At 43.1% G+C, this 70809-nt stretch overlaps 2 protein-coding genes and 1 non-coding gene across 5 annotated transcripts; 1 reads left to right on the top strand and 2 right to left on the bottom strand.

Annotated features, from left to right (window-relative positions):
- Positions 1-2006: 2006 nt before the first annotated feature.
- Positions 2007-13366, bottom strand: RBMX (RNA binding motif protein X-linked). 3 transcript variants are annotated; one of them, XM_074147061.1, is made up of 9 exons: positions 13290-13366; positions 11922-12048; positions 11608-11714; positions 5998-6169; positions 4786-4902; positions 4313-4427; positions 4061-4186; positions 3881-3984; positions 2007-3376 (listed from the first exon to the last, which is right to left on the bottom strand). In XM_074147061.1, exons 2-9 carry the CDS (start codon positions 12028-12030, stop codon positions 3069-3071), a joined length of 1158 nt encoding a protein of 385 aa, XP_074003162.1. In that variant the 5' UTR covers positions 12031-12048; positions 13290-13366; the 3' UTR covers positions 2007-3068. The 3 variants fall into 3 exon arrangements, with proteins under 3 accessions (XP_074003162.1, XP_074003163.1, XP_074003161.1); XM_074147062.1 differs by having other exon boundaries at positions 3881-3969; positions 13290-13323; XM_074147060.1 differs by lacking the exon at positions 13290-13366 and adding an exon at positions 12881-12892.
- LOC141465136 (small nucleolar RNA SNORD61) lies at positions 11790-11863 on the bottom strand. The gene has a single exon (XR_012463268.1). It is a non-coding gene; the product is annotated as a small nucleolar RNA SNORD61 (small nucleolar RNA).
- Positions 13367-18622: 5256 nt separating the features above from the next.
- Positions 18623-54399, top strand: LOC141464409 (transmembrane 9 superfamily member 2-like). Its single transcript, XM_074147305.1, has 17 exons — positions 18623-19116; positions 19634-19701; positions 21065-21158; positions 22713-22840; positions 23069-23198; positions 25423-25550; positions 27971-28082; positions 30594-30673; positions 31588-31696; positions 36477-36609; positions 38205-38324; positions 38559-38616; positions 42184-42343; positions 42989-43140; positions 45426-45537; positions 45954-46125; positions 53793-54399. The coding sequence occupies exons 1-17, from the start codon at positions 19000-19002 to the stop codon at positions 53858-53860; spliced, it is 1941 nt and encodes a 646-aa protein (XP_074003406.1). The 5' UTR covers positions 18623-18999; the 3' UTR covers positions 53861-54399.
- Positions 54400-70809: the final 16410 nt, after the last annotated feature.

Genomic DNA, 70809 nt, shown 5'->3' with positions numbered 1-70809 from the left:
GGGTAACAGTAGCCATTTATCGAGAGTATTTACAAAATATTACTGCATATTCTGACAAAAGCATTGCACTGATATTTAGTTGCTGTTGCTGAGACTCTAGAAAGAATAACTGTAAGACAACTGAGATTCCAAACATCAGTCAGGATGCAACAAAAGCTCTCCTTCACACAAAATGGAACTTCCCTGAAATCACTGACTGTGTGTCAGATGAAAAACACTATTACCAACTACAGGCTTTTTCTTTCCACCATTTCAAAGTTGGTTCTTAAAATCCTTTTGAAGCTAACAGCAAAATATGTTGTTACATTCACAGAGTACTTTGAAAACTAATAAAAAAATTACATAAAAAGTACAGACTCCCTATATAAATACTTCCCTCGGAATAGGGATTTACCCTTCACTACAGACTAGATGTTAACAGGTTTTGCACACTCATTTTTTACTCATTTACTCTTTTTTTTTAATGAGTAACTATTATTTAGTATAAGTTTTCAAAAAAAACTGTATTAGCATGACAGCCAATACTGCATTTTTCTTCCTCGTGAGTTATCAGAGAAAGAGAACAGTCCGTCAGCAAGCCTGAAGACAGTTGCTCCTACATCTACTTGAACAATTATTTTAATAGGGTAGGCTTCAAAGTCATAGACCCGGGTGACCTACAAAGCTTTAAACCCTTCGAGAAATGCCTGGAAGTCTGCAATTTAATCTAAGGACCTCCACAGAGATTAATGACTAATCAAAGATTATACTCAGTATAATCACTAAATTGCTTGTTCCGGACATTTAACAAGACTGATTAAATGTCTACACTGACATTCATTATCCCAGTTCAAATTTTTACGGTCTGATCTTATGAAGATACCTAGACTAAGTGCTCTCTACAGCATGATTTATAAAGTGCATTTGTAATCGTATTTTAGGTTCAATCATACCTAAACAGGACCAATTTCCGCAGACGAGAAGTCTCTGTCATTCTTAAACCTTCTCCTCCAAAATTCAAAGAGAAAGTTGAAAATACTATTTGGTCACCAAGAACGTCCATCCAGATCTATACACAGAAACAGCAGGAATCCTCCTTTTGGCTATTACACCATAGTATAATATTTACCTTACATATTGGTAGAGGCACCACTCATCTCTGCCCATCAGCACAGACGAACTAGCGTTACTTCAGCGATATCTTCTAGAAGTTATCACCCTGCAACCAAGAGAAGATACAACCAGTTGAGAAAAGTACATTTTACGGCACGAGTCAGCCTACAGTGCTTCCTTCCCCACCCCCCTGATTTCAAAAAAAGTCACAAGCTTGGGTTTTGCAGATTATTCTGTTGCAAGTTTTACTATTTCTCTTTTAAGTGGAGGAGGATTCACTGGCTTGGGATGGACTGGGATGGCTCAGTAACAGGTTGCATGGCTTATGGATTCTTTCCTTTCCAATGGTGCACTGCCATGTCAAATCCATAAGTTGAACGACAAAATTTACTGAGGACTAAACAGTAGCACAAAGCTTTGGGTTTGTGATTATTTTTATTTTTTTTTTAGTTGGAGGTCTTCACGTCTACTATATTCAAGAGCATCTTTTGAACTTCATGGCTTTACCTGAGTCATAGCAACTTGCCACAGGTTCTGCCACACGTATTAGACATCCCTGTAACGCAGTGTCAAACCAAACAGAGTCAGGCATCCAACTAAACGTCAAGTTTGCAATGGCTTGCTTCAAACTCCCAATTGCTGAGCGGGTATTTGTCAATCTAAACCAATTCCTGATTTCACAAGGCTTTAATTTTGTTAAAATATAGAATATGCAGCCTCTTTAAGCATCTTCACTGAAAGATACTGGGCACAAAATACCCCCTCCCAACCCTACTTTTCAATATTCTGTCTACAGTGAGCTGCACTATGCCTTTAGTTTCAAAACTGGTGCCATAAATTGCTTTTATCCAAGAAGAAATGTTGAATTTGGAGAACTTCTAATGTATTGAAGCATTTCCTTTTTTTTTTTTTTTAAACCTAGACAGCACTTCCATTGCCATGACGTGCAGCTTGTCTTACTCTACTAGCAGAAGGTAACTTGGTTCAATTTTGACTTAGACTGAAAAACTAGTTTGCTTTGCTTACCATCTTTGCTGTTTCACAGGCATTTGATGCTTTAAATCAGCTGTGGAATGCTGAAAGATTCACTTGTTTTTATGAAGCCATAAGCCTTTGAGAAGTTGGAGAGAAAGACTTCTTTGCTTATCTTATTTTCTCCTTTGGAATCAAAGATGTTCCTTTAAAAGTGAAACACTACAGAGTTGCAAAAATTTGAAACAGTATGAGTAAGCATCGTTTTGCAGCTTCTTTGATGGAATTGGTCAATTTTTTTTTTTTATTTTTACAGTATTCTGTAGCTGACTTACATGTACATAATTTGGAAGGGAGATCTTTTCAAACTCCCCATTAATCAGTAGGAAGGCAGAAAATAGTATTATCCACTTGCTTTTTCAGGTTAAGTGAATGATCTCCTCTACTTTTCTTTAACACAAGGATCAGAAGACATTTCATTTTGTACTGGGAACACTGTGACTTCAAATTCTAGGCAAAACTGAACTTTGTGTGGAATATCCCCACCACCCTCCAAATCACAAGCAATATTTTGTTTAAGAATGAGATGCTGAACATGTAGAACAATCCATCTCCATGTTAGATGGTTGGATGTTGTGTGGAAGATCTTAAGAACTGCTTGTTCCATTCATGAGGAAAATCAGATGGGAAGTGTGGCATTTCAGGGAAACTTTACTTTGAAAATTACAACACTAGTACACAGCTCAAGTTTTATACATTTAACATCTGCTTTTTGAAAGAAATGTTAACAATTTTGAAATGAAATTAAACATTGGTTTAACTTTTCCTCACAAAAGCATCAAAGTCATGGATGGGAAAACTTAACAGGCAACAATAAAAAAAGGTAAAAACAACTTTTCCTTTTAGTAGTCCTCTGGTAGTAAAGATAGAACAGCTTCCACTTCGCTTTTTTTTTTTTTTTTTTGAGAAGTAATCTGTCTTGGTCCAAAAGTTTAAGAGTGTTTTTAGTATCTGCTTCTGCCTCCACCTCTATCGGATCTGCTTCCGCCACGGCCACCGCCTCTGGGTGCTCCGCGGCTCGAACTACTGTAAGAATCACGAGGAGGTGGATAGCCCCTTTCCATGGATGGGGGAAGACCCCTGTCTTGTCTTCCAACACGATCACGGCCACTTGAGTAGACATCACTTCTGCTGCTTGAGTAACTTTCTCGGCTTCCATATCCATCTCGTGTGCTGCCGTAATCGTCATAGCGACTGCTTCCACCATAAGATGGCGGGGGCCCTCGTGCAGGTGGAGCACTACGTGAGTTACCTGCAGGGTCAATGGTCAGGTAATATGGCAACACCATAAGTTATATATCACAATTTCAATCTGAATTTACAGAACTGCTGTATTTAAATGTTTACTGCTACTCTTTTGTATGTATCGAGATGTTCTTAATATAATCTGCCACATTAATGGTATTTAAAGTGGGGATTGCATTATCAGGCAGTGAGTGGATTTAAAGACTCTGAAGGAATGAAGACGGTGTTTATTCAGGCAGGCTCTTTACTGGGCATTCCAGAACAGCTTGTTATTTTAGAGAAGAAACTCAGCCATATTTTCCAGAGAGAGTTGCAATTCTGAACTGTAGACTTTGCTTCTTTAGCTTATAGCTTATTTAACAAGATGATCAAATGATAACCAACAACTGCACTTTCACTGGAGGGGGGGGAAAAAGCGTGCCACTTCCCCCTAAACCACGAGCAACCTAGTAAAAGTCCATTTTATGACATCTGTACAGATTACTACGTGATCCTCAAAATGGATTCTTACCATAACTCTCATATGAATCTCTGTAGGAGCCACCGCTTGGATGATCCGAGTAGTCTCTGTCACGTCCTCCACCGTATCCATCACGATCACTATAGGAGGAAAGACTACTAAGACTTAGTACAAATCAGTAAGATCGCAGCAAGAATAAAGAGACAGGGAGAAAAATCCAACAGTAGGTACCTATAACCCCTAGAGGGGTATTCATCACGTGAGCTGGAATGACCGTAATCACGATATGCGTAGTCTCGTGGGGGTGGTGCATAGTCCCGCGTATCCCTAGAACTGGGATAATCTCTGCTCGAATAACTACAAAAACAAGAATCCGGATGTTAGCTCTAAGTCAGGACTCAAAAATCAGGCCTTTAAGTCAGGGATCAAAATCCCTTCTCTGAACAACCATCCCCCCCAAACTGAATTAGTAAAAGAACTTACCCATCTTTAGTGCTATAGCCATCATCTCTTGGAGACATATAGACATCTCTTCGTGATGGCATTGGTTCTCTGCGTGGAGGACCACCATAACTGTCTCTTCCACGTGACACAGGAGCTAAAGAGAAACAGTCCAAACTTTTTCACACCCAATTCACAGGAGACTCAGGGCAAATAAGCATCAGCAGACTGTTTAGAGCGATTTAAAAGTACCTCTGGGCCTACACTTACAATACTTTACATTTCTGCTTGTACAGTTTTAAAGCAGCACTACAATGAACATACTCATCAAGTCACACCAAGTTGTTCTCAACAGTTACAAAATGGTATCGATATGAAAAGAACCAACAGATGAGAAAACCAACACACTACCCCACTGCAGATTTAAGTTAGAATCAATGATTTCCAACAGTTTCTGAAGAAAGACGAAGGTGCTACAGCTGACTAAGCAACAAAATAATTCAGCAAGTCCTTACCTCTTCCTCCCATGCTACTGCTACGCACTGGTCCTGAAGGTGCAGATCTTTTAGGTGGAGGGCCCCCACTTCGTGGAGGCGGACCTCTCTTCATGGGAAGTGGTCCTCGAGAAGACCCTAGAAGGATAAGCCATGAAGCCACTTGTTATTTCTGCGATACTTGCCTGCATGGCCCTACAGCCTCAACTGTAACAACTTAGGCACTGTTACTACCGCTATGTGATGAACAGTAAACCTCTAAGATTAGACCTCAAAGCCCTCTCTTGTGTTTTGGTCACTACTAGGTGCTACTGGCAGAAATAAGAGCCCACCAAGTTAACTTTTCCACAGCCTAAATTCCTGCCAAGAGCTATCTTTTAGAACTTACTCAAAAGCCACAGGGTGTGACACCAGGGAGAAAGACGGCTGATATCTGTAATCGGTCACAGCTTAAGTGCAAGAAGTTACTGTTCTCAGAAGACAAGAGCCACCTGGGAAGATGTACTAGAGAAGATCCTACACAGAGAGGGAACAGAGGCACTACAGAGTCTGTAGAACCTACTACACAGACTCGTCAAGACAGGAGTTTTCACTATTTCCAGGGATTTTTTTCTGCATTACAGCTTTTACTTTTTTACCTCAGGTGCTGCTTGCTTTTTCTTTTAAGCAACAGTTTTGATACTGAAAAGTCTCTGAATAAATAGCCGTATCTTTAAAGAATATCCAGTATCAAGTAATGTACTATCTTTCCACTTCAGAAAGCTTGAACTCAACATGCTATTTTATTAAGACAAACAAGGCTTAGCTGCCCTAACTCCCACTATGATCTGGAAGGATCAGTCCTACAATTTAGTAAGTTTAAACCTCTTGCTAGTAAGAATGAAAGGCAGTTCCCTTTCCCTGGTGGAAGAGAATCGCTTTTTCAACTTGAATACCAGAAAGCTTCCTTCCTCACGTGCAGGGCAGGAGTTTTGCTTTTCTTTCATAGCCAAAAGTCAAGTGGAGTGTTAGTTGTAGAAGGGAATCTTCGTATTTGAAAGCCTTTTCTTAAGGTGTACTTGCCTAATCAAAAATTTGACTAAACTGCCGAGACCGTTATTTCACCATTTTAATAAAGAACAGGGAGTGCACTATTCGGCTGTTTGACTTTTTTTCCAGTAGGATTATTGTCATCTTCCAATGGGATTGTCTTGTATGTTGTCCAAGTATATAATGAGAGAGGTAAATACATACCCAAGTGACTCCCTCTTGAAGGTGGTCCTCTCGCGCCACTTCCGCCTCTTCCACCTCTAAGGCCCCTGGGAGGACCTCTGCTTCGTGGAGGGGGTGGCGGCCCACGCCTACCACCACTTTCAAAGGATGGCTTGGTTGCTTGTTCCACTTTAATTGCTTTCCCATCTAATGACTAAAGAAGAAGCTGCTTTACTTACTGCTCAGTCATGTTTGTATTTCTTAAATTAAGCCCCTCTTGCTTCGCTATTACAGGGCTTCCATTTTATAAAGTTAGAGCAACTCTAGAACTGATTTCAGTCTTCAGTATTAGTCCCCATGTACTCAGCAGCATGTTGGGCCTAATTTCTACAGTACTTCATTCTTGTGGTATTGATGAGAAAAACAAAAACAGAGCAGCATCAGAAAGGACTTTCAGTGAAAACACAAGTGTCCAATGATTACGGCAGCCCCATGTCATTTATTCTGTAAATGAAACAGGATTTATGATCTCCAATTTACTTTCAATTGCCACGGACTTTTGTACCAAACTAGGACTGCACCAGTAGTTACAGGATTAAGCTGAAGGTATCTTAGCTTCAGTTGGGATTTCTGGCAATGGGGAGGCCGTTTAGTACATTTTCTTGATGTCCTGATAAAACGGTGATCACTGAAGTATTTAGAAGTAATTTCAGCATCTACAAAGCAGACAGAGTATGATAATTCACCCCTCTTTTCTACTGTTTCAAGCTGGGGTTTCAAGGAAGGTGACTGTCACAATTTACTCTATTACTTGCTTTTCCAGAGTGGAGGTGCTTTGGGGTTGGTTTTTTCTGTTTGTTTGGGAGTTTTGTGGGGAAAAAAAAGTGGACGCTTTTTCAAAATATCAACCTGCAATAACAGGAGCTCTTCAGCCAACTATTATACCTTAAATATGAGCAGGTGGTAAGACATATTGAGTAAGTCAACCTAATTAATCAAATTTCTGTGTCATCTTTCAGACACCAAACATTTGGTAACTATAGCAGAGCCAAGATCACAAGCTCTACTGACATTAGGTTACTGCACATCTATCCTGGCAAACATTGTTCATTTGCCTTTTTTAGCAGTAAATATCTAACTCTGCTATGACAACTCATTAATTATACAGGCAGTGCTGTTTACTGCACTTCTTTGCTGCAATAAATGACTGCTAGTAATGTCTTACTCTGAATTGGTCATAGTTGTTTACTGAGGTACTGAATTTTTTTTGTTCTCTGCTGAAACCTAGCCCTCTCTGAAATCATCCACTTCAGTGGCTCATGTATTCTGCCACCATATGTAGTTATAGTTACTGTTTGAAAAACCTACGTGTATATCCACAGGTCCAACTCGATCCATTGTGAGGGGCAAGAGTTAAAAAATACTAGCAAAAAACATAGTGGTCTTGGCTTTGACTTAAAAATATTTTAACTTATGGAAGGTTTCTCAAAAAGCCTTTTGGCATGACGGGCTGAAACACTCCAGGTGGGAGCATTAGTACATCTAATCTCTGGAACTTCTCAGTTTGTACCACATCGTTTTGCCATCATCCTTCATCTGTCTCACTCATCCTTCTCAAAGCAGGAACAGTGGGCTTGAAGCCTTAGGCTGTGCCAGCACGACCACTGCTGTCCTCCATTTCGTGGCAGATTCCTGACAGCTTATTTCAAGTTTGGAAATCAAATACCATCCCCTTCTGCTAGCATGGGTTCTGAAAACCCATATGCTAGGTCCAAGTTCTTTCCTTTTTTATGCAGGAGGTCATTTTCCTTAGGATTGCTCCTCCTGTTTCCTTCTGTCTTGCACTTATGCATCTTACCTAGGTAAAATATAAGGTCGGGTTTTTTTTCACGGCTTTATGCAAGTAGTCTTAAAAAGCTATGCCCAAGGCCCAGAAAGACCTTTCATTCGGTCCAAGAAGATTCTTTTTTGTTGTTAACCAGAAGGTATTTGTCAAAGTTTGTCCTATTTTAAAGCAGAGGGGACACCTTCATTTTATAGGTTCTTAAGTCAAAGAAGAAAGGTTTCATCTCACTGAACAGACAGAATTCACACAAGCCATCTCATAGTAAGAAATTTTTTTCCAATGAGCCCAAAGCACCAGCTGTCAACACCAACATTCATTAATTGGTGTTTATAACCTTGATTCAGAGTGTTACAGTAGCATTTTTAGTATGATATGGGCACCATAAAGTGTAGTCACCTCGGTGCTGAAAAGCAGGAAAGTCATTTAAGACATGAGTCATTTATGGATAACAGATTGGCAATCGTAAAAACTCCTACATGTGGAATGAACAATCTATACGGCTTTGTGAAGTGAGGCAAGGAACCTAACCAAACAGAATTAGAGAACTGTCCTGCAAACCATTCCACGTTCCAACAGAAAAGATGAATGAAATTTGCAAAGTTTTGGGAGTGGGGCAGAAATCAAGTATTCCGAAGAAACAGACACTTGCATGAAACTGCAAACTAACGCTGCACAGGGCTTTCCTCTCCAATGGAGCACTTTATTGTTGATGCTGCAGTGACTCCACCATTACTGCATTTTCCTTGATGGCACATCAAAGGGGCTTCCTTTCACCAAATTATTCGAGAACTGAAGATCATTTCTTATCAGGCTTATCTTCTACATACCGCATCATTTCTTCACCAGAAGAACTGGAAACACTTTATGCTGATTAGAGGAAGACAACTTTCTGTAGCACTGAGTACAGTTCAGAATATTGTTTGCATTGTAGTATTTGCTTCCAACCTTTTAGCACAATCCAGCTGGTTTGGCAGGTCTACACTGGAATGAAGTCTTTGGCTTGTTCCAGATGTTTTCTCTAAGGTCATATTCTCTCTTTAATTATCTATTTTGTCTTCAGGACTTAAAACCAAAAGCTCACTGCAACAGCCTATTGCACAGAATGTCCATTACAGACCTGGGGTATTCACACTCGTGTCCAGATAAGCACATGCATTTCATGGCATCAGAACGTAGACTTGATTTCCACACAATTAAGTTTCTTCTTAAGGCGGCTAATAATTTATTATGATAAAGTACTTCTAACATTTCTTCAGTGCTGCTCAGATAATGCTAACATGGATCCAATTCTGCAGAGAAAGTAATTTAAGTGAAAAATCTCCACCCCCGCTCCAAAACCATTATCTCCTGACCTTGTTCTGCAGGACGGAAATTAATCTTCAACAAGCAGGCTTAGACTAGTCTCCACTTGTCCCATTTTAGCATGAAATATAATTAACCCTCTTCCTTCCCCCCACCCAGAAAGGAGCAAAAACATTAGATATTTGCTTTTCATGAACATCTGCAAAGCAAAAAATCAAATCCAAATTTACTCTTGCAGAACCTAAGTCGGCCTCTTCTCCTGGCTGCAGCTTTGAATTCCTTTGGAACGAGCAACATGCCAGCAATGCAGATCTTCCCCATGGCTAGACAGGTCAACCGACTCCTTACAGACAGCTTGAACTATTGTCTGCACAGGGCTGCTACTGCTTCCCAAGTGCCTGAAGTTCTCATGAGCGCTCCAATCCCTCATTTCCAAATGGACATGGAAACTCCAAGTTCTGATTTTTTGCAATGATCTCTTCCCACAGCACAGCTCAAACATTGCACCTCCTCAGATCTAGAGCACAGTCTTTTTGAGGTACAAGAAGTACTTAGTGTCCAGATGGCTTTCTGAAGATGAGGAGAGCATGAACATCTTCCACATCTTTCATATCCATGGCCCAAGCCAGACCAGTACAGAGCTATATACAGCAGCACCTAAAGGTTTTTGTTAAAAAGGTCGTTCTAGGCCAAATCCTGTGTGAGGATGTTCTTTTCACACGTTATTTGCTGTTCAAATGTCAAAGCAGATGAAGGCATTTTTAGATTTGTGCTGTTGAAGACAAACTGTGAGAATGACGATCCATGAAGCAAGTATTTTCTAGCATTTCTTGACAGTGATGCAGACGGTGAATTCCAGAACATGTAGACATTACCTCAGCCACAAACACCCAACCTCATTTAGCTACTTGACTAAGCATTACCTTCCTGAACGTTTACAATGTGACCAAACACATGCCACAACATTCAAGATTCAGAACAGTTAGTGATTATTTTCAGAGGTATTTTCATTGGAAAGCTGCACTCCACAAACTCGGGATTAGTGACTGAACTCCTTTCAGTCTGACAATTAGCTGTTGGTGCTTGAAGTTACCTTAAGCAAGGGTTCAGTGTAATGACTACTTCAGAGGAAATCAGTATTTTAAGAACTGCAGCAAACTACACAATAGAGAAATAAATTCAATAAAAGGAGCACCTTTAAGGATGTTTAGGCTGGTACAGAAAGGACATTATCTGACTTGTCACTCTCTGCCTTGACACAAACTACTAACTTGTTTAAAAAGGAAGCAAGTTTCCTAAAGAAAGTAACACTAACTGTCATGAGGTCATCCTGAAGTACCCAGAAAATAAATACACACAGCAGAAAACCTGCTATAACACAAAACAGAAGTTTACTACTTGTGTTCACTGTGAACACTAGAGCAAGCTCATTTTCTTATTCAAGCGCAGATATTCGTTATGCTTTACTGACTGCAACGACTAACATTCTTCTTCCACTTCAATGTCTTACACTAACAAGAGAAACAGCTACCAAAATCCCAAGTGTTAATCAGAATCAGTAGAGGCTTCTTCACCTTCCATGAACATCTCAGAGACACTGCTTAGAAAAAGGCCAACACAGTGTGACCTTAACACAACTGTTCAGATTATGCACGAAAAGACCAGAGTGGAATTCAAATTAATTAAGAAGATGGCTTTCACGGCCTAAAGAGACAGTACCTCTATGAAGATAAGCAGCTGTTGACGATTAAATTGCTAACTTGCACTTACTTTTCAAACACACACTGAAACAGAGATCACAACAGCCTACAATCCTTCCACAGACTATCTTGTTATTTATCTCAGAACTTTGGTTCCAAATTCTCAGGTTTTTCTTTTTAAAGACAATACATACACATTACATTTTTATTTCCCCTTAAAGTCATATCATCACACTGTAGGGTGTAAACAAGCAAATTCAATTGCTGGCTAACTGCAAAGCTGTTCCACATTAACTGGCAAGATGCTTATAGATCAAGAGCAGATTGATGATGCAACTCACAGATGTATGAGGATATCTACAGATTAGCAGATAGTGCATCAACACTCCAGCACAGCAGGGAAGTCACATGAAACCCATGTTACAGGAAACATTTAATAGTTTTCAGGTAAGTCACTTCCCTGGAGTGTAACTTACACAGTACTGCATTCAAATATGATCAAACATTATAGGAAATGTACAAGAATGAAGAGCTGACTACTAGAAAGCTCTCCATAACCAATTAAAAAAAGAAAGTGAGAGACTATGACTGACAGCCAGACTTCACCTTCTACTGTCAAATCCAGAATCATGAGAAAGTGATTCCAGCTTCATGGACACAGAGACATTTTGCCAAATTTAAACTCATGACTTGTCTTCAGGATCTTCTCACTGTCTTTCCAATTTTTATTCCTAGTTTATTTACCCAAACATCGATATTGCTGGTCAGTAACAACGGTGACATATAATTGGTCTTAATTCCTACCTTTCCATTCATATCTCTGGCTGCATCTTTTGCATCTGCTGGACTCTCAAACGTGACAAACGCAAATCCTCTGGACTTGTTGGTTTCACGATCTTTCATTAAAAGGACTGCAGAAATAAAGTCACATTAAGTTACCCTTTTCTATAATTAGGCAGCAACACTTCACCTTTATTTAACCTTTTAAGCTCAGAACTTCTTAGAGGACATGAAAGCAGCATCATATCAGATGATCAATGCCAAAAAAATTCATCACAGCTATGTTGTTACTTTTGATGTTTTAGTATCTTAAAATAACAAGGTTTTTTTCTTTTTACCTTCCACAATGCGTCCATATTTGCCGAATACAGCCTCGAGGGCTTTCTCATTAGTTTCTGTGTTCAGGCCCCCAATGAATAGTTTCCCGGGACGATCTGCTTCAACCATTTTGATTCCGTAAATGACCTATTAAAAGCACAAGGCTGTTATTAACACCAGACTGCAACAGAGACTTCCACACCACCTCATGTAATATAAATTACTTCTTTCCTCAACAGCACAAGCACATTTTCTTGAGCAAGATGTCAATTAAGAGATACAAAGTATAAAGAACATTAAAAAAATATTTTTAGACTGAAGCAACTAAAAGTAGTACTGCCTTCAGTTAATTCTTCACGTTATACAGTCTATTTTCAAGGAATTTACTTAATACGTCAAAATAATACCAAATTATTAACTTTAAAGTCAGCTTGGCCCAGTATTCTAAATCAAGTTCATTCTTTAAATTATTTAAAGAACAATGACAGGACGCTTAAGTCCTGGCCTAAACAACATGTCAGCCTGAACAGATACCAGGACCATCACTGTAGTCCAACACAGCAAGGCCACGGCTAAGGCAAGGAGGACCGAAGAAAAAGAGCCAGACACAAAGACAAAGCAAAACCTCGAAATGCCTGGCAAAACGCCTGGCGCCTGTGGACAAACGTTACCCGCATGCCTCCCTCCAGCCCAATGGCGGGAAAGCCCGCAGCGGCGCGCAAGGCGGGCCTGCGCAGCTCTCCCGGCACACCATAAGCGCCGAGACAAAGCCGCCCCCCCCGGGCAGCGGGAGGCCGGCGGGGGCCGAGCCGCAGAGGAAGCCGCGGCGGGGACCCGGCCGGGGAACGGAGCGGGGAGTAGGGGGCGTCAGACCCTCCGCCGTCTCTAGGCACCTCCACAAAATGGCGGCCACCTTTGGCAGGGACACTTCTCCCTCCCGCTGCCGAACGACCACCTCGGCGCTAACCCGGCCGCGCACCTCAACCCCCATTTTGAACTATCCGCCCGGCCCTCCGGGCGCGGCCGCCGCCGTCCTTTCCCTCCGTCCTCCCCGGGGATGCGGAGGCCCACGCGGCAGGACCCCGAGCAGAATCCCCCGCACCTAAAATGGCGGCCAGCGCGCCTCACGCGGCTGGGACCCCCCCCCCCCCGCCCCAACACAGCCGCGCTGCTCCCCCCACCCTCCGCGGGGCCAGACGGCCTGGGCGTCAGGCCCGGCTCCGCCGCGCCTCGCCTCGGGCCCGCACCGGCGGCCGTGCGGAGAGCAGCTCCCTCACCCGCGGGCCGGGCCCTCCGCCGCCTTCCGCAGCCCACCTGCGCCCCGCAGGGCCCCGCTTCCCCCCTCCCCAGAGCCCCGGGGCCTGCTCAGCTCGACTGGCAGCGCTCACCTGCGCTCACACCGGCCTGCAACTGCGCAATGAGGGCGAACAAAGGCGCTGCAAGCCTTTATACCGCTGACGTCACCGGCGGGCCGGGGCCCCGGATGCAGGGGGCGGCGGGGCCGGTAGGGGGAGGCAGCGGCCGCCGCGGCGCAGGGCTGGGAGTCAGCGAGGGGGGGGCGGCTCGACGGGGACCGGGAGAGCTCCGTCCTGCCCAGGGACCGGAACCCGGAGCGCCCCGTCACGCCCAGGGACAGGGCCTGAACCAGCCGGGCGTGGGACGGGGGGCATGAGCCGCCATGAGCGGGAGCGGCCGGGTCCGCCCGGCGGGCAGCGGTTCCCGCTTTGTCCGCTCCCCGTCCCGCTCCTCGGCGGCATCCCCAAGGAACGGCCCTGTCAGCGGTTCGGAAGCGAAATCGCCCGCCGTGGGGTCAGATTAATCCGGGGAGGTGTTCGTGCGGGAGCTTAACCCTATCCAGCTACAACAGTCTCAAGGTGGTTTTAGTTAATTAGCACGTGTGTGTGTGTCAGTGCCCCTTCCTCGGAGACTTAAAATGAAGTGAGTGCAGTTTAAAATGAAATACGCTGTTCATAACACAAAGTTTTGTGCTGGTTGAGTTGGAGTTGTTCAGCCTGGAGAGGAGAAGGCTCCGGGGAGACCTTAGAGCCCCTTCCAGTCCCTAAAGGGGCTCCAGGAGAGATGGGGAGGGACTCTTGATCAGGGAGGGGAGCCACAGGACGAGGGGGAATGGTTTTAAACTGAAAGAGGGGAGGTTAGATCCTTAGATTAGATTCCTTAGATTAGATGTCAGGAAGAAATTCTTTGCTGTGAGGGTGGTGAGACCCTGGCCCAGGTTGCCCAGAGAAGCTGTGGCTGCCCCATCCCTGGAGGACAGGGCTTTGAGCAACCTGGTCTGGTGGGAGGTGTCCCTACCTGTGGCCCATTCCTGCTCCTTGAAGAAGGACCCTCAGAGTTGATTTCTACAGGATACAAAAGCTAAGGAAGCGCAGGTTCCTTGAACGTTTTCGTGTTTCATATCACTCCTGAATCATCCTTGTGCGGTGAGGGAACAGTGTCAAGATGTATCACAGGTAAATTGTCTAATACATCAGGTTCCCATGCTGAAATCCCTCTAGGATTAACCAGAGGACTTAGAACCTCAAGTGAAGCCCCCGATGCCAGGTCTGAGCAGCCCCTGGGGCTCTGCGGTGCTGAGGGATGTCTGTCCGGCCTGAGGAGCTGGTCTCCAAAGCCACTTTGTTCCTGTTCCTGTCCTCAGCTGTGGCAGGTCACAAGGTGGTTTTTCCTAGAGCTTTTCAGACGTATCCATGCCGTATGGTAGGCCGTGGTGCCTTGGTGACCTCTTTGGGCTCTCGCTTGTACATAGCAAAGTCACTTTCCTTACAGATACCACAGCATGTCTTCATGGAGATGTCCCTAAGCTGGCAGGGATCCACAATGAACCTGCTGGGAGCTAAGGTGGGAGTGTCGACCTGCTTGAGGGTAGAAGGACTTTGCAGAGGGATCTGGACAGGCTGGATGGATGGGCTGAGGCCAATGGGATGAGGTTCAACAAGGCCAAGTGCCGCGTCCTGCACTTGGGTCACACCAACCCCATACAGCACTACAGGCTGGGGGAAGAGTGGCTGGAGCTGCCCAGAAGAAAAGGACCTGGGGGTGTTGGTCGACTGTTGGCTGAACATGAGCCAGCAGTGTGCCCAGGTGGCCAAGGAGGCCAACAGCATCCTGGCCTGTAACAGGAACAGTGTGGTGAGTAGGACTCAGGAGCTGATCGTCCCCCTGTACTGGGTACTGGTGAGGCCCCACCTCCAGTGCTGTGTCCAGTTTATGGCCTTTCACTACAAGAAAGACATTGAGGTGCTGGAGCAGGTCCAGAGAAGGGCAACGGAGCTGGTGAGGGGTCTGGAGCACAAGTCTTGTGAGGAGCGGCTGAGGGAGCTGGGGGTGTTCAGCCTGGAGAAAAGGAGGCTGAGGGGAGACCTTCTCGCTCTCTACAACTCCCTGAAAGGAGGATGTAGCCGCAGGGGGTTGGTCTCTTCTCCCAAGGAACAGGCAATGGGACAAGAGGAAACAGCCTCAAGTTGTGCCAGGGGAGGTTCAGGTTGGATATTAGGAACAATTTTTACATGGAAAGGGTTATTAAGCATTGGAATGGGCTGCCCAGGGAAGTGGTTGAGGCACCATCCCTGGAGGTATTCAAAAGATGGGTTGACCTAGTGCTTAGAGACATGGTTTAGTGATGTTTTTTATCAGTTAGGTTGAAGGTTGGACTAGATGATCTTAAAGGTCCCCTCCAACCTAGACAATTCTATGATTCTTTTCTATGATAAAAGGAAATAAAACACTGCCTTTCCCATCTCTCCCTACAGCCCTCCCAACTCCCTCCCATGCCATCAGTTGTGCCGGCTGCATGGAGGAGGAGGGGATGCATGGGGCTGAAGCAATTGGAAATGGCGGTGTAGTTTCCCAGACTCAGAGTCGCAGGAGACAATATGGACCACCAGCATATTGCCTTATCCCCTTTCCTCACACATGGGATGGACGTTGCTCAGCTCCTCTGCGACTTCTATTCTCCCTTGGGTGTTCTATAGAGCTTTGCTTTTGAGAGGTGGCACAGAGTCTGTAGACTCTCCTGGCACTGCCCAGCGCCGTTAGGGTCACAGAGCAGCATAATTGTTGCCATCCTGATAAAAGAACATCAAACTTTTATCTTCAGTTTTTCAGCCTCCTCTGTTCAGATACTGATACTCAGCTGTTCTTTGTGTTGGGGGAAGCAGAAGGCAACAGCACTCCAGACTGCCTCACAGATCTGTGGGGAACACAAAAGAAGGCAGCTCTCAAGAGGCTTCTCTAGGCTGTAAGTACGGATTTAAAGATGCTCGCCTTTCCAGCATAGGTGCTAAGAGTTTCTGGATGCTGTTACTGTGCATGGGAAAAGGGAACGATGACCTTCGGTAACGAAGTGGGAGGGCACTGTATGCGATAACAATGCGGTTGCCGGAGGATGGCATAGCTACATACTCATCCCATTATCATATGAAAAAAAAAAAAAAAAAAGAAGATTCCATTTCTAGTTTCAATACAGAAGAATTTCAACCTCAGAGTCTCCCTGGAAGGGAGAGTGAAAACTAAAGCGAATTGTTAGTCCTGTAAGAAACATGCTAAAACCAGTTTCCATCTGTGTGTGAAGTCTCTGTGTGCTTCTGTGACCTACAGCAGTCTATTTGCCGACCGCCACCCAGGTAATTGGAAAGATAAGCAAATACAAACGAAAGTCCCTTTTTCCTCCTCTGATTAGAAGAGTAAAATACTTCATTGGTAACTCCAGACTTCATTTTATTAACATTCTATTCTCAGAGGTCCTTTCCAACCATGAGGATTCTGTGATTCTGTGTATCTAGATGGGATTAGCATGAACATAGTTACATTTGAAACATCGTTTGAACATAACTGCTGTAATTGTATTGGGGCCAAATTCTTCTGTCCTTTGTCCTAAAAGGTATCTTCATCAGGCTTTTCATCAAAACCTTTGTTCCATGTACACTGCAAACCAGAACAGTATTTTACTATATTCTACTACATAGTTTATGTATGGTCTTGCTCCAAGTTCAGCGAGTCAGATCTTTTTCCTAGAGGATTAGAGGATATATAATTCTTCTCATTCTTCCCCCTCCTCTCCTCTCCTTTTTCTTTTTTTTTCTTTTTTTCTTTTTTGTAAGTTTGAATTTCTGTAGAAAAATTACAGAAACCTTCAGGGAACAAACTGCAGTCTGAATGGAAACTAATCCCTCTTATGCTTCATTCAGTATGAAGTTTAAGCCTGAGTAGCCATGACAGTATCTTTTGCAAATGATCTCTCAACTTTGAATTTTCTGGTAGGAAATTAAGATAGTAATAATAAGTCCTAATATTGGCACCTACAGGACAGGAAACAGACTTAGATGGGATAACTGGGGAAACAGAGAGGAGGAAAACTCCCCCAACCTTTACACAGAAAACCGTTGCTATTTAACTAGCATCGATATACTTGCCCTTGCATTATCATGGCTTAGAAAAATTTCCTTACATTTTCTAAAATGTCACTCTTTTGGGTGGATCTTACGATGTTTAACAATGTAGTTGAATTTACACTACAAACCTATACATACAATCTTCCTTGTACCACGCTGCATATTTTCATCAAACATATTGGCCTTTTACCAAGTTCATCATACTTTGGGTTTAAACTGGATAAAGGGTTTGGGAGAGCTGGGGGATGAGGACTACTGGATACATAAATAATCTGATCACATAAGACTTATTCAGAATGAATAAAAAAGGAATGTAATTCCCTTTAGATACATAGTGAAAAACTAATAACTGAAAAAATCAGTTTAATACTTTCATGACAAAGAGCAATTTTCTAGGCAGCTGTCAGTTGATAGGTATTTATAGAAATTCAGCATTTTTCCTCTGTAAAGCTCAGACTAGAGTGGATGAGAGCACCACAAAACAATTGTTTCTGGCACTGAACCTTTGTAAAGTGGAACTCCACAACGTGCTTCTCCCAAATCACCTATCTAGGATCTAATTGTGGCCCCATTCAGTTTACAAGGTGGATCACAGGTCCCTAAGACGTAGCTGGAGCTGCCTGAAATGATAACTCAAATTTTCCAGGCTCAGCTGAAAAGACACAAGATAACCAACTATTATGAACCTGTTGTTCTTTCTCCTTTTCCTTGGTGCTCTCCTACGGTAAGGGCAAATCATTACTGATTGACGAGCTGGGTAAAATTGTTGGACGTGGAGGTTTTGCAGGGGTAATGCAAATGTAATGTCACAGGTTGGAAACCAGAGTGGCAACAGCTCGCCTAAATGGGAAATACAGAGAGGAAGATGGAGGTGTTGTCTACCCAGTATTGACAGCAATGCCTTTAGTGCAATGCCTTAAACAGCAGTGAGTATCTGTCTTGCCATGGTAGTGCAGAGCTCGGCTTGCAGCCATCACTTGTACTTACCCTGCTTCTCAGACAGGTTTCGCAGTTGTCCCCGAGTGCTGTTCCCGCTGTTGCCACCCGAACGAGCAAGCCCGGAGCTTGGCATCATGTTTGTGGCACCACTATAGCTGCCTTGTGGTGGCATGGAGCCACGGGATACCACGAGCCGGTGCGCATCCCACTGTTGTTGGCTGCAAACATCGCAAGCAGCTAAACCAGCCATCAAAAAAATCATCAAAGATAATTCTTGAAAGTCATGGGGTTGCAATACAAAATCGTGGATTTCCACCCCAAATTTCTGAGCTGGTAAAATCTCATTTAAGTCTTTCTCTGCTGGGGGATAGGGCCTGAAAAAAAGGTTCTGCTATGAGTCACCACAGAGGACTTCGGGAAAAAGGACTGAGGTGAGCGTGGAAGGCAAGGAAGCAGAGAAAGCACCTCCAGGCCGAGAGGGAGGCGACAGCCCGCCCAAACGTCCCGCGGCCTCCGTGAGGAGAAGAGCCGCCCTGCCTGAGGGTGCCCTGCCTCAAGATGGCGCCCAGCGCCTAACCCCCTCATCGCGCAGGCGCCGCGACTCCGAGGCGGGTGTGACGACGCCGCCGCTGCTGCTGCCGACGCCGCCGCCGCTGCTGCTGGGCCGAGGCCGCCTCCGCAAGGCGCTGGCCGGGGGAGTGGGGCTGCCGCCGGGGCTCATGGTGCCTTCGCCCCTTCAGGCTGGAAGATGAGGTTGCTGACGGCCGGTCTCTTGCTGGTGGCACCTCTCTGCGCCGCCTTCTACCTGCCCGGCTTGGCGCCCGTCAGCTTCTGCGAGGAGGGCGAGGAAACCGAAGGCTGCAAGGTGAGAGCCCTCACGGGAGGGCCCGACGCGGACGGTCTGTCTCCTCCTCACCGCGGAAACCCCTAGCGGGGCCAGCCCCGCGGCGAGGGGGTGGAACCGCCGAGTGTCCCCCGACCCGCTCCGGGTGGGCCCCGGGCGGTCTCCCTCAGGCGGCAACGTTTGCTCCGGGAAGCCAGCTGCCCCCGGCTCCCTTCCCTCGGTGCGCCCGATGTTTTATTATGGCGAAACCCTCCCTTTTCCAGTCAGCGCCGGGAGGGTCCTTTGCCGGTGCTTCGTTCCTCGCTGCAGCCTCCTGTGGCGGCGGCGCTGGCGAGGGAGGGCGGCTCCGGTGTGGCCCAGCGCCGCGGCGGCGGTCGGGGCCTGTCAGAAGTCTGTGGTAACTCACCCCTGGGGCAGCGGGCTCCCAGACCTGTGACAGCCCTCGCCAGATAGCAATGCGGTTCGCGTCGGCCGCACATTTGTTGTTGCAAGTCTGTATTTTCATCCTTTTTCTCCCCCTGCCCTTCCCCTGTTTCAGTCGCTCATCGAGCTCTTCGTGAACAGGCTGGACTCGGTGGAGTCGGTTCTGCCCTACGAGTACGATGCGTAAGTACATCGCAACAGGCTTATGGAAGCATTTAGGAAGCCTGTTTTCTGTTTTGGGTGCGGTGATACGAACTCCTGGTGCAGTACACGTGTTTCTCGTAGGCAGAGCTTTGGAAGAGCGAATCCAGTGATCGGCGACAGGAATGAGATATGAGAGGGTGGAAAAGCTGAAGGCTGCATCTGTGCCTCCTGACCACTCTCTGTTATTGCCAAAGACAAGGCTGCTGGGTTTCTCAGCTGAGAGCTTTTTTTTCGAGCCGAGTACTAGATTTAGGGTTGACTGATACATTTGAAAGTTCTTCCTGCTAGGCAAACCTAGGAAGACAGGAGCTTTGTGTTCCTTGTTTCTGGCAACTAAACGAAATTGGAAGAAGCGTCGTTTGTTGTTTTTCCTTTTTCAACCAAACGTATCTAATTCTTGGGGGTTTATTTTGATTCTTCTCTGTGAAAACTATAACCTGCTTTTGCAGGTATTTATAGGTCTAGTAAGCAATGATACACAGTGGGCTTTGCAGTCTTGCTGTTGAGCACACAGAAAAGAGGAACTTCCCGGTGTTGTAGCTCTCGCCCTGTGCGGTGCAACAGTAGTAGTGAGGCCAGAGAGTAGCTTGAAATGCCCGCAATGTCTCTGTTTGCATTAAACTTTATGGCAGCCAATTAATTTAGGACAGCTTATTGAGGAAAAGTGCTTATTGACCAAAGATAAGTGATTATTATCTTTTTTTTTTTCATAACTGCTACCCATGTTTAAATAATGAAGATCTGGAATGGTTACACCCTCTTTCCTATACTCAGCTGTTTCAGACTGTATGTAGTTGGAAAGAATTGGTGAATGGCATCTCATCTGGCAGTGTGGCACGTTAATATTCAAACCACTTCGCTGCTTTGGAACATGTTTCACGTTAAATACTACTTGTAAATAGTATAATAACTACATAACTAAATAGTATAATAACCCTTTAAGGAGGAGGTGTAGTTATTTTCCTGAAATTTTTTGCAAGAGAAGTGGACAGTGTGTAGCAGTCTCTTGTTTTCTTAATATGAAGCATTCTATTGTTTGCCATTTGAAAAGGGTGCTTGGACTAGGCATCGTGCATTTTGTTAAAGGTACTTGTTAAGGATACTACTGTGATATATCTTAGTTGAAATTTATATCAAAATAGCAATATTTCTATATAATATATGCCAAATTTCTTTGCAAAGGCACTCAAATTTTTACTAACAGTGGCTGAACCGCCAGAAACAGCATGAAAACTGCCATGTTAAGGACTTAACTTGAGAAATTGTTGTAGACTGATATTTACAGTTCTACGTCAATTAAAAATTAAAGGTAATACTTCTCTTTTCCACCTCTTTTTTCCAGTTTTGACTTCTGTCAAGATACAGAAGAGAAAAGACCATCAGAAAATCTTGGTCAAGTGCTGTTTGGGGAGAGAATAGCGTCATCTCCGTATAAGGTTATTTTATCCCTTGAAGTTGATCCCGTTTAAATTTGATAGCTGTAATTCCAGTGGCTGTAATCCATAGACATAGCTGAAGTTCTGATAATTGTGTGATTTTTTTTTGTTTTTTTTTTTTTAAATATAAGCTTTGTACTATTCATGTAAGAAAAACAAAACCCCTCTCGTTCCCCACCCCAGGCGCAGGAACTGTTTCACGTACTTGGTTGTGCTATTGCACAACTTCCAGAGTGGGAAAGGGAAGCCAAGTTTGGGCTCCCTTTCAGCTTTACCCTGCTCGTACGCACTTAACATCTGTTGTCTAAACCCAAATTTTTCATTGTTGGTGCATGTCGCTTGAAATCTTCTGGAAAACGAATACGTGGAAGTATTTTGTAGATTAGGTATGTAATATTTTTCTGTCTTGTGCCCTGCATTAGCAATGACCAAATGTAACATCTCTAAAAAGCTGCCCAGTCAACTTGGTCAAATGATTAGCCATAAAGAAGATGTGGTTGAACATTGGTTCTTAATGCTTGAAAGCTCTACACCATTCAAGTGCAGTTTCCAGACTGGGATTTGCTGGTGAAACTGAAACCTGGGCTATGTTTGTGTGTGAGGGTTGCTAGATAATCCAAATCCCTGTGAGAAAAAGAGGCAGCAGAGTTTGAGTCGACTGCTGCTCGGTCTTTAGGCACCCAGTCACATCTTTTCCTAGTATCACGGAATCACGTTTTAAGGAGGTGATGCCACCTTCCTTACATAAACTGCTCTTAGAAGTCTCTTTTTCTTTGACTCTCTGAAATAATGTAATTTTCAGTCTTACAACTGCTGGCCACAAGGAGCTAGCGTGATGGTCATTTGGGCTGGATACCCATTGATTAGATTAAGTATTATACTAATTACTTGTTTGAAATGCCTGCATGCTACAGTAATTAGAAATGCTCTGTTATTGGTTAGGACTCGAGCCTCGATAATGTTAGAATTTTCAGTCGTGTCTTAAGTACGGTAGCTCACGAACAGGTAAATCCTAACTGGGTGGGAATTAGGTCTGGGTCTGATATATAAATTTGAGCACTTTTGTGTTAGGTGGTGTCTGCACTTGAAGCATAAATGCTGTGCAGCTTGTTGTATTTTTGCCAGCCCTGTCTTAAAACTTAGTTGTCATGGGGGAAATATAGCTAAAGATAACATGAAACATTAAAAAAAAAAAAGTAGTTAAAAGTGTGGGTTAGCACATGATGAAATGATAATGAGATGATAAAACAAACTGATAAAAGAAAAAAGTAATACTTTTCCTGCTCCAGTCCTCAATGTTTATGTGGAGGTAGTTCATCTGGACTATTGAAGAGGTTTTTTAGCAATGTGAAAGGGCATTGCTGGTGCTGGATATACTTAAATCTTGATATTTAAGTGTAAGCTGTTGTATGGGAAATTCTGGCTTTAGAAACTTATAGCAAGGAAGTGAAATATCTCAAAGTCAGCTTTACATGAAACAAAAAAAAAGACTAAAAGGTTTTTGGAGCAAGACTGAAATTAGTCTTTTTGGGTGCTTTTTTTTTTTTTTAACAGTTCACTTTTAAAAAGCAAGAAACATGCAAGAAGGTTTGTACAAGATCATATGACCCAGGAAACAGCGCTGATAAAAGCAAACTGGCTTTTTTGAAGAAAGGAATGCAGTTGAATTATCAGCATCACTGGTAAGATGAGATGAGTGCTTAATGGTGGGATTCTTTTTTACTTTTTTTTTTTTTTTTTTGCTGGCTTTTCAACATTGTTATCTATGTTCTTTCTTCCTTTTTCTATGTGATGGTTGTCTTCCACTGTGCACGCTACTGAAAACTATGTGCATTACATGAATGTTAAATGTCAGTGTGAAGTAAGGCGCGTGCCTTTCTGAGGACAATTCTTTGATGATTTCTCTCTAGGATTATCGATAACATGCCTGTAACGTGGTGCTATGATGTGGAAGATGGACAAAAATACTGTAATCCAGGATTTCCAATAGGATGTTTTGTTACTCCAGATGGTAGAGTTAAAGATGCTTGTGTTATAAATGTAAGTGGTTGAATTTTTCCGTTGATATAGCAATTGTAATTGCATTTACTGTTTCATTTTTAATCTTTTTCTGAGAAAGAACAGATAATCCTGTAAATGTGGTTAATGTTCAGAATTGGACTGACAAAGCTGAATGCTGCTTGTGTATGCAGTACCTCACTGGTACAGTTGTCAAAAAAAATGTTCTTATAGATCTTTTCACCAATATAAAGCTGCAAAACAACTGTATTGGTGTCTAAAAGCCATGGAAGATGGAGGGTTTTGTTCTGAAATTTCATATGTATCCATCCTTGAACCTATTCATGTTTTGTCCATGTTGTATTTGGCTGCAAAGACCTTCTTTTATTGATTTCAAATAGAAGCTTTCTAGTGAAGACCTAGAAATGAGCACTGTGTTCTAGTTGCAGAAGTTACGTCTAGCACAGTTTACAAGTTAAATGTGTCAGGATTTTCCCAGATGGCTGGAAGATAACAAACACAGCTGTGACATGGGAAGTATTCTATTGACAACAATCTGAAACGTGTCAGTCACACTGGGAGTTCCATGGTGAACTAGTACAGTTACAGATAATAGTGAGAGAGTTTTCTCCCTCCTGGGCTGAGGGACCGCGCTCCTCTCGGTGAGGAGAGAGCCCTCTGCTTTGCCCCATGACTTACTGCTTCTCTGCAGTGCAGTCGCTTTATTTGTCTTCAGTGGGTCTGATGCTGCTTGGAAGTGATGCATTTCTCCTGCACTTTGAGTTCACTCTCTCTACAGTCACCTTCCAACTTGATTACTCCCTAAACTATTGAAAAATCATAGTCTAGGTCTGTGAATTAGATTACCTGTTATAGTTAGGTGTCCAACTCTCTACTACTGCATGTGTGAGATTGGTTTTGTGTTAAATTGATACTGCTATAAGTTGTGTTAGACACTACCTGGGACACGGAAAACAGTTGTAGCTAAGTCAGCAATTTGAATGGAAAGTTGATTGGTGTTTTTTTTAGGCAGGAGCCTTCATACAGAGGCAACAATGGTTGAATTTCCTGGTGCTTAGGAAGCTTGTACTGTGTATTCATGAAGTGCTGTGCAAATCCTGTGTCGTAGCTGTGGTGTGGATGCTCTGCCAGAGTAGCTGGAACACCCAGCATCAATTTTAGTCTGTAGATTCTAATTGCGATGAGGATGTTGCGTGGCATAGCACGAGCAGGATTATTGTTACATGGGGAAATGAGAGTGTATCACCATGGCTGTGACTGTGACCTCTGGGCCGAGCTGGGGAATGTCATCCTCTTTTAGAAGTATACCCAAAATAGCTATTCCAGCAGACAGAACTACCTCTTTAAAAATGGGGACAGGAAAGGGGTTGTTATCATGCAATGGCCCAGCTATGGTTCATCCTTGCATTTATGCAGCTGATGAGCTATATTATTGCTTCAGCTGCTACTTTGGGAATGGAGGAGACAGGTACCTAAAGGTGGGGTTATAGTATGACACTGGTATGATCCCAGTCTTTTCCCAATGGGAACTTCATTCATAGTGAAAGAAGAGGAATCCAGATAAATTTAATTCAAGACACCTTCATATTTTGCTTGGAGGAGCCAGAAGTTGTATGGCGATTGGAAAATGGCTAATATACACAATAAATAACAGATTTTTTTATTTTTTTTTACTTGGAAACTCAACTAGCAGTATGTAATCCTGGTGCCCTAATTAAAATTAAAGTTTTTTAAACAATGACAGTGTTGAGAAAAAAAGGAAATCCAGGTCAACTTAGTTGACTCTGGTATCATTGGAGCTTTATATAGTTCTTTATCCTTTGAGAATGTGGAATTATAGGGATGACGAAGCAAAATAGCTTCTGAAAGTGAAAGGTAGTTTTTTGAAGTGGGAGCTGGTTTGTAAAGCTTCAGGAATCAGATTTACTTGTACCTTGAGTAAGTACATCTTTGAACTTGTTTTGGCAGCTTTTTGTGGTAAATACAAAAATAGTGCCAAACACATTTAAATTTTACTAGTAACACAGATGTGATACCTTATATAGGTTTTATTTATATTTTACCATATATTATATTGTGTTATATATAAATATTTTATATAGGCATATTAAAAAAAAGTTAATGTTGATGTATGTCCCTTTCCTTCTTGCTCCTGTGTGGGACAGGAGTCTCATTTTAAAGTTCTTAACTGCTTGCGCCCTCTCCTGTTGGAGAAGTTTCTCAATCTCTTGATGATGTTTTGTAGTCTGAGTTTAACAAGAAGAACACTTTCTACCTCTTCAACCACGTTGACATAACAATCATGTACCATAGCGGGAAGGATGAAAACTGGCCTGGTGCAAGACTGGTGATGGCGAGACTGAGACCGCAAAGGTAATTGGGCATTAAAGCAGCAAGTTTTAGTGTTAGGGAGTCCTAACAGTAGTTGCGAACTTAGAAATGATACTTGGGTGTCAACATGGTGTCAATAAATTCTGAGGAACTGGTTATTCTGAGTTCTGATAAAGCTTTCAGTGTACTGGTTCGCAGCTGGAATTGTCTTTACCGAGAGTAGTTAAATGACACTTAGTCGTGGAACTTCGCTTTTAAAATGTTCTCTAAAGTCCCTCCTGATGGAAAACTGCTTGTGCAAACTCTTAGAACCTGACACAGTTGAAGCTTCCTCATGTTTTTATTGATTTGTATCTGGGTGCACATTACTTTATTTTTAAAAGATGTTTTTCCAGATACACCGAGAAACATCCTTTAGCTGAGTGACAGTTTCCCGTGTCATCTCTCTTACTGTTGCTGTGTTGCCTCCCAAATGTACTTTGTCTGAATGTACGGTATTTGTACAGGTGTACTTTTTCCTGTTACTTTGAATACTGAGGTGTAGGTGAAATACCAGGTTAATGCTGCTATTCAGAACAGCAGAAGACGATGACTAATTTTCTAAGTAAACTAACTTATTTTCTTAAACGGTGGTTTCTGTGTTGACCAGAGAGGAGAGGCAGCCATTCGGAGGTCAGGAACAGACTGAAGCGATTATTTTGGCCTCTTTTCAGTCTGTTCATGCCCAGTTCACACTTAACTGTATTTGAAAACCACAGTCCATTTATAAAATGACGAAGTAGGTTACTTCTTTTCAGCTAAAAACTCTTTCCTCTTTTCTGCAGAGATTAAGTACCTTCTTAAATTGTGCTACCACAGTTTCTCAAGTCACATAGACATGTATGGTACAACAGGACTTGAGTATACTTAAGTTTTTTCTGTTGCAAAAGACACTGTGTAGTGTATTTTTAGTGAATTATACTTGCGATGCACGCTTATTCTTTCCACCTACCTCTGCTCTGATCTGGTAGTAAGAAGGTTCTACCAAGGTCCTCCATTTTTGATTAAGGCTTTATCAGTTGCAGCCTGTATGGTTGAAAAATGAGAATTTGCCTTTTCCCCAGTAACGCAGACCACAAGGGGGCACAGTGAGGTTGAGCATAATCTTAATTTTGTGGTTCTCTGACCTGGTGTTTCGCTGGGTGCTTTGCTTCAACCTTGAAGCTCTCCTGATGGGGAGTAATTATGGTTGGAGCACCTGAAGCCTTTCATGAAAGTTTTTATTATCTTGTGGCTTGATGTAGTTGTTGACATATAATAATGCATATGAGGTGGAATTGCTTATGTAAATTGGAAATACAACTTGCCCAAAAAGGTGTGAGAGGGAAGCTATTTTTTAGTGTTAGAAGAGGTTCACAAGAGAGAATTCAAGCAAACCTTAAGGTTTCTTTGACTTGGTGCTTCTACAGCTGCAGTATTTCTAAGGTACTACAGAGAACGGTTTGCATATGTGGACTTTAGAATGTAGAATGTTGTTCTCGGTCGTTCTGTGTTTTTCAAAGTACACAAGACTGGTGAGAGGTGAAATTAGAGCACTTGTGTACGAATGGACAATGGAAAGGTTCCCACAGTCACTTCTTTTGCCCCAGTGTTAAAAAAAAAAAAAAAAAAAAGTAATTTAAAAAAAAAGAGATACTCCCAAATCCACCAAAATAAAATACAATAAGCACCCTTCTCCTTATGAAATTTGAGGGAAGGTGAAAACCTGTGGGAAATAGCTAAGAAGTTCTCTTGTCTTCCTTACTGATGAGCACACGCTTAAGTTAAGTCCCTCACCAGTAATGCAGTGTTGTTAAAACGTGGAGGGGAGGCATGATGGCAGAGAAGGGGTATTTTGTGTTAAAACTTAGCATCTTAGCCAGTAGAGATCTCCAGACTTTGCAGCCTGGTTAACCAAGCAGCGTTTTAGCTTAGGACCAGGACTTCATGGTCCTGGGTGGGTGAGAAGTGGGTGGAGTGAAACCACATCTCGCGACCTCTCAGAGGTCTGTGCTCCTCATCTCCCACACGCTTAACAAACAACTTCACTTAGAATATTCTCAAATGCTTAGGAGTGTGAGCAGATATTAACTGAATGTAGGATAGAGATCCAACTTCTGAATAATGATATCTAATTATAGACATGATTTTATTTTTCTCATATTATCTCTAACTACAAACGTAAGTATTAATAAAAATATATTTTAAGATATTAGACCTTTGTTGGTAGAGGAACAGAAAAGCAGGTTCTCAAAGAAGTTGAATAGCTGGTACAAAATGATATACGTAGCTGGTGGTTGGTTTTTTTTTAAATAAAAACTTGTTTTAATTACTTTAGAAAAGAACTTGTGAAAATTCATCCTGTAGGGCATATACAACTTTATTTGACTTTTTGTGTTTGGTTTGTTTTGTTTTTTTTTTTTTTTTTTTACTTTTACCCTTAGCTACAAACATACAGATGAGAACAACTTAAGTTGTGAAGGTCCACCTATGGAGATTCCTGGAGAATTCACCAGTAAATTGAATTTGATCTACACCTACTCTGTGACATTTGAAGTAAGTATTGAATCGGTTATATGAATATGTAATTCCCCCAAAGAATGAAATCAAAACAGCTGGATAATTTACTAATAGCCGTAACTGGATTAAAGCAGTGTAAATTCTGTAAGGATGGTCGCGTGAAGCAGGTTTTCCAAAACCTATTACTTTTCCATTACTGTAGTTTAAGGGACACTTGGAAAGTATAAATAAAGCCTTTTTTTTTCTTTTGCCCTGTTTTATTGCTAATAGAAAGGTGGTAGATGGAATAACTGCAAGAGTTGTCTTGAGGTATGCTCTATTTTTTTCAGAGTTCAGTCAACGTACTGAGTCTCATGTTGAAAAAATGTTTATATTATATTTGGAGATGCTTTTGTGTTAAATGATAATTTTAGCACATAGTAAAGCTGCTTGTTTTTTTTTTTTCTAGTGAAGTTGCAGGTTTTGTCTGATTTTTGTATTGCTTTTATTTTATTTCCTAGCTTTTTTTGAGTAGGTGGCCATTTATCTTTTAGAGTTAATACTCTGATGTTTAGTAATAGTTCAATGCTTTATTCAGCCTGTTATGACTTATAGGAGGAAATTAGGCTTTCATGCAACTGGGTCTTTACCCCGGCACAGAAAATGAGCTTCCTCTAGGGGTGAGAATAATGTGGTTCAGGCTGCTTCAAACCTTGGTACCTTGGTTCCAGCCTGTCCTGAAAGCGTGGTTGTTTTTCTTATGGAAGGCAGCACCAATTTTACAGGATTTTACTTGAGACCACCAGCTTATTTTATAGAGGCAGTGAAGCAGCCGTCATATGGTAACGGCTTTCATTCTACCAAATTGAATTTGACTTGAACCAATGACCTTGAGGTGCAAGGCTCTGTATCCTGTTACTTTTCCCTCGAGACACCCAGTCCTCCTTAGGCTCTCTGATTTTACTACATGAATGAGCCTCCTGTCTATTAACATTTGTGTTTAAATCTTGATGATGAATTGTGATTTAGAATTGCAATGGGAACTTTGGCCAGTTGCTCACACGATGTGTTAGGCATTTGGGCTACCTACTCCCTTTTTCTCAGGCGTGGAGCAGGTGAGGTTTCGCTGCCCTGGGTCCAGGCACTTCCAGCAGATGGCACTCGGCACATCTCAATCGCTGGGTTCTTCCAAACTGCTTTTCTTCTCTGTTATCCATTAGCCTTGGTGTGAAATAATAACTGATACGTTCTGTTTCTTATCAGTAGTTTCAAAATAACTTAAATGGGGAGTATTAATCAGGGAAAAGTATCTTTAAATAGGAGAACATTAGTTTCAGGGAAATGAAATAAATTTATGAATACATAGACTGGTAAAATGCACAACTGTTTTATGGTCCTTTCTAATATGGCAGGTGACTTCTGATGAGAAAGCTGTGGTATCTGCTTTAAGTCATTGAAATGAGCAAGATATTTAGCTCTGTGTGTGAAGAGTATACACCATCGTGCCTTTAATGTGCAATACACAAGCGTACACAAACGTGAGTGTGTGAGCAGTTTGGTACTCGAGTAACACACTTTAGAACCACACTTCTGAACCCCTGTCTCAACCGGCTGTGAACTACTGTGATCAGCTACTGATTGGGCTGATAAAGAGCAACTTAGGCCAATTTCAGCCACCTTGTTGTGTTGGTGCAGTTCTTCATTGTTACATCTTCTTCATCCAGAACACGAATCAGAACTTAAAAATTCTAGGCTGGAGACATAGTCTAGATTTTGAGAATTAATTGTACGAACCTAGCACCTGGTGGATAAATGGAAAAGGTCAGCAGAACTTCATGCCAGCTGGGAGGTAGAATTTGGTAGCAGGACAGCAGACGTATGTTGCCTGAGAGCAGCTGTAGAGGATGAGGCTTGGGAGTCAGAAAGAATCATCGCTTGTGCAGCTCTACATGAAGCATTTAGAGGAGGAGATAAAGAGAATGATGGAAGCATCTTTCAAAGGTGAAAGTTGCCGAATGATTTCTTCTTCTTAAATCCTTCACAGGGATATCTGGAAATGAAAGTTGTCTGCCAGGAATCAGAGTGGAAAATAGCCTGTATCGGGCAGCGTTATGGCAGGGAGCGAGGAAGCCTGTGCTAAATACATTAAAGATGATGAGAGAGAAAAATTCCAGGGGAAACCAGAAACACAGAGTATGTTTAGCAAAGTTGAAGCTTCAAGATCAGTGTGTTGTGCTGGGAGTATCTTGTACTGTTGTTTTTTCAGCATGCATTTGGGAGCTGTAGGCAGCTACCTACTGGATCACGGAAAGATGAGGCTTACTGGAGCCTCAGTTGAAGGTAGGAGATGTGGATAGGAGATTTCAATAAACAAGATATTCTTTGAGAGGCTCAAGAGATAAAAAGAATTAATGCCAGAGGGAGGTCTGACAGCCAGGATTGATAGCAAGCTTAGATATTAATGCTGAGTGGAAGGTTTGTGGAAGAGATTTGATGTGCTTACCCCTTCTCATAGACTGCAACAAACTTGAACTTGTTTCTATTAGTTGCTATTTAATTTCTTTACAGGAAAAGAATAACATTAAGTGGGCTTCCAGATGGGACTACATTTTGGAGTCCATGCCACATACAAACATCCAGTGGTTTAGGTAAGACTTGCTTTTATTCAGGAATAACCTCGCAGGTGAGCCCAAAGAATTCTTACTTCTGCTTCTAGGGATATATAACTTCCTCTATGGGTAGAACAAAGTCTGTTAGCTTTCAGGCGAGAAAACTTTCTTTGTTTTTATATGTGAGGTAACTTTTATCAGTCTTCCGTCTCTTGGGAGCAACTGTAGTATTGCATTTCACCAAAGGAATGCACCGTTAGTGTCCGAAAGGGAAGCAGCTTCCATCGTTTTACTTTACCATCTCCCTTCTGGAGAACTTTTGAGACGTTGTTGTTCTGCAGTGTTCTTATTGTTACCTCTCACTTGGCAGTTAGAGAAAGCCAGAGAGTATGTGTACTGCGTGTTTTGTACTCATGAGCTGCTTACAATAAAAAGAAGAGCTTTTTTTTACGAGTAAAAGACGTCTATGAAAAGTTCTTCCCTCTGTGCCATGCAAATGATATCAAGTAATTATATAATTTAAGTTGAAATGTTAATGTTTTACAGCATAATGTGTTTGAAAAGGCTAATCTGTTTAAATATGTCTCTACAATATGAAAAGGCACGATGTAGGTTCCATTGGTTGATAGTCTGCTTTAAGAGCTATTTCACTCGGGAAATTACTTCTGAGATATATAAGGAGGAAAATAAAGAAAAGCAATATGCAACTGTCTTGAGAATTAACAATATATCATAAAATATTACTCTCACTTCTGTCTCCTAAGAAATCATAAAGGTATACAACTTAAAACAGTTTATCTTCTATGAGTGGAAAAATACTAAAAGGTCTGAATGACTTAAAGTCTGAATATCTAAGGCTGTTCCTCAGAGCTGAGGTGTGCATGAGTTGGAGTCCATGTCCTGGAACCTGAATAAAAATGGATTGAAGGTTTTGACTTTTTCTTTCTCTACAGTATAATGAATTCCCTGGTAATTGTTCTCTTCTTATCTGGCATGGTGGCTATGATCATCCTGAGGACTCTTCATAAAGACATTGCAAGATACAACCAGATGGACTCTTCTGTGAGTAAAATTTACAGCTTTTGCACGAGCACGTTTTTCTGGCTATAGTGATGTCTGTCAATTAGTTTTGAATACAATCTAAAGAGATGGATAACTACCAGGAATTTGATACATGCTAATATATCTGGGAGTTAAAAATAGCTTTATTGCTATTTCATCTTTTCTAGCATCAGGAATACATGGGCAGATGGTGACAATCTTTTCTAGCGTAATTTGCTGAACTTGTAATACGCAAGAACAGACTTCGGGTTTTAGAAGTTTGTGGAGTGATTCACAGACACTTTTTGGTAGTGAACACATTTGAAATGTAAGTTCCTTTGTTCCAAGGTCTCAACCAAGGAAAACCTCTTTTTTTAATAAATACTTTCACTCTATATCAACAGCCACAAGACACGGTGCAGACATTGAAGAGTGTTCAGGCGTTGGTTCACCATCAAAACGTGGCTCCTGAGTCCTGTGGTTGTATTATGGAGTCAGTCGGGACATGTAGCTGGTGATATAACACTGATCCAAGCAGCTGGTGTGTTATTTACGGAGTCTCCATCCTTGGAGATACTCAAAAGCTATCTGGAGGTCCACCACCTCTGGAGGTCTCTTCCAGCATCAACCATTGAATGATTCTATGACTCTGGCAACCTGGGACTGTATGTAAGATACCTGTTTTAAGTCACATTACGTGGCCTCACACAGGATCTGCGCTCTATCTGTTGCAGAGACATCTGTAGCACAGACGTTAAGACTTTTCTACCCACTCTGGCGTATTTTCTCTCCAAAAATGTGTTTTATAGCCTGAACAACCAACTTGTGAAATTTTGTTGATAATGGTTTTCTCTCCTCTTGAAGAGATCAGGCTTAAAACTACTGCAGCCAGGTATTGTCTCCCATTGTAATGAAGCACAATTGGTGTAATTTTTCCAATTCCAAGGTGGAATTGGAAAAATTTCTTTATAATAGTCCTAGTATAGCTTGGCCAGAAAGTGAGTGTGCTCACACGTGGCTTGTGAAGTTTGAAAAGGTTGTGATCTGAATTTCACGCGAAGTATGATGCTATGCAACTTCATAAAGCAAAGTAATTTTTTAAACTAAATCTGTATCGGATGATTATTGCAAAAAGGATGACAATAATAATGGAGGGAAATTAGTGTGAGGATCAGTGGTTGTCATGCTAAATGTTATGGTAGAGATTCTGATTAATGTGGACTAGCACAAATTGACATTGTCTTTTGTCTGTGGCTGGAAAGTGTGGTGGAATCACATACGTTGTCGCCGGTTCAGAGTTCATAATGCGATTTATGTGTAACATGACTTCTGATCTCTAGGTCTGATAGAACTACTTGGGGTATGTGTGTAAATGATTGATTTACTTATTTATAATTTTAACTCTCCTGGTTATCACTATGTCAATCCGAGCCTGGTTTGTCTGACCTAACATAGCGGCTGGAGCTTGTTGCCATCGGACTGAACCTGTTGGGAGTTCTTTTGAAGTATGTAACCCCTTAAAATGGGAAAGGGACAGGTCCCTATAGCGGCTAGCAAGTATTGGTGGAAGAGAATATAGTGATTGTGAGTTAAAAAGACTTGACCAGTTGACTGTGAACGAAAGGCTGAGTAAAAATTACTCTTCCTCATTGGTGAAAGTGGTGCCTGCAAGGCAAAGATGAGAAATAATGTCAGATACTACAAAGGTTTGAATTTTCACTCTTACTGCTGTCTGTCTGCATAAAGAAATACTTTAAAATGCACAAAAATATTTCATATTTAAACTAAAACATCTGAAAGTACTTTTATTCTTCTTTGTGTTTTTGATATTTAATATCTTTTGTTAATGCAAATCCAGACAGTAATTAAAGTGAAAGAATTTTCACATCCTTTAACTGATTGTTTTTGTGAAGCTCCTGTTTGATCTCTCAATTAAATTATGTTCAATATCTTACACTGTCTTGTCTTTATTAGTTGGTCATTCTTAATGTGATAAAGAGCAAGACTTGTAGGAGCTTGATTAATTTTTATGGATAACAGCAAGGATAGGTGTGACTTTCAAAAAAGTACAATTTTTTATTTTCTTGCCAGTTGTAAGAGACTTGAACTGCACCAGATCTTTAAGGACTTGATTTAAAAAGGTGTGAAATAATTGTGCAAAAGAGGACCTGGGCTGAGGAAGCTGCAATGGAGTAAACTAGTATCTCTCACTTAAGGAATGCTGGTGATTCTACTAGAAATCAGGCCAGTGACTGTGGTCGTCTTATGCGCATTTAATGTTCAGCTTATAGCAACTGGCTTTTAGTGTGATACAGATTCAGTGAGACATCCATTAATGAAGTGTTTAGAAATCATTAGGTTACTTTTAGGGTCTTAGGACTAAGAGAAGTTTCCCGAGCTGAACTTAGGAGAATTCATGTCAATATCTTTTCAATGGTGAAAGACAAAACTCTTGTCCTCCTTTTTTTTTTTTTTTTTTTTTAAATCTATTTGATGGTGACTGCTTGAGTGTAGGGGACTTAACATCTCTGTTAGAATATTTTGCGAACTAGGTGTAATTAATGGATAAGGTGAGGATTACTGCAGGTGTGCAGTAAGTACTAGGTAGTTGCTACTAATATCTGGGTAATAAATGTGTAACGTACTTTTCTTTGAGACTTAAGCAACGCTGGTAAATTCATACAATTTGATACTTGTACCCACAAAGCTTTCATTATAAATGGTGTATTGGTCATGTTATCCCGGTGAAAACTTGCATTCTTTAAAAAAAGTATTAGCAAAACCTTTGTCCTGTTACACTTACACCTTTAAAAAGTGTGTGTGTCTCTGTGTTCATGTTTACAAAGTGGTATTCTGTATTTGCCTAGCTGGGAGGGAGAGCCAAGGAGAAGGCTGAAGGTAGAATGATGCAAAAGAAGCATTTTCAGTATCGCCTACTTCTGCTACAAAATACGCTTTAGTCATATAAAAGGTCTTGGAGTCCTGTCTTGGATCTTGTATAAGAGAAACTGGAGGTTTGAGGCTTTGTTTATAAACACTTTTTAAAAATTTACAGTAATTTTTAGCATATTGGCCAAGATTCAAAAGTATCTCTTTAGATTTTCCTCGATTATATTTTTGTAACTATAAAGTGTAGCTTCCTACTTGGATTAATTGTACAAGTTCTTATCCTCATCTTTGAGTAGTAAAGGTTAGCAATGTAAAATACTGTTGAATTCTTCAAACAAAAGCCTGGAAAACACTCCTACTCACAGCTAATTGGCCTGTAAGGGAAGAGTTTTATTAAAAATCAAGCTTTGAGATGAATGCTCTGGCCCATGCAAGAGATAAACCAGCAGGCTCAATCTGCCAAGCTTGGTTTCTCTTCATTTTTCTTAACCCGAGGTATTTACCATGTAGCTATATGTTTTAAAGTTTGTATTAAAACCAGAGGGTGTCTTTTGAGTGCATTTGCCGGATTAGGTGTTGATAAGAAATCTAATACCAGCCATTCCAAACTCGCATGACGTTTTTCTTGTTCTATCAGGAATTAAAGTACTAAACATTTATTTCTGCTTAGGGTTCATCATCTTGAAAACAGGTAAAGATTGGCTTCAGATGGTAACCTTTTTAAATTCTCTCATCCTTACTTACCTGGGAAAAGTCTTCTGTCTTACCTCAACAACTTTCTCATCATCTGAAGTTGAACGAATTGTGACGACACATAGGAAAGTGTGGTCTTTATGCTTCTTTAGCCAAAACTGCCTTTCTCTACAGAGCACTGATGTGTTGGAATTGCACCTAGGCACCTGGTATTATTTTCTTTGCAGGCATGGTTTTGTGTTGTGGGGTTTTTTTTTATCCAAATGTTATGTTGTATTTAATAGTTTTCAGGTTTTGTATTAGTATATCAGACTTCTGAGAGTAGTTTCTAGCCAACAAATGCAAGTGGAGGTATCGGTATGGGGAAGACAAAGATAATTTTCCAGCAAAAAAAATATAATTACATAATCTGTCACAAGTTAAGATGTTCTATGTTATTCACCAATTTGGTGTGTATTCTTTCTTACCCTGTTTTTTGCGTGCTGTAAATCTAGCGGTAAGAAGTCCATTGAACTAAACTCAGTACTCCCAGCTTGAATGAAACCTGTAGTTTTAACTTTGTGAGGAAGAGAGTGGTCGTCTTGAGGGGTTGTTTTTTTGTGGTTGTGTGTGTTTTGGCTTTTTTTGTGAGGTGTTTGTTTTGAGTGACTTCATTGAAAAGTTTTATTCTTTAGCAGTGGTTCTTTAGAGCCGCTGGACTGAGGTTCCAACCCCCCGGTGCCATCCATCCATTGATCTCCGACAGTGGCACAAGGAGTGTTGGTACTTGTCCCTAGCGATTCCAGGGAGCAGGTTTTCTTCTGAAGTCCAGGAACCATTTAATTCCCTTCCAGTGTTGTCATTGAGAGGGATGTGCTTTGTAATGGAAGCAAAAAGAGATAAATGCGTGAACTAGATTGAAATGCTATAATCCAAGTTAAATTAAATGGAATGCTTTGTTTTAGTTTAAATTTAGAATGAAGTTATGTGGCTTGGCTAATTACACTTTGTTTTTCCTTGCTTAAAGAGATGAGGATTTTCTTGATAAATCCTGCCTTTTTCTTTCACTGAACCATTAGGGGGTTATAAAATCAATGCGTGATGAATCAGATGCAATTAGTTTCTCTTTGGATCTAAACTGGAAGTTAATCAAACTTTAAATATGTATTTTGCATCTTGTTTGTGTTAATTCACTACTGCGTTATGTATCTTTGCTAAAGACATTGTTGACTTTGTACAGGAAGATGCCCAAGAGGAATTTGGCTGGAAGCTGGTTCATGGAGATGTGTTTAGACCTCCAAGGAAGGGGATGTTACTGTCTGTCTTTTTGGGCCAAGGAACGCAAATTTTCATTATGACGTTTATTACTTTATGTAAGTAACTTTGTTAAGGTGATGTGTTTGTAGTGCAATAGTCTAAGAAAGATGCAATATTATTAAACAAATGATAGAAGCCTTCTTTTGGAAATGAAGTCCGGCCTTTAGTAAAATAAAATATTAACACTGTTTCATAACAATATCTCAGTATCTTCAGCAACGCTGTTGTAAGCAGAGTTGTTCAAAGCGTTGTAGTATCTGGACTAATTCAGATTCTTCATGATTGCAGAAAGGAAGCTTTCTTGTTACAAGTTTCTTCTGAAAAAAAAAAAAACAACAAAACCAGTTTGTCATGGTGTAAATTATTTCAAGGATCCAGTAATACAAGTTCAAAGACACGTAATCAAAGCTTTAATGTTCTCAGAACACTTTTTATCTGATACATTTGACACAACAGCCTGCAGCGTGCAGGAATAAGAACAAGAATGCATGCCAAGGAAATAATACTGACACAATGCCGAGATAGTGAGAGCCTACCATAAACAGCTATATAGACGCGTGATGTCACCTGTCACGAGTTGGCGCTTTGTTATACGTTATCTATAAAGTATATCACCATTCCTTTTTGTACTGTACAGTAGAATTGGGAAGTCTACTGATATTTATTACAAAAGAAGATACTTTTCAAATTCTGCTTTCCAGGTTTGATTCAGATATTTGTATCTTTCATAGAAGAGCTGCTTTTTTTTTTCTATTCATTACATGATACTATAAGATGAGTAGAATTTTCTTGACGGGCTTATCTTTCAGTGTTGATCACAGCTCTTTGTAACTTACTTAACTGCAATAATTTCCTGTGCAACTAGTGTAGTGTAGAAAGAAATCGGGGGGGAGGAAATCCTTTTTCTGATTAAAACCAAAAGTTCCCACTGGAGATCACCGACAAACTCCTTTTCTGAGGATCTCTCTGGGCTGGCCCCTGCAATAAGTTGAGCCTTCTATTAGAGGCTTGTTTTTAAGATAGCACGCTCTTGAGTGAAGCGTTATCCATCGTGGGGGCTGAAAGCCTTTTGTGGAATTTCAAGCGAGTGACTGTTACCTCTGAGAACTTCTATCTTCACACTTATTTCTACCTTAAAAAACAAACAAAAACCCCAAAACAAACCTAAAAAAACGCCAACATCTTCCTCGCTCAACAAAAACACTCTTAGCTCTGTCAAAAGTTTTTTTGGCTTCTCCAGACCTGCTGTTCCCAGATGTCCTTTATGCTACATATTAGATGTCTCTTGTCACTTAGAATGCATAGGTATTGTCCATGTATGTTTACAGGAGGACTATAGGATTTTGGAAGCAGAGGTTTTCAAGCTGAAATTTGGTTCAGGCTTATTGTTCATCTCTGTGTGGCATTTTATTTTTCGGTCTTTTGGCTGTGAGAAACTTTCTATTTAAAAGATGAGTTGGAAGTAATGCATTACTAGGAATGAAACAGTGACATTAGGGCTACAGTCATGTGATGGGGATATGTGAGAGCTTATGCACATAGTCTTCATTGAAATATCTGGTAGTGAAAGGGATACACCTGTACAGTGAAATGTGTTACAGGGGGATTTTGGCACGTGTCCACAAATGACTAAATCTTTCTGTCTCTTCAGTCCTGGCTTGCCTTGGTTTCCTTTCTCCTGCCAACCGTGGTGCTTTGATGACCTGTGCGGTTGTACTGTGGGTCTTACTGGGAACTCCAGCCGGTTATGTGTCTGCTCGAATGTACAAGAGTAAGTACATGCATTTATTTAATGTGACACAGCAGGTTAAATTCAGAATTGCTGGGCTTAGTATAAACCTCAGGCTGGAGCGGGTCTCTCAGACAGCAAATCTGTTGGAAAACAGTTGGAAAACTGTTTGCAAAAAGTCTTAACTTTTAAGTTAAACTTAAAAGTTAACTCAACTTCCAACTTAAAAGTTGGACAAAGTCTTAAGTTGAAATTGTTTTTCTTTTTTCCCCTCAGCATTCAGAGGCGAGAAGTGGAAGACAAACGTTTTGCTTACAGCTCTGCTTTGCCCTGGGTTAGTATTGTTTCTCCTCATTCCTTCCTTTATTCTTAAGTATAAATGAATCTAAGGTAGGAAGGAGTGGGGGGGGAGGAGAGTGAATTATGGTGCTTGTTTGTGTGATTATTTTCTTTGTTCTCCAAGTTGCGGTTTCTTTTCTATATTGCCTGTGTGTGAATGTAAAGAAAAGTGAATTGTGAAGAGCTGGAGCCAGTTCTGGGCTCCCCAGTTCCAGAAGGACAGGGAACTGCTGGAGAGGGTACAGCAGAGGGCTACAAAGATGAGGGGCCTGGAGCATCTCTTATGAGAAAAGGCTGAGGGGCTTGGGTCTTTTGAGTCTGGATAAGAGAAGACTGAGGGGGGATCTGATCAATGCCTATAAATACTTAAAGGGTGGGTGTCAGGAGGATGGGGCCAGTCTTTTTTCAGTGGTGCCCAGGGACAGGACAAGAGGAAAGGGGCACAAACTTGAACATAAGAAGTTCCTCCTCATGTTTAGATGGAACTTCTTTCCTGTGAGGGTGGCAGAGCCCTGGAAGAGGCTGCCCAGGGAGGTGGTGGAGTCTCTGTCTCTGGAGACATTCAAACCCCACCCGGACACGTTCCTGTGGGACCTGCTCTGGGTGGACCTGCTTTGGCAGGGGGGTTGGGCTAGATGATCTCCAGAGGTCCCTTCCAACCCCATATCGCTCTGTGATTCTGTGAGCCTAGTACTGTAGAACACAACTTCTTACCATCTTGTGTTGTGGTGAGGCTGGAGGAATAATGTGACTCTCCTGCAAGGTAGTGTCACAGCCTTTGAGAATCACTGCTCCAGAACATGAGACGTAGTGATGGAGTAATTCCAAGTTGGTACCACAGCACTTGGTATGTTCTGGATAATCCTGTCTTCACTGGTAATAGGTATGGTCACTTTGTTAGGAAATATGTGGGTTGTGGTAACTTTGGAGTGCCTGTAGTGCCCCTCTGTAAATAGGGAGAGACACCCCTTTTGGCAGAACCTCTATTACTTTAGAGTATCAGTGTTTTCTTATAACCGTGTTATTGGAAAGGACACAGGAAGCATAATTTACTTTTTTTTTTAAAGCAAATACCTATATACTGCTATACTAAACAGTAGAAGTTTAGTATGATTCTGGTGAGAATAATGCTGAGATTTTTCTTAAGTGGTTAGAGTGTGGCCAGTAGGTTGAGGGAGGTCATTGTCCCCCTCTACTCTGCACTGGTGAGGCCACAACTGGAATACTGCATCCAGTTCTGGGCTCCCCAGTTCAAGAGAGACAGGGAACTACTGGGGAGAGTCCAGCGGAGGGCAACTAAGATGATGAAGGGATTGGAGCATCTCCCTGATGAGGAAAGGCTCAAAGAGCTGGGGCTCTTTAGCCTGGAGAAGAGAAGGCTGAGGGGAGACCTTATCTATGTTTACAAGTACCTAAAGGGTGGGTTGAAGGATGATGGAGCTGGACTCTTTTCAGTGGTTCCCAGTGACAGGACGAGGAACAACGGGCACAAGCTGGAACATGGGAAGTTCCATCTAAATAGGAGGCGAAACTTCTTTCCGGTGAGGGTGCCAGAGCCCTGGAACAGGCTGCCCAGGGAGGTGGTGGAGTCCCCTTCTCTGGAGATCTTCAAGACCCACCTGGATGCAGTCCTGAGTGATGTGCTCTGGGCAATCCTGCTTCAGCAGGGGAGTTGGACTAGATGATCTCTAGAGGTCCCTTCCAACTCTGACAATTCTGTGATTCCGTGATAATCTTTTATATAAAAGTAGGTAGTGCCCAGTTTCGGATACAGATATAGCATGTATCATACTATAGGCAATGCTGTTGTGCTTGGGAAGGGCGATAGCTCTCTTACTTCCATTTTCTCATAGCTCTCAAGACCTTCTGTGAGAATTAGGTCAGTGAAGAAAGGAAACAAACTTATTTCTTTTGCAAATCTTCTGTATTTCTTGGTTTCAACTCTGGGTACGTGAAGCTGCCCTTCGACAAATGTCCTTGGCAAAGGTTGAGGAAAAGGTTATAAATAATTTCTTAAGGTGTTTCCCCCCCAAAAAAAAACCTGCCCAGAATGAATAAAACATGACTGGTTTTTGAGTTTAGTAGAATTTCATCAAATGAAATGTAATGCATTCAATAACAACTGACTGTGGTGTTTCTATGAGGAGATCTTCTTTCTAAACAAAATGTGCTTGGGTCTCCCTGCTGTCATTTAGATATTATCTTGAGAGACAAGAAAATATTTATCGGTGGAAGAAATATCGTGCTGATCATTTAAACTCCCAAATAAATTAAGTTTCACAAAGGAAGTAAAACGATAGGGGATGGTAGAATAGGAACAGATGTCTTGATTATGCTGTGCTAGTTGGCTGAATTTGCATAATATCATAAACAGCCTAAGGCCGTTACAGTCTCCGTAGACTGATGGGAGTTCATATTTGCAGTGGGGTGTGTTATGAGTTTGGGCAGATGATAAAGATTAGCACGACTTCTAATATGAATTTTATTTTTGTTTTTTGTTCAACGAGATGCTTACACCAGGTGTGCTTAATTTAACAAGTCTCTTCCCCCAAACAGTTTTGGCAAGTGTGAGGTGTCTCCCAGGGAAAAGGGAGCCTGTCTATTGCTCTAGTCCTCCTTCCTCCCTTTTTTAAATTAAATACAGTGGAGGGTGCATGTTCACTTCAGGGCAGTTTAAATTCTGCCTCAGGAACACTTTCTTAAACCCCAGACAATGATGCCCTTCACAGGGGCCCTTCCTGAGGCTGAATTTTCCGGGATGCAGCTCTGAATCCATGAATAATGACAGTTCAAGCAGGCTTTTATATGGGGTTCCTTTGCAGTACCTTTTGCTTTGCTTTCGGAGTGGGATGTTTGAAATCTTCATTGTGTGTCTCGGAGTTGTTTTCTAGTGTTTTACCACAATTTTTACCAAATGAGGCAGATGCACTTAACTGAGGGGGTGGGGAGAACAGGTCTGGAGACATGTCGTGACCGATGCAGTTGTTATTTAAATTCTCCAAATGTGTGGGCAGCTTAACTGTGTAACTCCACGAGCTGTTAATGCCAAGATTTTTGTCGAAGAGCCCTTTTTAATCCACCCTTCTGCCACATTGCTGTGACACGTGCCGCTGCAGCGTGTACGTTTGTGTGGCTTCCGAAATGGAGATTTTGCTGTCACTGTTTTTTCAGAAGGAATTTACTGCTTATAAAGGTATTAAATTACTGCTGCTGATAGGAAAGGTGATTCAGATGATAAGAGGGGGGTTGGTTTTGTGGTTTTGGTTTGGGTTGGTTTTTTTTTTTGCATTCTTTGTATAGATTTTTCCAATGGAGTGTTTCTGTTAGTCTTTGGTTTTATGTGCAGAGTGTTTATTTAAATAGTGGCTTTACCACGGACACTTGCATAAGAAACACTGGATGTTGCAAGTGCTGAAAATAACTAGGACTGTTGCGCAATGAAAGATTGCGAGAAGGTGCATTTTTCTGATGCAGACTTTTAACTGGTTTATGGTTTTTAATACTAACTGATATTTATTCTTTCCTGAATATTTTAATATCTTTTGTGATCTTTCTTTTTCAGGATTGTTTTTGCCGATTTCTTCATTATGAATCTCATTCTGTGGGTGAAAGGATCCTCAGCTGCCATTCCTTTCGGCACTTTGGTTGCTATCCTGGCGATGTGGTTTGGAATTTCAGTCCCGCTGACCTTTGTTGGTGCATATTTTGGCTTCAAGGAGAAGGTGGGGCTCTGAACACAGATTTGAAATCCACTTGTCCCCTGTAATTGAGCCACTAAATCCCTGAGCGTACAGCAACTGGTTGGATTGAAACATCTATTGCCCTATGATTGTAAAATGATGTTTCACCTTGTCATGATTTTGAAACGGAGTATATGCTTGTAACATCACGCTAATGTGAGTTTTTTAACATGTAACCCACGCTAAACGTGGGGTTTTTTCCTGTCCATTCACTACAATGAGAATCTAACAGTGCTCCTGGAGGCCTTGCCTTTTATACTGCAGCAATACCTCAGCAGTTTCATTTTTAAGTACTACTTCAGAAGTACTTCAATTTGTACTTCATTAGTTTGAGATAATGCCAGACAACTAAGAAAAAGGTGTTTGTTTTGGGTTGGTGTTTTTTTTTTTTTTTTTTGTTAAGAACTGCACAGGTTTCCCTCCTTCATGTTCTGACCAATAGTGGGAATGTCTGAAGTATGTGTGTGTTTTCCTGATGATGGATATCAAGTTTGTAGGGTTTTGGTAACTTGTGGTGTCTTATGGATGAAAATAAAGTTATATTTATCAAATGCTAATACTAGGGAAAAGTAATCTTATTTATGATGTAACAACTTATCTTTTAATTCTATTAATTTCTCCCCAAAGCCTATTGAACATCCAGTTCGTACAAACCAGATTCCTCGCCAAATTCCGGAACAGTCCTTCTTCACAAAGCCCTTGCCTGGTATCATAATGGGTGGTATCTTGCCCTTTGGCTGTATTTTTATTCAGCTTTTTTTCATTCTGAATAGCATTTGGTGAGTATCGCTTTTTTTTGTTGTTGTTCTAGTTATGCTGGTTTGATAATAAACACACAGGGAGTTTAAACATGCCAAACCAATTAATAAATCAATATAAGGAATAAACCAATTTTTAAATCATAGAATCATAGAATTGTCTAGGTTGGAAGGGACCTTTAAGATCACCTAGTCCAGCCATCAACCTAACTCTGATAAAAAAACCCATCACTAAACCATGTCTCTAAGCACTATGTCAACCCGTCTTCTAAATCCCTCCAGGGATGGTGCCTCAACCACTTCCCTGGGCAGCCCATTCCAAAGCTTAATAACCCTTTCAGTGTAAACGTTTTTCCTAATATCCAATCTGAACCTCCCCTGGCACAACTTGAGGCTGTTTCCTCTTGTCCCATCGCCTCTTCCTTGGGAGAAGAGACCGATTTTTTCCCCCCCCCCACCGGCTACACCCTCCTTTCAGGGAGTTGTAGAGAGCGAGAAGGTCTCCCCTCAGCCTCCTTTTCTCCAGGCTGAACACCCCCAGCTCCCTCAGCCGCTCCTCACAAGACTTGTGCTCCAGACCCCTCACCAGCTCTGTTGCCCTTCTCTGGACCCGCTCCGAGCACCTCGGTGTCTTTTTTGTGGTGAGGGGCCCAAAACTGGACACAGCACTGGAGGTGGGGCCTCACCAGTACCCAGTACAGGGGGACGATCAGCTCCCGAGTCCTACTCTCCACACTGTTCGTGATACAAGCCAGGATGCTGTTGTCCTCCTTGGCCACCTGGGCACACTGCTGGCTCATGTTCAGCCAACAGTCAACCAACACCCCCAGGTCCTTTTCTTCTGGGCAGCTCCAGCCACTCTTCCCCCAGCCTGTAGCACTGCACGCGGTTAAATCTTTGAGCTTGTTGCAGACTTTAGTGGAATTTCCAAAAGCTGCGTACTTATTCCTGTGCTTAGAACTTACAAAACTTGTTGTTCTTATTGACAGCTGCAAAATGTAAAATTCGAGTCCAGTTTCCTTCTTTTATCTTTCTGGCTCTGAAAGCACAACCGTGGTTTCGTGCTGCTGTGGTCAGGCAGAGCCTAATCCGGTGTGTAATGATATTCTGATTTATGAAACTAATATGATCAGCTGTTAAATCAGAATCAGGTCAAGGTCTTGGGATTCCATGTTCTGCAAAACAAAGGCTCCACCCCCTGTGAAACATACACACACTCCTAAATCGTGTCAAAACCGAGTCAAGCGGGTGCGTGGAAAAGTAAACCAGTGCAATCTTTCTTAACTTTCACAATGTATCCGTGAAATGTGTAATATATTGTTGTTCAATGGAAAATATTAATCTGAAGGTGCCAGGTTTTTAAGGTGCCCTCTGTTTATGTTGAGATTTCTTACAGAACAGTTTTCTAAATCAGTTCTTTAACACGAATATATTAGATACGTTACCCTTTCACGTTAGTCCTCAACAAAAGTAGAAAAGGTGAAATATAACTATGCTGAAAAATGTAATTGGCTGACAAACAGGTGTACTCTGGGCTTTTGTAGTTGAAATTACTCAATTCCCAAATTGTTCCCTTCTCATACAGAAGGGAAGTGTGGAGGGAACGTGCAAACAGTACTCCCTCTGTCAAATACTGCACTGCAGTAGTTGTCACCATCACTCAATAAAGTTGATTTGATTTCTTCCTTTATCTGAAAGACACCAGATAAACAGTAAACAAATGTATTTCCCTTGCATTTCTTTTTGTGAGGGTTTTTATGTTTGGTTACTCCTTGGGGCTTGGAGCCAGCCTTGGTCTGGGAGTGGAGGAGCATCTGGTTGGATGTGGTTGAGGAGATGCAGAGATCCCTGGAGAACTTAGCGGTGAGGGGAGGAGGGAAGTGGGCATCCTAACTAGGGAAGATGCAGGAGTTGGGGAAGCTAAAGGTCCTCTCAACAGAGGCCCAAAGTGATAAAATCTTTAGTGGAAACTGTCCATAAAGGTTCTCTGTGAAACTTTATAGGCACTAATTTCAGGGGATGCATAATTGAAGAGTTTGAGCATTGCTCTGTAAAGCAGTTATTTTATTAGTTCTAGCTTAAAGGAATGCATATTTATAGAGTACATTCAGGTAAAGAAAACTTTTTATGAATCAGCCAATAGTGGTATACACAAAGTTACCCCAGTGCTGTGGGTTTTTTGGTTTGGGGTTTTTTTTTAGTTTGTTTTTTTGATTAGCAGTGTGATACTCTCCATTAACTGAGAACTTCGACCACAAATGAGACTCTTGTTCTTTGTTTGTTTGATTTTTTTTTTTTGCTTTTAGGTCTCATCAGATGTATTACATGTTTGGATTCCTGTTCCTAGTTTTTATAATTCTTCTAATTACGTGTTCAGAAGCTACAGTTTTGCTGTGCTACTTCCATCTGTGCGCAGAGGTAAAAAGTACAGTTTTGATGTAGATACCACTTTTAGCTGGAAGATGTTAGAAATAGAGTTGAGAGATTCACGGGTACTGTGGGTTTTGTTGTCGGCCCGTCACATGCCTGTCGGAGCCACTCTTCTGGAATGGGCCTTTTGCTTCAAAATCCACCATTTGCAGCAGATAAGCAAAAATAAACAGCCTTAATCTTAGAATAATTTCATGTTCCCAGCGGAAGCAATATAGCTGACTTTGAGAAAGCTGCTTTTTTTTTTTTCCTATGTGCTATGTTGGAATTTTTTTTGAGACAAATTTTGGAAAATTCAGTGTATTCCATAAGATGATGTTGTTTGGGTTTTTTTTAAACCAGCTTATTTATATTCTGTTCTCTATGTGATATCTCTTACTGAATGGTTTATTGTGTTTTTTCAGGATTATCATTGGTGGTGGCGATCGTTCTTGACGAGCAGCTTTACAGCAGTTTATCTCTTTATCTATGCAGTTCATTACTTCTTCTCTAAACTTCAGATAACAGGAACCGCCAGCACCATTTTATACTTCGGTTACACAATGATCATGGTCTTGATTTTTTTCCTTTTCACAGGTAAGGACAGTCTTCAAACTAAAATGAGTGCAGGGATTTCCTTTATTAAAATGAGAAACATTAGGTGAAATGTAGACTATCTGAATCATTAAATACAATTTATGACTCTTTAGGCAGTGTTACTTTTATGGTTTGTGACACCACACAGCACAGTAAAGTATTTTTAAAGGTTTTTTCCCTAACTTGAAATTACGTTTATTTATAGGATAATTAATTTTCCTTTATGGCATATTATATTAGCAGTGAGTTCAAACGATTGTATTTTCAAAATGCCATGCTGTTCACTTTGATATTAGGTGTTTAACTTGGTTCTGGATTTCATAATTGGTTCTAGAAGTTCTATAGTTAGAGATAATTACGCTCTGTGTACGGAGAATAAAAGATGTTTTCCGCTTTCACTGTGAGCAAGTGAAGCAGGTTGGTGCTGGGAAGAAAGTGAACGTTGACAATGGAGAGTTCTAGTACTATTAGAGGGGGTCTCACCTGCTCATTAAGCACCACTTCTTAATGACAGGAATGTACCTTAACTGGAGGAACCTACTTGAAATACGGCTCTTCATTTTCAGTGGTCCAACATTTCTGATGTTACTCGTGTGGACTAAGTGTCTTCCATGGAATTCCCCTAATATTCATAATCACTTGACTCAGACTATAATTTCAAGGTTGATTTGATGAGAAATCTGTGCCAGATTTACCATGTGTTAGATGAATTTAGAAGCTTTTTCAAGGGTACTGGCCCTTAAAAATAGCCAGGAGCATTTTATATTGGTGTTCATCATAGTACTGCTGTTGTGTATGCAATTTTAACACATGAAATCAGATCTTTTATGTATCACTTTGCTTAGCATTGTGAAGGTGGTAGAACTAGAGAAAATGCTACTTTATTTGTAATGGGCTGTTCATCAAACCGACCTTTACATTCATTCCAGAGGGTTGTAATAGGGAATCTCTTTGTGGATGGCGTGATGGTTCATATTGTTACTTCTTAACACCTTCTGCCTGATTATTGAAACCGGCTGTAATTACTTTGGGTTGGCTTTATGAAATGCATTGGCAGACTCCCTGGATGCAGTTAAAAAAAAAAAGTGGCTAAAATAAGTAATGGAAGTAAGTCTTAGCATCGGACTTCAGGTTTGTCAGTTCAGCAGTGAGAAGGACCTCTTTCATCTTTATTGCCTCTAATACTGGTTGATACGAAGCAAAAAAAACCCCAGTGTTCATAATAACACACTGAAGAAAATTACTGTATGTGTTTGAACAAAGCAAGTTGTTTAGAAGTTACATTTAACGTTAACTGGAAATTATTGCTAGATTTTTATTGCTGTTATTTAGACCCGTGTCTCTTCAAAAAAAGGTGAAAAAAGAAATTTTAAAAGGAGTAAAAAAGGATTTAATTCTCATAATTTTTAATTATTAGAAGGCAAACACAAAAGGATTTAACCCCTGCTTAAATCCTGGAGAAAGAGACAAGCTCCAGATGTCCTCTATAATATATATCCATATATATATTTGAAAAAAACCAACCCCAAACCATAGTCTAAAATGTTTTAATTACTTTTAAACTAAAGCAATATGTTAATGTGTGTCTGGGTTTTAGCATAGGTTAGTTGCTATTCTGCCAATTTCAATTTCACTTACAAGATGCAAATTGGTAGAATTAAAAATATCCCTTTCATATATAAAATGATAATTGAAATTGTCATGGCAGCTGCTGAAATGGTATTAAAAGCTTCAGATGTGCTGATCCTGGAGTTCTTGATGTGGAGGCCAGTGAGGCCCCAAAAGTACAATAGTAAACTCTGCTGCTGTTACTTTTCCAATCCCTTTTTTTCTTTTTTTCTTCTTTTTTTTTTTTCCCTTTTTGAAATAGAACCACAATAGTGGTGGCTGGGGTGCGTTTATGAAGAAAGCTACTACATGGTCCCTTTTTTTAAAGTTTAAAACATCTAGTCACTAGACAGGTGATGGGTATAAGAAGTATATAGAGAGTGTAATCAATCCTTGTTAATGTAAAATGCTGTGATAAATTTCCATGGTTAGTTTGATTGATATGTGGGCTGAGATATAAGCTGTTCTATGTGGATGACGCAGGCAGAAGACGCCTAATTTTGCTTTGTTTTATAAAATACTACATTATAACACTTTGGAACATAAGGGTTTGGTCCTTCACAAGTTTATGGAGGTGAGGGATTTTGCTAACATAACTTTACACACCCTTTGCGGTAATAGCCGCCTTCCTGTGTGTATGTGCCCAAAATAGGACCTTGATCTCTTCCACTTAAGTTAGCACTAGGTATTTTGGGTTTCTCTATTCTTGCTTATTAGTTCTCAGCAGCTGTGACAGAAATATAAAGGGCAGCGTTAATACCTCCTCCGTGGCAGTGCATCGTGTTACCGTGGGCATCACAAAGGAGATCATAATGAATAAGTAAATAGGAACTGAATGCTTGTACGCCAACAGAGACAATAATATGATCTGATTGGTGAAATCTAACGATTAATGTGCACACCCAAACAAGACGATTTTGTTTTAATGTACAAAGTGCAGCTAATCTTTCAAGAAATAATAAGTGTGGTTGAATGGGGGTGGCTACGTGATTACATGCATTTTATGCTAGGAGACGAAAAAATTCTGAACATAGTCAAAGCATGTTGCTTTACAGTGACCTCTATTTTTGAACATCATTTTCACTTGTGAATTAATGCCATTTTCAAAATTGAGTTTTGATCTTCTGGGTAGATTGTGTTTAGAATCCGAGATTCTGAAGCACCCACCACTGTGCGGTGATTGAAACCAGTATGATACAGAGAGCTTTTAAGGTACATAAGAAGTATCAGCCAAGTGCAGAGTGCTTTTCTATTTGCTTTCTTACAATCTGTTCGTGCTTTGAATTCTTTTTTCTTCATTAAACAATAAAGCTGGAAGAAGCGAGTAGAGCACAAGTCAGCTTAATGTATTTTGGCATTATTCTGTGCAATAATCCTTGTTTTTAATTTTGAATTTAAACTAGTTTACTAATAACTTTCCCATACCCAGTTAGATGCTAACTCGCTGTGTATAAGATCATCTTTCTGTGTCTAAGAAAACCGTTGCTGAGTGGTAATACATATATTGCAGACTGGAGTATTCCAACGGTATATAAACTGGAGGCCAAAAAGATTAAAGAACAACTGTGGTGTCAGTGTAATATAAATGGATGTGTTGGCCACATTTTGCTTCGTGGCTAAAGAAACGTCATGAGGCATTTAATAACTGGGCTCTTGAATTTTAAACAGCTCCCACAAAATGATCTTTAATCTGTCCCTCCCTGGGATGACCAATGGGCTGATGGAGAGTGGGCTGCAGTGCACTGGGATGGCATCCGTTTCCTAGGCTGGTTATCAACCTAGGGGTTATTTAGAAAGGCGGAATCTTAAAATATGAAGGTCACCCACTTAAGGAAAGTTAAAGGTGTACCCCACCGGAGTAAGTTCTTAAACACGTGCAGTTCAGATGCTTTTTCATTTAATTGAAGCTGGTGAGTGGTTAGGATTGGTGAAAGTAAACATCAGCCACAAAACTAATTTGTAATATTAGATGAAAACAAACAAACATGTTTTCCAGTCTCATTGGGGGACCTGGTGTCAGGCTGGGTATCTTTGGGCTGTGCTGTTTGATAGAGATGTGCATATAAAAGCTGTAAAACGAACCCACTTATAATGAAAGTAATTGGAAGATGATTTTAGAGGTCACAACTGTTTGAACTGGTGGGAGGTTTTTTGTTCATTTGTTTGGGGGTTTTGAGTTTTGTGGGATTTTTTTGTGGTTTTTTTTTTTAAGTACTTACTGTTGGATTTTATTTTTTTTTTTTTTAAAATCACCTTTAGGTATCCATTTTCTGTAACGTGTTCATTGATGTCATGATGAGCTGAAGATTTGTGCTCCTTCTTGATAGTGCTGCAAAACCTTGGTTTCAGTTTGAATGTGTCTTGAAAGAAATCAATATAAGCCAGATCCTGGGGTGGTCTTATCTAAAGCTTACTTAAATAGTTCTACTATTCTAAGGAGAGGCCTATTTTATGTAAGGGATGATGCACTTGGAAAAATGCTCAAGATTGAAAAGCTGAGTCTGCTTTTTCAAGAAAATACAAGGTTGTATTTTAACCAGTGCAACTAATAATGACAATTTTACTGCGTAGAGCTACAGTTGCAGCAAACCGATCATGCGCTTATCTGGATTTTAAGATTGGCTTTAGTCAAAGTACTTCAAAGTGGAATCGGGATCTCTTGTACTTGTCAGCACTGGCCTAAAGACCCAGTGTGTTGTTGCTTTTCTTGATAAAGTACTAAAATTTGCAATAAGTGGCAAAGTTCTGAAATGGGCTGAAATGTAGAAAACATATTCTAGCTAGAATTTTCAAACAAACCAAACTAGTTCAGAGTTATTCTGCTTCCCCAGTCATTACCCATTTGCAGATCCCTTTCTGGTTGGGTTATTTACTCCTCTATAGAAAAATGGAAGCTTTTTGACTGAGTTACCTTTTGTAGACCTCTTAGTGGTTCATGGAATCATGAGCACAATCTGGTCTGAGGTGGAAAAAATGCTGAAGTTCAGTGGAAGTGTGCACAGTACTGCTTGCGTTCTTCAAAAAAAAGTTAAGCTTTTTGCTGCAGTACCATAAACAATACTGTAGGTAAAGCAGCTGGACAATTTAAAGCAGCTTATAAATAATATTTCCTTAACTTAAATTCATTTCTGGCTATTAATACTGATTTTGTAATATCATCACAACTCTGCCGACCTGAGCTTTTGGAAGTTCCTAGTTTGACTGTTTGGCCCATGTTACTTAAAAGAAAATAAAATGAGAGCACTAAAAAGGCCTAATTGATTTGCTGTGATTAATTCTCAGTTTTAATCGGCAGCTGGGTTCTTGAGGTGTATTTTCAACCTAGTTGTGATTTCACCAGCCCCTTTAAACCATTCTGGTCTTTGAGTGTCAAGTGTACTATTTGGGAGAGGTAATTTTGGCAGACGATGAGGTCCGTAGTTTGATGTTCTCTTTTAAAGTTTCTGCTCCACAGAGCTCTCCACATCCAGAATTTGTAGGATAAACTTGTTCATGGGAGGGAAGAAGAAATTACAGTGTTGGTAAGGCCTGATTAACGGTATCTTGGTGATGAGTCTGGCCTTTCTCTCCTGAGCTTATAAATTCATGGTTCAGATCTGGTATCTGACAAACATTACCACTTACTGCTTGTGTTAGAAAACATAATCTTACTCTAGTTCCAGTACATTGGCAAAATTGCTGATAAAGTTTAAAAAAGGGAGCAAAGGGGTATTTGGTCTTTGATTTGCCAAACAGACTTTTTTTTTTTTTTAGGAGAGAAGTTGAAAAATCAATGTCAATGAAACCTGTGAAAATCTGTTTATAGATGAAATGCTTGTTCACAGTGTGAAGTCTTCGGATTCTGCTCTGAATGAGGCCATGTTTTATAGAGAGCTAGTGTATCAGAAAGATTCAGAGTGACAAGGATCGGAGGGAAATACTGTGGATTTAGAGCATGTTCCCATATTATGGCATGCTCAGAAAACTCTGGAAAATCTCCTTCTTGTGTTAAAAGTTATATATTTTTGTTATGATGTTACACTTTTGTTCTAGAACAGCAGGTATATTTACTTTTTTACATATACCTCATCTGTTAAACATTTGGTTTCAAGGCCATAAAAGGCTTAAAGTGGGCTTTATTATAAAAACAACTAGAAAGCAGGTGCTGAGAACCATTATTAGGAAAAAACCATGAGAGTAAGACTTAGAGTAACAATGCTGATATTGGAGTATTGGGCACAGTAGGAAGGAGTGAGAATTGACCATAAACTGCGAAGACTTAGTGATGTCAAGCCTACAAAGGAATTAAATTCCTTCTGCGGTTGGTGTCTGATCTCCTATCGACGGCAGTAAATCTGCCGTCTCCTACTGTTTCAGAGGATGATAACGGCAAACTTGGAGGGAAAGGGTAATCTGTGGCATATAATAGTAGGCTGTCAAAAAGCCTTTAACTGCAAATATACATGGTAGCACAAAGAACACGAGAATTGGCATATAGATAATAAGCAGCCAAAGACAGGTCCCTCCCTCAGCCGATGCATAGATGTGGGCGGAAAGGCAGCAAAGTATGTAGAAAAGATAAGTGCTTAATAAAGAACCCCCTAGTTAGTAAACCAGTCACAATGAAATAGTGCAAAAAGTTGGAGCTGATGTTAAACATGGGCTGTACAAACAGGAAAGGATGAATGTAACGCTGGAGGAGCTCAGTGCATGATCTTGCAAGTGCCTATAGCGTAACCAGAAAGGGCTGGCACAGGGCTGGCGTGTAGCTGGGTCTTTGAGAGGGAATTCAACTGAAGCCTTTCAATTTTCAACCCCTTTTTTTTTAACTGGTAAGATATAAGCGTGAGGAACAGCACATTGTTTCTCTTAGAGGCGTAAGACTGAATCAAATGTGTGAGACTCAACATCTCCTTGCATACTAAGTTCTTAAATAACTTAAAAATAAACGTGATGGCCATGTCTTTGCAGTTGCCCCATAATAGTGACCGTGGGGTGAAAATTACAGGCTTGTTCTTCAGCTGAAAAATAGAAAATTGGTATAGACTAATGTCATCCAGTGTCATCTCCTCTCACCGTCATCTTACTCCACGCTGGGCTAACTTGAGCCATAGACCTTGACAAGTGGTCCAAAGTGCCTACAGAAAGTAGTTGTGGTGTTTGATTTTGGGGGTGTTTTTTTCTCCTGCTCTTGGGTTGGGTGACTAGAGGACTGGATTGGTAAGAAATCAAGGCAGGCTGTGCCAAACCAGACACAGCTCTGCTACCTCAGCATCCTGATGGCACTACTCCCAGGACGGGGTATGAACAGGGCAAGCACATGCTGGTTATTTTCTCCCAGCTTCCAACCAGCTGTGGCTCAGGGGCTTTTGAAATGGTGTCTATGTGATTAATAGCCTATGGATTTCTTTGTTGCTGAATTTGTTCAGTTGCCCAAACGGGTGTCTGTTTTTATGGTGACCTAGGACAAGAAAATCCGCGGCTTGAATACACATTACAGAAAATTATGTAGTTTGGTTTGTGTCACTGCTACTTTCATTTGATGCGTGCTCCCAACTGCTGCAGCACTCGGAGCGTTGCTTTAGCAAAAGAAAGCAACAGGATAGAGAGAGGAAGAAGTTCCCTCTTCTTGAGTGTAAACAGAGCATGAGGAACAGAAAATTGAGCCAGGTGATTCTTCTTTGGTTTGTGGCATAATTCATAGGTGGGCATGAGCTATCGTAGACCTGAAAAACCCAGGTAGGTTTTGACTTTGTGTGCGTGTAACAGTTCCTTAAGTGGCGCTTGTGTGCCTGCTCGTGGTGACAGCAGCGTCACCTTCAGTGGCTTAAATGTACATCAAGCAACATGGTCCTAAAAGTCATCTTTGCTCTAAATCGATAACTTAGCCCAGGGATGAATGTGTGGTGGTAAAGTTAACAATTTAACAAGTGCTGTTATTCTGGGTAGTTAGCTGGATTACAGTGTTATATTCTGTCCTGCTGGGAAGTACTCCTTAGATGGTGTGGGTTTTTTTGGTTTTTTTTTTTTCTCTCGGAGAAAACGAAGATAAACTAACCATTTTCACTTTCTCCTTTTAGGGACTATTGGATTTTTTGCCTGCTTCTGGTTTGTAAGTAAGATTTACAGTGTTGTGAAAGTGGACTGAAAAGCTTCAAAGTATCTTTTGAACATATCTCCCTCGCTGTTTGATAATTTTTACCATGTATCGAAACGCATCCTGTGTAATTATTCTAATTTGTAAAAGCTGAAGAGCAGACTACAGCATAAAATGCAGATTTTTATGGAAGGAAGTGGCACCATTGGAAAAACGTTTACATCGCTATACTCATTGAACATGCTAATTCTAGTAATTCAAAAAATTATATCCGAGATTTGATTTAGGACAAATAAAAATTCTGTGAACTAGTTTATATGAAAAATGAGCGCAGTCCTCCAGCTGAAATTCCTTGTGATTATTTTGTTACCTCTTGGCTACCATTTATATACCATGAAAGCATAGGACTGTCGAGTAAATCTATGTAAAATGTGAATTTTTTTAACTTAACTCTGATTGTACATATTATCCTGCACCTTCTTTACAACTAGATCTCTTCTTACAATGTACATGCATTTAGTGTCATGTAGACTTTATTAAAAATACCGACACTGGTTTTTTGTTCAAATAAAACTGCACAACTCTCGCTGACTTGTTTCCTTCCTTGTTAATTAGGCCTTTGCTACTTGGACACAGATCAATTAGTTTGACCAGTTGATGGCCTTTGAGTTTTGTATTGTTTATGAGCAGTTTGGCTGTGACTGTAGGTGGTGTATCTGAACAAAAGGACAGGCAGGTCCCTCGAATCCATGGCTGCAGGGTGGACAGGGGCTTCTGAAGCTGCTGCCACCACCATTACCTTTCCCCAAAATATCTTTTGCTGGGCAAACCATTACTTTCTATCAAAGAACAAAACCATTTTCCTTCTTTTAGCCCTTTGAAACACCCATCTCTTTGTTCTTCGTCCCGTGAAGACTGTGTGCAGCTTGGTGGGAAGTTTAGCCATGAATCTACTGGGCTTGGGGACAGGTGATTCTTCAAGGTGAAGCCTTTCTTGCTGCTCTGCAGAGCTTGTGCTTAGGTGCTGGTTGACATGAGATGGAGTATTTCACCAGCCTCTTCAGTTACAAGATTGCAGGCATTCTTCTCTCAGGAATGTCAAGGTTTTAAAGAGGCTCCCCAAAATCTTGCCTTGCACTTGAAGCTGAGCAGAGAGTCGCTGCAGCCACGTCATTCAGATGCTACTGACCCCACTGGAGAGGAATGAGGCATGTTCACTCAGATTAATGGGTGAAACACTCAAAGCTCATTAACTGGCATATGGAAACGTTCATTGCTGGAAGCTGCTTTTCATTGTCTAAGCCCAAAATTTAACAAGATCCAAAATGACTCCGTATCTTTTTGTAGTCATAGGAATACCAGGTAATTGCAGTTAACGTTTAATATCCTTTCCAAAATGTAATCTGTGGTCTGAGGATTTAAAGTCTCACCTTTACATATAGTTGTTCCTTCCAGGTGACTGAAGCGTGGGACAGGTCACCCGGCTGAGCTTGGGTGGGCACCAGGAGACAGCTTTTCAACAGTCCCCGTGGCATGAAAATGAGGCTTTAGACAATTTAATAATGAAAAGAGCCGAGCGTTAGAGTACCAGGAGGAGCTGGCTACAAAAAAGTTGGTTTCAAGTGAGGTTCAGGTATGTTCTTGATGGCAATTCAGCCTCCCAAATATTTTCCCCTCCTGTCACCAAAATCTTCATTTCTTTTCCTTCCCAGAGGGGGGGAAACTACAGAGTTGCTGTTAGAGAAATCAGCTTGTGGTTATCTGCTGGTTCCAGAGCACCAGACTTTATGCTCATATTGAAATTGGTGCTGCTCTGTTTAAAAAGGTCCCTCCTATTAAATCTTACATTTAAAGTTTGGGGGTTTTATATGGGATACTTTAAAAAAAAGAAAAGAGAACTGTTGGCTTGAAGCTGCTTTTGAATTTCACGCATTCAAAGGGAAGTGAATTCATGAGAGAATTTGGAGCTACAATTGGCATAAAATCCCAGCAGGAAAATTTGCCAGATGAATAAATATGCATTTTGCAAGAGGCAAAGTAAAATGAGTTGTAAAATTGTAGTTACTGTGCTTTCTCTGCTTCCCTTGTGACAACTAGTGAGCTAAAAAGTACAAACTGGGTTAAGCAAGTTTCTGAAGCTTGTCCGAAGTCTAGAGCCAAAGCCACAAAAGTTAAAATCGGTCATTCTCATGGAGTTATCTCGGAGAACGTGGTTTGGTTTTTGTAATAGGCCCCATTCCTGGAAATCTGGTATAATTCATAATTCAGCAGTCTTTGTGGTGGAAAAACTCTATTCATAGAATGGTTTGAGTTAGAAGGGACCTTAAAGATCATCCAGTTGCAACCACCCTGCCCTGGGCAAGGACACCTCCCACCAGAAAAGGTTGCTCAAAGCCCCCTCCAACCTGGCCTTGAACCCCTCCAGGGATGGGGCAGCCACAGCTTCTCTGGGCAACCTGGGCCAGGGTCTCACCACCCTCACAGCAAAGAATTTCTTCCTAACATCCAATCTAAATCTCCCCTCTTCCAATTTAAAACCATTCCCCCTTGTCCTATGGCTCCCCTCCCTGATCAAGAGTCCTTCCCCCCCTGCCCAGCTTTTTTGTAGCCCCTTTAGGGACTGGAAGGGGCTCTAAGGTCTCCCCGCAGCCTTCTCTTCTCCAGGCTGAACCCCCCCCAACTCTCTCAGCCTGTCCTCACAGCAGAGGGGCTCCAGCCCTCAGAGCATCCTTGTGGCCTCCTCCAGCCCCGCTCCAATAGGTCCATGTCTCTCCTGTGCTGAGGACTCCAAAGCTGGACACAGTGCTCCAGGTGTTGCTGCACAACATTTTGTATCTAAAATCCGGTTTATCTCTTGAAGTCCTCTACATCTAAATATTTTTGCTGGCCCCAGGTCTGAGATTCGTGCTGTTTGTAGAGAATCTGGACATAAGCCCTCAGGAAAAATTTTCTGCCTTTTTTTTTTTTTTTTTTAACTAAGGAAAAGCTTCAAGCTGTCTTTTGGCTGTGTGCTTCTGGAGAAAGCCACCAAGCTGTAAGTTAAATACAAATTGTTGTGAGCATGTATCAGTTTAAAGGTGGTGTAAGCCCTGGCCAGAAAGTAGGCAACAAAATACTTGGTTTTAATTTTTATTAGGCACAGAATGGGTGGAGTAACGTGGTTTTCCAGTGACTCTCAAGGCTCTTTGGGAGGTTTTTAAACTGTAGATGAAGATCTTGTCCACTCTGTGTTGAATCAGCCATGGGTTTTGAAGGTGAAATGGTCCGTATGGGGACATGGATTTTTTTAAGTCCTTAGATTACCAGTAACTGCTGTCTGATCTCTAACCCATTTTATGTTAACTTATGACTAATAGCTGTCGTGGAAATAACCGTTATTCATCTACTTTCATTAGAGCAATGGGCTTAGTAAAACATTCCCTGTTCTGTTGCAGGTACTGAAACCTTCCTGCCCTCTTTAAAAAAGAAAAAAAATGAGGCTGTTTAGCTTCTTTGAAGTGCATGTGTAGGCATCTACGTTGCATTTTCACACTGCTCCCAGTAATGGACTCAAAGTAGATGAAGTAAAGCATCTCCCGTGTAAGACTTCTCATAACAACCACCCCAATCCAGCAGACTTTGTAGAATGTCACATTTTAAGTAAAACTTGACAAGTTACAACAGAACCTCAAAGGAAGGAGGCATTTCAGTGCTGATGTTTTACATTTCATTCCTCTTGCTTGAGCAGCGTTGAACAGGTACAGCCTCATCTTAATTCCTGACTGGAAATGCTGATGGATGGGGAGGGGGGAGTCGGTGCGGTGTGTGTATGGGATGTGAGCCTCCTTGAGGACTGTAACCGGTGCTGCTGGGGGGGAAACTGGGACCACATGGTGCATTCGTGGTCAGTTGGGATGGAAGGATGTTTGTTGAACAGCAAGAAACTTGTCTTCAGTGACTTGCTTAATGTTCTTCTACCTGTTGTGCTTCTGCGTTTGATAACACGTTCCAAGTTAATACCTAAAATAGCTCAAGATGTGTTGCAAAAGGGTTAGATGCTAGTGTAGACATGGGATCTCTTCTGGAACCTGGGGGCAAGATCTTCACAATCACCACATGAAGGTCCAGCTGTGAAAATCATACATAAAGGAAGGAATATTGGGTGTTTTGCATGGTAACTGGGGACAAGGCAAATGGCTGCTAAAGCGGATGGAGAAAGGCTTGGTTGTGCTGGTCAGGGCCTGTAAGGAAAGGATGACTCTTAAATGTGTGATCTCCTGATGGAGATCTGTAAGACTGTGGTCTTACACCAGATGAGCTGGCAATGTGCGCTGGCAGCCCAGAAAGCCCCCCGCATCCTGGGCTGCATCCCCAGCAGTGTGGCCAGCAGGGTGGGGGGTGGAACGCTGTCCCTCTGCTTTGCCCTGGGGAGACCCCACCAGGAGCACTGTGTCCAGCTCTGGAGTCCTCAGCACAGGAGAGACATGGACCTCTTGGAACAGGGCCAGAGGAGGGCACAAGGATACTCTGAGGGCTGGAGCCCCTTTGCTGTGAGGACAGGCTGAAAGAGTTGGGGGCGTTCAGCCTGGAGAAGAGAAGGCTCCGGGGAGACCTTAGAGCCCCTTCCAGTCCCTAAAGGGGCTCCAGGAAAGATGGGGAGGGACTCCTGATCAGGGAGGGGAGCCACAGTACAAGGTTTTAAACTGAAAGAGGGGAGATTGAGATGAGATCTCAGAAGAAAATCTTTCCTGTGAGGGTGATGAGACCCTGGCCCAGGTTGCCCAGAGAAGCTGTGGCTGCCCCATCCCTGGAGGGGTTCAAGGCCAGGTTGGAGGGGGCTTTGAGCAACCTTTTCTGGTGGGAGGTGTCCCTGCCCAGGGCAGGGTGGTTGCAACTGGATGATCTTTAAGGTCCCTTCCAACCCGAACCATTCTATGATTCTGTGTTCAGATGTCCAGTTCCCTTTCCATGAGCTAATGGAAACAAAGCATTCAAGTTCAGCATAGGTATCACTGTTCCTCTGACTGCTGTTCCATTACTTTGCATTTTCACTTGGAAGCAAGAATGAAATCACTGCTTTTCTCCAGAAGAGCCACTGGTGTTTCCAGGCTTATGCTGGGCTCTTCACCTGTAACTAGGACTTCATTAATTCAACTAAACCTAGATCCGAGTCTTAAAAATAGTGTCTGCTAAACTAATGTCATGGAGCTGAGTCATTTCAGTATTCCTGTTTCTGCTAAATATGGACAATGTGCACTAACCATTCATTATTTTTAGAAAAGGCCCTCAGGGTGGTGTGGGTGGCTGATGTGGCCATCATTTCCCCTTTCTCTTTCACATCTGGGGACACCATTTTGCCCTGAGCAGAGCTCCTCCTGCCAGAGAAGTGGGGAAAAAGAGAGACTGGCTCCATTTCCCAGAGCTTTCCAGTGCACTCCTGCGGGGACAGAGACCAGGATGGTGTTCTGAGGGCCCATGTACATGAGATGAAACTGTTCTACACTCTTTACTAAGGCCAAAGTCCTGACCGTGTTGTGATTCCCTTGTGGAGAATGGACCTTTTATGGCGAAGAGCGGGTAGGAAAGGCTTTTCCCAAGGATAATAACCAGCGACGCAACTCTCCTGGAGACACGGAGCTTCCTTCTTAGTACGGTTTCTTCACACCCGGGTGGGACATCTTTGACTTCTCCGGGATAAAAGCAGGATGGGAGTCTTTCATGTTGTGCTGAGATACTGCAAGCCTGTACCCAAAACGTCAGGTCAGGGTCACCCTCTATTTTGGTATCCCAAGGAACTACAGTTCACAGTACGGTCCTTTATCTTCCTAATCTAGATGCCTCTTAGTTACCAGCTACACACACTAATTAGCTTTGCTCATACGAAGCGGGAAGCCCTTAGACTTTCTGTGAAGTTATTAGCGGCAGGATTTTTACAGATAACATTAGCGTCTGCGAAGTTTACCCAAGGTAATTTAGGTTCTGTTTGCAACTTGGGGAAAACTCTTAGATGTTTGACATCATAAAACCGTAAAACCAGGAGATTTATTACAGGGCAGAGAGAACAGGGCCCTGGAGCTGCTTTGTTTATCATAAAAGCGGGGTTAAGCAGACGTGCACATGTGCCTCCCATATTTTCTGGTTTCGTTTCCCTCCTGTGCTGCTCCTTGACAGGCTCTGCAGCAGATGAAAAGGCGTGGGAGCCCCAGCAGAAGTCCTTTGGACTCGACAGGATGAGGATTATATTTGTGCATACAGGGGATGTTTATCTCCCTCTTGAGCTACCATTAATAGAGAAGAGATGTATGCAGCCAAGCTGTCCATGAGGCTGTAACTCCTCCTGGAGAAGGGAATTCCCATGGCGTGGTTGGTGGGTGGATCGAGATCCGAAGCTCTGGCGCAGTCCGGGAGCAACCGGTGTGACCTCAACCCTGCTCATCCCAAAGGATGACAGCTGCAGGCAAAAAGAGACACAGTAAACTGCATCCTGGGCTGCATCCCCAGCAGCATGGCCAGCAGGGCGAGGGGGTGGTTTCTGCCCCTCTGCTCCTGAGGAGACCCCCCCCCTGCAATGCTGCCTCCAGCTCTGGGGCCACCAACATCAGAAGGACATGGACCTGTTGGACCAAGTCCAGAGGAGGCCACGGAGATGCTCTGAGGGCTGGAGCCCCTCTGCTGTGAGGACAGGCTGAGAGAATTGGAGGGGTTCAGCATGGAGAAAGGAAGGCTCTGGGGAGACCTTCGAGCCCCTTCCAGTCCCTAAAGGGGCTCCAGGAGAGATGGGGAGGGATGTTTTACAAGGGCATGTAGTGATAGGATGAGGGGTAATGGCTTCAAACTGGAACAGGGGAGATTTAGATGAGATGTCACGAAGAAATTCTTTGCTGTGAGGGTGGTGAGAGCCTGGCCCAGGTTGCCCAGAGAAGCTGTGGCTGCCCCATCCCTGGAGGGGTTCAAGGCCAGGCTGGATGGGGCTTGGAGCAACCTGGTCTGGTGGGAGGTGTCCCTGCCCAGGGCAGGGGTTTGGAACTAGATGATCTTTAAAGTCCCTTCCAACCCAAACTATTCTGTGATTCTATAAAGATAGATTTTGTGCAGCGTGGCCAGACCGTGCACCGCCCAGTGCTGGTGGGGGGGGGCTGTGGCCCGCACAGCATCCTTGGCCACCCAGCCAGCCGAGTGGGGCTGGGGGGGCAGCCCGCAGTCGGGTGTCCTGGGCTTAATAAAACACTCCTTGTGCCTGGAGAGCTTTTCCCACCGCTATCCCGAGACCACCGTGGCTGCAGCAGCTCTGCCTCTTCCTTGTGGAGGCTTCTGCGGTAACTGATGTGAGTAACATCTGGGTGTTTTGGGAGGGTTTGCAGGGAAATGCTGTCACCTTGACAGTGCCGCCACCAGCAGAAAGACAGTGGTTTCCCCAAACGGTGCAGAAGCTGTGGCTTCCGTTGGCTCGGCTCATCCGGCAGATGCTGCTCGTGCCTTTGCATTCGCAGGTCCTCGCTTTGTGACCCAAGCGTGTGACCAGGCCATACACTTAATCCAGATTTAGAGAAAATCCATCAGATCGGCAGAGGCCAATGTGTAGTTTCTCCTGCGGGTTACCACGGGGTATGTTTTCCTGACAAATTTCCTACTGATGCTGGTATTGGGCACCTGAGGATCATCCCCATCCTGCCAGCTATAGCTACTCAGCTCTTGGTCTTTCTCGGCCTGTCTCCTGTTTGCCGTGGCCACATTGGGGTGCATTGAGTAGATGTTGGCTGATGTTCCCAGGCAGCAGCAGGAGACACCCTCTGGTTTTTCTCCCTGGTCTGTGAGCAGAAAGAGAAGCGTTGTTAGCATCGGGTGGGTCCTGTGGTGGGCAAGCAGGGTGAAGTGGCCGCGTGTGGCCGGCTGTCCCTCTAGGGGGTGTGGATGAGGTGGCACAGATGCGGTGGCAGCGGGGAGCTCCCAGCCAGGCTGCAAGTCCTTCGGGGTCCACACAGGCTCAGCCGCTTTCCAGCTTTCTCCCATCTCTCCTCTCCAAACACCACCTTTGGCTGTTGCATCAGCAGGGAAGCTTTGGTTGAGAGGGAGGAAAAAATAAAGGCAGGCAGATACTTCTGCTAAAACAGGTGCCTGTTATCCTTCATGTGTTGCAGGGTGAGCTCGTGCTGCAGGAAGAAGTCCCACGGGAATTAGGGAAGCCGAAGCAGGGGAAAAGCAGGTAAAATGGTCTAGCGGGTGTCTCAGAGTGGGGGGGGACGGGACTGGGTGAACAGCTTTGTGCAGGAGTAGGCTGGCGGGGCTGAGGTAGCTCCAGCGTCAGAGGGAAAGCAGTAAACTGGGTGAACTGGTATTAATTGTGCAGCTGAGGGTGGTTAAGCAGCAAAACCGACAAAACCCCGTGACTTTCTGAAGTTGTTAGGGCTTTCAGGTGTGGTGAGGAGCGGAGCTGGGGGAGGACGCGAGTGCTGGGCTGCTGGCTGGAGCGTCTGCTGGTCCTGAATCTCAAGCGGCAGGACAAGAGGTGAGTTAAACAAAGCGTAATTATTGAATTTTCCCTCTTTGAAGGCAGTTGGGGGGAGAAAGCGGTGTTTGTGGCAGTAACTGTGGTGACGTTGCCTTGGGATGGGGGCTTCCTGGGCAGAAGTGGGATTGTGTGGTCACTTGGAAGGTAGGAGGTGGTTTTTGAGGCTCCCTTGGAGCAGGGAAGGTCTCTGGGTAGGGGGGTGGCTGCGCTTTGGTGTGTCCCAGCAGGGTGTCCTCAGGCTGCAGTGCTGCTGTCACAGGAAGCTTGGGGACCCCTAGGCCAGGTACCTCCCAGGAGCTGGCAAACGTGTGCTTTCTGGAAAACAGCAGGACCTTGGCACTGCAGGACCTCGAGGTGGGGGGAAAGGATTGTCCTGGGCGTAACTGAGACCAAATGGCTTCTTGGTGAAGGATCCAAATGGGGAATTTTAAAGCAGGGAGTGAAACCCTGCAAGCGTCCTCTGTCAGCCAGGGTGTTTCTGTGCCTTTGGTATAAAGCCAGGAGGATGACACTTGTCTTGTGGTGGCAATGGGAGAAGGTGCTTGGCCCTCAGAGATGGCAGGACAGGCTGTCCCGATATTGCAGGTGCCACCAGCCTTTGGTTGCACAGGAGTGGCCCTCAGGGTATGTGTTGTGCTTAACTCCTGTCCTCTCACACTGTGGCCCATGCTGTGGCTGGTGAGATACGTCTACAACGTGTTTAGGGCTTGTACTTTGTGAAAGGGCTGACTGATGTGAGTACGGAGAACTCCTGCAGACCTTGTAGGACAATGTTGTGTTGGGAGATGTAGGGGTACCTTTTACCTCCCAGACTCCTGACTCCACCCCAAACCAGGCTGAAAGAAGGTCCCTTTGAGGACCCTGAACAGGTCCACAGCCCGCAGATCAGACCCAGTGGGTGGCTGTTATCTCCATCTCGCTCTCCCCATGGGAGGACCTGCGGCTTGTGCTTTGCAGGAGCAGCCGTGCAGGTGTCCCTTGGGAAGCGCAGGGCGCCTTCCCACGCACCAGACCATCAGCAAACGGACACCACCTTTCCTGCATGCCCTGTGTAATTCTCTTTACGTACTGACTAGAGGCCTCCAGGCTTCAGAAATGTGCTCGCTGTGTACGAAATCCCACTCCGGCGATGATCTCATTAACTGGCTCCTTGGGATCCTGCCACGGGGCGCATGGGACCGGGCCTCTTTATTTTCCCTCTTCTTCCAGCTCTGAATGACTCCCAAGTTTTCCTCCTGCTTTTTCCCTTAATGAGTTGTGCTGTGCTGGGACAAGACCTCTCCGTTGAAAGAGTCTGATTGCTGGAGTAAGGATGAAATAGCCATTAGAGTGTTTGCTGCTAATTAATTATTGCTTGTCGCTGCTCAGAAGTGGAAGGGTACAATTGCAATGTGACAGGCTCACTGGTGCTAAATAACTCCTGTTCACAGCTACGGGGACCTGAAGGCTGGTGGTTACTTGCCGTGTGTCTTCTGGGGATGTGGGGAGGGCTGAGCCCCCTGTCTGTGTTACACCTTTTATTTTGGCAAAATCTTGCGGTTTTTTGCTCATCCTGAGCATTTTTTAAGTTGGTTTAAAATGGATGGCGTCTCCCTTACGTTCAAGTCAAACGTTGCTCTCTAGGAAATATCAAAGAACTAATTAACCTGCCAGATCGCCTAACAACATTACAAAAAGATTTCTTGTAACTGAATGTAGGACATATCTGCAGCCTACTTCGCTCATTTTTTAATTTAGGAAAGGTGGAAAGCTGGTGGGGAGAAGGGGAGAAATCTGCGCGTCCAACTGGAGGACTGATGGTTGACAACCACGCGGCAGTGATTTATGGCTGGGTAATTTTCCAGCTGCCGTCGTTTGTGTTAGCACAAATGAGAATTGATGGCAGTTTGAGTTAATAGCCGATGCAGCGAGGAGCTGGCACATGCTGGCTTTGATCTCCTCTGCCACGGCAGCAGCCTCTTCTCAAACCACCCAGGCTCCTCTGCCAAAACCCGGAGGAGCGGGTGGGTGCCTGGGAGAAGGGAGGGAAGGTGCCGATGGATTGGGTCAAGCCCTGGACAGGGCTGGGAGCTGGGCAGCGCTGCGAGAGCAGAGCCCAGTGCGTGCCCAGGATGGCTGGGAGGAAATTTGGATTTATCTCTTTGCTCCCCCTTTCCAACACCTTCCTCCCCTGCTGTCAGGGCACCCCAAACCCTGTCTGCACTGTGCCCATCCTTAAACATCTCATGCTGCTCCTCCAGCCACTGATAAAACAGCCAAGGACAGTAGTCACCTACCAAGGTGTGATGGGCCATGCCACCAGGCATCGCGATGATGCTGAAACCACTACTTCAAACTGCAGAACATAGAATCATAGAATGGTTCGGGTTGGAAGAGACTTTAAAGATCATCCAGTTGCAACCTCCCTGCCCTGGGCAGGGACACCTCCCACTAGAGCAGGTTGCTCAAAGCCCCATCCAGCCTGGCCTTGAACCCCTCCAGGGATGGGGCAGCCACAACTTCCCTGGGCAACCTGTTCCAGTGCCTCACCACCCTCACAGCAAAGAATTTCCTCCTAATATCTAATCTAAATCTCCCCTCTTCCAATTTAAAACCATTACCCCTTGTCCTGTCACTACACTTCCTGACAAAGAGTCCCTCTCTGGCTCTCCTGTAGGCTCCCTTCAGATATTGGAAGGCTGCTATGAGGTCTCCCCGGAGCCTTCTCTTCTCCAGGCTGAACAACCCCAGCTCTCTCAGCCTGTCTTCAGAGGGCAGGTGCTCCATCCCTCTGATTATCTTCGTGGCCCTCCGCTGGACGTGTTCCAACAGGTCCATGTCCTTCCCATGTTGAGGACTCCAAAGCTGGACACAGTATTCCAGGTGGGGTCTCACGAGGGCAGAGTAGAGGGGTAGAATCACCTCCCGCGACCTGGTGGCCACCCTTCTCTTGATGCAGCCCAGGATGCTGTTGGCTTTCTGGGCTGCCAGTGCACATTGCCAGCTCATGTTGAGCTTCTCATCCCCCAACACCCCCAAGTCCTTCTCCTCAGGGCTGCTCTCCAGCCATTCTCCGCCCAACCTGTATTTGTGCCTGGGATTGCCACGTCCCAGGTGCAGGACCCTGCACATCCATATCTGCAGGAGGCCATGGGCTAGGGACAGACCACAAAGCTGAATGAGAACTACTCCTGAAGAGTAGGAGCCAGAAGGGATACACCAGTGAAATACCGCAAAGGAATTAAGGGATGTTCCTCTAAGAAGGTGACAGGGCTGACAGCCCAGCTGAAGTGCCTCTGCACCAATGCCCACAGCATGGGCAAAAAACACGAGGAGCTGGAAGCCACGGTGCTGGCAGAAAGCTATGACCTGCTTGCCATTACTGAAACCTGGTGGGACAGATCCCATGGCTGGAGTGCGGCTGTTGATGGCTACAGGCTGCTGAGAAGGGACAGGAAAGGAAGGAGGGGTGGAGGTGTTGCCTGGGTGTTTGAGCATGATTCAAAAACCCATAGGGTTTCCCCTTCTCTCCCCTGTTAATGCCCACGGGATATTTGGGAACCATCTACCCAGCCCATCGTGCCCCTCTCCTGAGGGATGCAGAAGCTGGAGCTGGAGCAGAGCTGGTCCCAAGGTGACAGGAGCAGGGTGTCTGTGTGGTGGCGGGGGCGGGCCGGTGCTGGCATCATGGTGGTGCCCACCCAGTGTGCACAGGGCTCTGCTGGCCTCAGGGGAATGGTGGTGGCTGTCGGAGCAATGGAGATGGGTTTAGTGAAGCAATAACGCAGTGCACAGAGACACCCTTCACCAAACCTTCCAGTACCTAAAGAGTACAGGAGAGATGGGGAGGGACTCTTTATGAGGGAATGGAGTGATAGGACGAGGGGTAATGACTTCAACCTGGAAGAGGGGAGATTTAGATGGGATCTCAGGAAGAAATTTTTCACTCTGAGGGTGGTGAGACCCTGGCCCAGGTTGCCCAGAGAAGCTGTGGCTGCCCCATCCCTGGAGGGGTTCAAGGCCAGGTTGGAGGGGGCTTTGAGCAACCTGGTCTGGTGGGAGGCGTCCCTGCCCAGGGACTGGATGATCTTTAAGGTCCTTTCCAACTCAAACCATTCTATGAGATACGAAGGCCCTTGGGGCTGCCTCGTGTCAGAGCATCCCCTGGCAGCAGCCCGGCCCCGAGGTTGTGCAAACACATTGGGGTGTGTTGTCCCAAACCAGGCGTTAGAGGCCTCTCTTTAAGGCCTTTTTAACTTTTCACTGAATTATTCTTTCAGCTCTAGCGTTGATAGAAAGAGGGCTTTATTCCAATCTGGTGTATTTGCAATAATTAAGGGGGATAGTAAGACAATTGCTGGCAAAGTGCGTCGCTTATGGCGTAAATAGCCTTTGTTTTAAGGTTTTCCCCAGTGTCAAAGTATTTTAGTGCTTCTCATCAGGAAATACAACACACGCCAGTCTCTGACAAGCGGCAGAGAGAGGAACGTAGCCTAGCGGGAAGAGTCTAAAATATTTAAATATACATTATTTACCTCCAGAGTTGACTCTCTGAATGTTTCTTGCCACGGTACCTGACTAATTATCATGTTATCAAAGGAGTGTGCAAACCTGTAAGCCGGGGCGTTTGGATCGGTTTGACAGATAAGCCTTCCTGATGGAAATAAATGTAACTTCACTATCATCAGTCTGGTTTGCTCTTGGATTTTGAATTACTTATTTAAAAAAAAAAAAAAAAACACCCCTGCTAGTCTGTTTTATGTAAACCGCTCAGAGATTAGGAGTTGATTTCAAAGATCATCCTCCATAAAGTCTCTTGATCATATTTTATGGTTCCTGTGACTCATGGGTGTAATCTTGTATCTCTGGGATATTCATGACATGTTCGCCTAATTCCCCACGGTAGCTAATCTCACTTCTGTTACCTTAAAAAAAAAAAAAAAAAAAAAAAAAAAAAAGAAAAAAAAATTAAAATATCTTTAAAGCAGGACTGGTAAAAAGGCAACTTTTACAGCCAATCTTCAGCTCCAATTGCTCCTGCTGGGGAAGTCATAATGATGAACTTATGACATAATTTCTGCGGCAACACGCTGGGATTTCATAAATGGGGATGGTGATTATAGAGCAGGATCAGGTGAAGCTGGATTGTGATGGAAAAAGCCCTGATTCAAATGCAAATTGTTCAATAATGGCATAGGGGATACCAGAAATTACTGGCAATTTATTTTATTTGGGTTAAGCTCCTCATTCAGTCTTCTCCAGTTGGGTAGTCACTCTTTTTAAGGACGTGAGCAAAAGAAACGGCTGGAAAACATATCTTTCTCCTCTCAAGAGAATAAAATTGTCCTAATTTAATAATAATTAATCAGTTAGTGTAATTAATAACAATGTTCTGTATTTCTATGATTCCTCCTAGTCAAGACTCTCCAAGTGCTTCACAAACCCTAGTTGATTCTGCCTTACCCCTCCCTGCAGCAGAACCACATCATTTACCCTGTTTTCTGGAGCCGGGGAGGTGTGTGAGCCAGGCAAATCGTTTTAACCAGGTTAAATGATTTCCCGATCATTTAACAAGGAGCTGAAGTCAGCACAGATCTGCATCTCAACATCAGCCTTTCCCCGGTTGGGTTTTGGCTACGGGACAGTGTCTGCGGCTACTGCATGGCCACGTGAGTGGTGGCCACCCAGTTCCAGCTTCAGAATAAATCGGTTTTCTGGTGTCCAGCATGAGGAGCTGGGAACAGGAACAAGCCCCACGGGCACAAATCAGTGGTGAAACCAGCAAATTTGGCTTTTCCTTAGTTATTCTCACTGAAATTGGAAGAGAATTGGTTTGTTTTGGGGTGTTTTCTCCAACTTCTCCCCCCCTCCCTTTTTTTTTTTTTCCCCCCTCCAAATCGCTTGGAATTTAAACTGTTTAGCCGAGGATTAAACTAATTGCTTCTGTAAAATGCTGTTCCCACACCATCTAGTGTACATCTGTTAACTGGGGAGGGATAACTGAACCAGTTGCCAGATGGTCTCTTGGATTTGGGTGGCCGGGAGCCAAGGAGCCGCCAGTTGGCGGTTTGTGGGGTTCTAGCAAAGAAGTCACGCTACGTGCACATTCCCCTCGGTTACTCCTCTCTGCCTTAATGAAGATACTCTCTAATGCAATAAAGCAGCCGTTAGCCCCCTCCCCGCACTCCCCCCCCCCCAAAAAAAAAAAAGGGCGAGTTTATAAGTCTGATTTGTCTGACTGAAGCAGGCTCTTCCAGGAGCCGGGGTTCTCCGCACGCTGTGTGTGCAAAGGCACTTTCTCCAGTACGTGAGTTACTCGGGTCCGTGTGGCAGTGGAAAGGTGCTGCTGTTCGAAAGGGTTTCATCCTGGCTTGCTGGCAACTCCTTTGGCTTCAGATTCTTAGCCTTGGCTATCGAATGACCTGTCCGTAATGCGTATCGGCTCACCTCACGCCCTACCACTTTACAAACTCCAACCTGAGGGCAGGATGCTGGGCTTTGTATTTAAAAAGCGTGCCATATCTACCGGGGCTTGGAGAAGGACGCAGTCTTTTCTGCTGGAAAGGAGTGTTATGTCAGACTCCATTTGGAGTGTCCGTTGTAGGGTAACACTTGACCAAAACTCGCAGCATCTTTCCCAAGACTGGGCCACCTCTTGGGACCCTCAGAGGTGACGACTAGGTGGTGTGTTTTGCATGGGACTGCTGATGGGGGACAGCCATGGCATCCAGAACCTTGCTCTGCTTCTGCCCATGAAGTGCTAGGCAAGGATGGGACTCGTGTCTGGTGGGTGGTGGACATCCCAGGTGTGGGACAGCCACATCCTGGACTGGTTTGGAGCGGGAAGGGGCACCCCATACTGCAGGTACGGTACGGAGGAGGCAGAGAGCAGTTCCCTGAGCTGGTGGCCAGCTTGGACTGAATTCCCACTTAGACTTTGTGCTGGTGAGCTTTCTCTTCAGGGCATGTGTCTTTCTGATAGCTGTGAGAAGCCAAAGCTGCCTGCTGGGGTGGGAAAGGACAGAGCTGGGAGCAACTCCTTTTTTACAGCAGTGTTTTCTTTTTGCCAGAGAGCAGGTTTACTGGGAAATATTAGGCTTATGTAACTTACACTGAAGGCTGCAGGGTCAATACTCAGCTGGATCCCTGCAGTGTCAGTTCTTCCTAAGCCATGATGCCGTTACCCTCCTACCTGGGCTGGAGCTTGTATGCAGCAACGTGCGTGTGTCTGTCCAGATGAAGTGCTGCTCGGTAAAAATAACTGATAAAAGCCGTGGATGCACTTGGAGGTGATGATACAACCAAATCCAACTGCTCTTGACAGCCAGAGCCTCATCCAGAACCTTCTGTAGCCTGTGGGAAGATTCCCACTCAAGTGGGTGGACTTGGAGGTGGAAATTTCCTGCCTCTGGGGGCTTTATCTGCACACCTCGGCACGGGCTGCGGTGCCCATAGTGGTCACGATGGGTTGCGGAGTGGAAAGTACCTACCTTGAGATGAGTTAGTGACAACAGGGCTTTCTTCTAGTTGGGGAGGTCTGGGGTGGTATAATGTGGAACTTTTTTCCCCCCGTCTTACACCAGCAAACCCTTTCCTGCCCTGGCTCGGTGAGCTCGCTGGCTTGAACACTGCAGCTCTTTCAGAGCTCTCCTTGGAGATGGGCCGTAGCATGAGGAAAACTCAAAGGAGGGAGGAATTTACAGCTTAATCTTTAAAAAAACAATTTGGCAGCTGAAAACTCAGTGTTTGGTTTACTATCAGAAAGGTGATGTCCATGGATGATGGACAAGTTCCAACTGAAACCATTTGTCGGGAGGAAGACGAGTCAGCAATGGTTCTTCTCCGTTCTGTAAGTGAGATGGAGTGACAGCACCTCCAAACCCATCGGTGCTGGGGTCAGACCCTGGGGCTGCACTCACGTCCCACCCTGGCTCTCTCCCGGTGTTATGAGAGGAAGCTCAGCTTGACGAGGACATTTGGGTCATAGGCTTTTGGGGGGGGGTGAATTGTCACCTTGCAGGAGCCCGTGCCCATGGGGTCTTTGGGATTTCCCTCTTGGCTGTGCATAGATGATTCCCTCCTGCGCTTGTGACAGGCATCGGGGCTTTCTCTGATGGCAGAGCAGCATGGATGGAAGCGGGGGTTGAACCTCTGGATCTGCATCACTTGGAGGGTGATGGAGCCTACTTCCATTCATTTCTGGAAATTTATTTTTTTTCTTAGTTGTTGGAGTTAAAAACTGCTTCCTGTAGTCAATGAGTGCCAACTTACTGACTTAATTTTTCTGCTGTGCAACGCAAAGGCTAATTAATTTTGTCCTCTGCCATACCCCGAGCGCTTCTCTGCCCAGGATAGACTGAACCATTTGGCTCCATTAACAGTGGTGTTAAATGGACTGCTTAGCAGTTGCTGTTGTGTTGAGAGGTGGATTTATTTTTATTTAAAAGGAGGAGTTTGGCCACAGACAGAAGTGGTGTGTGCCCCCAGTGCTGGTCTTGCACAGCTTGTAAACCTCCCCAGGGTGGGCAATCTC

This window comes from Numenius arquata, chromosome 5 (genome assembly GCF_964106895.1).
Source record: "Numenius arquata chromosome 5, bNumArq3.hap1.1, whole genome shotgun sequence".
In the NCBI taxonomy this organism is placed as follows: domain Eukaryota; kingdom Metazoa; phylum Chordata; class Aves; order Charadriiformes; family Scolopacidae; genus Numenius; species Numenius arquata.
This window is presented reverse-complemented; position numbering and strand designations above follow the sequence as displayed.

Coding starts and splice junctions, on each gene's coding strand:
- RBMX (XM_074147060.1), bottom strand. Junction 11,715..11,921: donor ATATGGACGCATTGTGGAAG/GTAAAAAGAAAA, acceptor TTATTTCTGCAG/TCCTTTTAATGAAAGATCGT. Junction 4,187..4,312: donor GGCTATAGCACTAAAGATGG/GTAAGTTCTTTT, acceptor TTGTTTTTGTAG/TTATTCGAGCAGAGATTATC.
- LOC141464409 (XM_074147305.1), top strand. CDS start 19,000: ATGAGGTTGCTGACGGCCGGTCTCTTGCTGGTGGCACCTCTCTGCGCC. Junction 36,610..38,204: donor TATGACGTTTATTACTTTAT/GTAAGTAACTTT, acceptor CTGTCTCTTCAG/TCCTGGCTTGCCTTGGTTTC. Junction 43,141..45,425: donor TTCATTCTGAATAGCATTTG/GTGAGTATCGCT, acceptor TTTTGCTTTTAG/GTCTCATCAGATGTATTACA.